This window comes from Tyto alba, unplaced genomic scaffold, assembly GCF_018691265.1.
Source record: "Tyto alba isolate M040663 unplaced genomic scaffold, T.alba_DEE_v4.0 Super-Scaffold_21, whole genome shotgun sequence".
Lineage (NCBI taxonomy): Eukaryota > Metazoa > Chordata > Aves > Strigiformes > Tytonidae > Tyto > Tyto alba.
Window position 1 is genome coordinate 891,539 of NW_024881295.1, and position 55,966 is coordinate 947,504.

At 46.3% G+C, this 55,966-nt stretch overlaps 4 protein-coding genes across 9 annotated transcripts; 1 reads left to right on the forward strand and 3 right to left on the reverse strand.

Moving 5' to 3' along the window:
• Nucleotides 1-2,697: 2,697 nt before the first annotated feature.
• LOC104369087 (C-type lectin domain family 4 member E) lies at nucleotides 2,698-7,202 on the reverse strand. Its single transcript, XM_009976538.3, has 6 exons — nucleotides 7,053-7,202; nucleotides 6,158-6,253; nucleotides 5,035-5,127; nucleotides 3,821-3,972; nucleotides 3,475-3,605; nucleotides 2,698-3,201 (listed from the first exon to the last, which is right to left on the reverse strand). The coding sequence occupies exons 1-6, from the start codon at nucleotides 7,087-7,089 to the stop codon at nucleotides 3,042-3,044; spliced, it is 669 nt and encodes a 222-aa protein (XP_009974840.3). The 5' UTR covers nucleotides 7,090-7,202; the 3' UTR covers nucleotides 2,698-3,041.
• Nucleotides 7,203-15,044: 7,842 nt separating this feature from the next.
• On the reverse strand, nucleotides 15,045-36,268 carry LOC104356185 (C-type lectin domain family 4 member A). Of its 2 annotated transcripts, none has more exons than XM_042795149.1 (7): nucleotides 25,901-36,268; nucleotides 23,158-23,291; nucleotides 20,722-20,838; nucleotides 17,861-17,953; nucleotides 17,151-17,302; nucleotides 16,823-16,941; nucleotides 15,045-15,652 (listed from the first exon to the last, which is right to left on the reverse strand). In XM_042795149.1, the coding sequence occupies exons 2-7, from the start codon at nucleotides 23,222-23,224 to the stop codon at nucleotides 15,508-15,510; spliced, it is 693 nt and encodes a 230-aa protein (XP_042651083.1). In that variant the 5' UTR covers nucleotides 23,225-23,291; nucleotides 25,901-36,268; the 3' UTR covers nucleotides 15,045-15,507. The 2 variants fall into 2 exon arrangements, with proteins under 2 accessions (XP_042651083.1, XP_032839780.2); XM_032983889.2 differs by lacking the exon at nucleotides 25,901-36,268 and adding an exon at nucleotides 24,233-24,339.
• A 107-nt stretch (nucleotides 36,269-36,375) lies between these two features.
• NECAP1 (NECAP endocytosis associated 1) lies at nucleotides 36,376-43,900 on the reverse strand. Of its 2 annotated transcripts, none has more exons than XM_032983870.2 (8): nucleotides 43,696-43,900; nucleotides 42,371-42,471; nucleotides 42,135-42,239; nucleotides 41,647-41,728; nucleotides 41,133-41,241; nucleotides 40,882-41,050; nucleotides 38,850-38,943; nucleotides 36,376-38,729 (listed from the first exon to the last, which is right to left on the reverse strand). In XM_032983870.2, the coding sequence occupies exons 1-8, from the start codon at nucleotides 43,791-43,793 to the stop codon at nucleotides 38,681-38,683; spliced, it is 807 nt and encodes a 268-aa protein (XP_032839761.1). In that variant the 5' UTR covers nucleotides 43,794-43,900; the 3' UTR covers nucleotides 36,376-38,680. The 2 variants fall into 2 exon arrangements, with proteins under 2 accessions (XP_032839761.1, XP_032839752.1); XM_032983861.2 differs by having other exon boundaries at nucleotides 40,864-41,050.
• Nucleotides 43,901-44,019: 119 nt separating this feature from the next.
• On the forward strand, nucleotides 44,020-53,404 carry C3AR1 (complement C3a receptor 1). Of its 4 annotated transcripts, none has more exons than XM_032984268.2 (3): nucleotides 44,020-47,659; nucleotides 49,913-50,106; nucleotides 51,884-53,404. In XM_032984268.2, the coding sequence occupies exons 2-3, from the start codon at nucleotides 50,063-50,065 to the stop codon at nucleotides 52,998-53,000; spliced, it is 1,161 nt and encodes a 386-aa protein (XP_032840159.2). In that variant the 5' UTR covers nucleotides 44,020-47,659; nucleotides 49,913-50,062; the 3' UTR covers nucleotides 53,001-53,404. The 4 variants fall into 4 exon arrangements, with proteins under 4 accessions (XP_032840159.2, XP_009966644.3, XP_042651082.1 ...); XM_009968342.3 differs by having other exon boundaries at nucleotides 49,916-50,106; XM_042795148.1 differs by lacking the exon at nucleotides 44,020-47,659 and having other exon boundaries at nucleotides 48,653-50,106; nucleotides 51,884-51,900; nucleotides 51,991-53,404.
• The last annotated feature ends 2,562 nt before the right edge of the window (nucleotides 53,405-55,966 follow it).

Here is a 55,966-nt window from a genome sequence, read left to right on the forward strand (position 1 = left end):
TCTACTTTAATTTTCTGTATTTTACAACTAGTGTAAAAGAATGGGTTTGAACTGTGTTTGCATGTGTATAGATGTGCACGTTTGTATCTGTTTGCAGGGAGATGAGATCAGGAACTTCCCTTCAGCGATTTTGCAAGCAAACCCGGTATCATCTCTCAAGATCCCCCTTTTGTCTGGACATCTCAAGAAAAACTTTGCATTCCAAATTTGGTGCATGGAGACTGTTCTTAGCAAGTTACATTTTCTTGCAAACCAGTCTCCTGGTATGAGTTTTGCTCTGTCCCATACCACCTCCCATGAGCCAGAACTGCAACTGCCTCCAAAACCTCCTGTAAAACATTAATCACTCTCTGTGTGTTTTATCTGCCTCTTTTTCTTCAAAATCCTGATTTTTTGGGATGTACTTTTAGTCCCAAAACTGGAAAATCCCAGATCTTCAAGGAGTATCATTGAAGAGATATTCAGAATATCATTGATGAAAGGGGAGACAGACAGAGGTTTGGAGGATTTGAGGGAAGCAGAGCACTTGCTGAAGACTTCTGTGTGTCTAATTTGTAGTGATGCCTTTGATAGGGGTCTTCTACCCTTTCTCACATTAAAAGTCCCTCCTGAGGAGACTCTGGCTTTTGTCCTTCATATGATTTTTGATTGCTTTCTCTCCCCTTCATTGCCATGCTTAATCCTGCCACATGCCTCAGCAGGATCTCCGAAATCCATCTCCTTTCTACTACATCCTGAGCAAACAGCTGACTACTACACACCCTGCTCTGTGGCTTCCTGCCAGTCTTGGACCAGCCAGGATCAGGGTGATGCACTGAATAGTGACAAACTCACGTCTGTTTGCGAAGTGGGAGCATTGCCAAGAGCCAGTATTACCATCCTGTGTGAAAGCCCCCAATTTATTACCCCCTGTTTACATATTTCATTTCTGTTTTTCCCATCCTACTGACCTTCAGATCTAGTCTGTTTACTGACCACTTGCTCATCACACACTCCACAGCTGGTGTTCTGACCTGCAGTTTTTCACACTTGCAACAGGGTGTTCTGCACTCTTGCTTCATTTAACCACAACCACCTTTCTAGTTTGAAGGTCAGTTTACAACTTTGCTAACCACCCTTCATTCCCACAGCTTCCCTCACACCTGATTCTCCAAAACTGTTCAGAGTCTTTCTCACATGCTCTGCAGATGAACACTATGTTGATCCGGCTCCTGGCCAGTACAGCACACTCAGTAAAAAAAAAACCTGCAGGTGCCAAACATACTGAAAAGTTAAGACCTCCATACAGGGAGGCTGGGGGGGTAGGACTTGTCAGTCAGAAGACAGCCTCAAAGAGCAGAATTAATATTTATTTTTACGAGGTTTTTTAACATATCAACACAGAAGATGCTGAAAGAAGAAGGAAACATTAAAGATAAGCCATGAATATTTGTTCCCTTCAGGGGTTAGCCAAGCACACTCCAAGTTCTTCTTTCAAATTCTGATCCAGTGATTTATAGGACCAGTACCCTTTCATGAAACAGAGAGAGCCTCTTCTGTATCACTGACATATGGACAAGGAGATACGGACAAGTTGAGATATAGACATTGAGACTGGACAAGGAGTCAAAGTAAGTACTGGAGGATCAGGTCACCCATCTGTGAAGGACAGTGAAAAGGGGCACAGTAGGTCCTTTGTCCTGGGTTTGAGTGAGTGATGGGGTTTTTTGGTAGCAGAGGAGGGGGCTATAGGGGTGGCCCCCTGTGAGAAGCTTCTCAAAGCTCCCCCAGCTCCAAGTCAGCTCCACCTCTGCACCAAAACTGAGCCCATCAGCTGCGCCTCTGCAATAACGTATTTAAGAAGGGACGTGGTGAGGAGGAGTCAGACTTGTGAGGAGGAGTTGGGGCAGCTGCGTGAACACCAAGGTCAGTGGAGGAACGGAGGAAGAAAGGAGGGGGGAGGTGTGCCGGAGCAGAGACCCCCCTGTATCCTGTGGGGAGACGGCAGGGCAGCCCCCCCTGCCACCCATGGAGATCTACGGTGGAGCAGACACTGATTTATGGCCTGTGTTTTGTTTCGCCTGGTTGATCAAGGTGCTGTGCCCGAAGAAGGCCGGGGTCTTGTGGGAAAAGGTAGCTCCACTGCTGTAATTCAGCACTGGGAGGATTGTAGCATGCGGGGGTGTCCCACGCCGGAGCAGCTCGGGAAGGGCTGCAGCCCATGGGAGAGAATCCAGTTGGAGAAAGTTGGTGTCCCACACCAGAGCATTGTAAGGAAATGCTGCAGCCTGTGGGAGGGACTCATGTCGGAGAAAGTTTGTGGAGGACTGTCTTCTGTGAGAGGGGGACTACGATGGAGCAGGGGGAACAAGTTCCAGAAGCTCCCCCACCGAAGATGGCAGAAGTGGCAGCACTGACTGCACCCCCCATCCCCTGCCCCTGCGCCACTGGGGGAGGAGGTAGAGATATCGGGAGCAGAGCTGAGCCCGGGAAGAAGGGAGGGGTGGGGGGAAGGTGTTCTCAAGATGTGGCAATGCTTCTCACTGTCCTACTCTGTTATCTGTTGTTAGTGTCTGTAATAAATGTATGTTCTTTTTTTCTTCCCCTAACAAGTCTGCCTTTTGCTCATGACCATGAAGGGTGTTTTTTTTCCCCATCCCAGTCCTATCTTGAACCCAAGCCTGTCTCATCTGTCCCTTCTCATTGCCAGAAGAGAAGGGGGAGAAAGTGGCTGCGTGGTGTTTGGCTGCCGACTAGGCTCAAAGCACGACCGTGTGTTAAGTGTCTCCTATGAAGGAGAGTGAAAAGGGGCACAGTAGGTCCTTGACATTAGCCTGAGTGATTTCATCCAGGACTGATATCCAGCTTGAAAAGAGATGCAGAGGCACAGGCTGGGAACTGAGGTCCTTCAAAGTTCAGATTCTGTGGCAGGCTTGCTCATCCTGCATCACAAGATAAAGCATCTGTGTGAGCTGAGGCTAGCTTTTCATCAGATATTTCATGAGCTGCCCTTTCTCAAGGATACTCCTTCAAGTCCTTCATCCAAAGTGAAATTTCCTTCCTTAGACAAATTTGACTGCCATTTCACAAATTCGATAGCAACTTGTGAAGCAAAGAATGTTATTCCAGTTACTATAAGTGCTGGAGTCTGTGTTTCCCTTGATGTGAATTGCAGCACATTTTTCTGCAAAGAGCAAATTGGGTTCCCCAGGTTTCCAGAACCTGTAAAAGAAAGTTCCTCTATTGGGAATGCATTGCCATGCATGACAGTGGGGGTGAAGTCACCTCAAACAGTTGTGGAAGAGAAAGGGGAAAGTTACTGTGACAGATTTAGGGTCATAGTTTTGACTAGAAAACTGGTCACTTTTTTTGACTTATAGGGCAGTTGGAGACAGAAATCCCACTCTGACACATACCTTCCTTACTCAGTGTATTGGTCACTTGGACTGAGGAGTGTGAATTGCAGGACCTTCCTCATTCCCCCGGTATACTCACGTGGCTGCTTTCTTGTATGGAGTCTGATCCACCCACTGCCATTGCCCATTATTGTAAGCAGTTAAGCCTATGTAGTATTTTGTTTCATAGGTATTAGTAAATACTCCTTTTGCCAAGTTGAAGAGGAACTCCTGGAAAAAGCACAACATCCATGAGGTACAGGACTGAGCAGAGGGAGGCAGCCAGGAGTGCCCATGGGCTGGGGTTGGTGGCAGAGGGAGGCCAGTGCTGAAGGGATACAAAGGCCATTCCATTCCCCTGCAGAACAAGGAGGGGCTCTGAGTCCCCTCCATGGCCTGACACTGGGTCTCTGGCTGCTGGGTGCCTCTCTCAGCCATGCACCTACCTGCTCTGCTTTGCTGTTGACGACCACGAGGTGGGAGCCCATCCCAGTGCAGTTCTGCTCACTCTCAACCCAAGACATCCTATCAGTGGACAGATAATAGCACTTTTCTTGAAAGTATCTCCAGCCCTTCGGGCAGCACATCCAGCCCTTTTCTGTGGGAGGAAAAAAAATCCCGCTTTTGAACAAGATGTGCTGTCCTTCATCTTCCTGAGCTCAATGTAGGTTCCCAGGTGCTAGAGGAGGGGTTTGAACCACGCTTTTAAATTGGACAGAGGTAAACACTCCACAAATAAAGCTGTCAACACCCTGACAGGCTTCTGCCACAAAGCCCCTGCCTGAAATGCCCTTCCCTTTCTCTATCTGCTCTGCCATGTCTGTACAACTTCTGTTTGTTGAGAGACACAGTTTCTGCCTTACCGCTCCTGAGAAAGCAAGATGGTTCATGCTCCTCTGGGAACAATTCCACCAGAGAAGTGTTGTCCAAGTGTTTAACTCTCAACTCATGAAGACTGACAGACATGTACAGTAAACTGCTCTGGCAGCCTTGCTGCCACCACAGGCAGTTCCTTACACTAGCCAGGTTTTCCTAGAGATCTGCCTTATAGAAAGTCACAGGGCGGATTAAAAAAACAGAGATACATTCTCCCCAGGAATGAGGCTACATGAGAATAAATGACTGAGCTGAGTTCGGGAGTTTGCACTACAGGATTCTAGCACTTGCCATTGCCATCACTTCATGTGTGACTGCAGCCCAGCAGTCCAGCTACTCTAAACTGCATGGCAACATGCTCCTACCACTCCTGCCTCTGTCCCTCGCACTGACCATGATGCTTGTGTGAACAAGCAGGGAGCCAGCACAGCGAGTGGAGCTGGATTGAACTAGCCCTTACAAAAGGATGAAGCGCTTTCAGCAAGATTAGTGAACTGGACTAGCAGTTGAGGGGTTTTGTGAGGGCCAGTCATAGGGGAAAAGTAGGAAGGGTGGTCAAATGTAGGTCTGGAACAACCCACCCTCTTCCATTCCACTGAACCAGAACATGTTTTCATGGCATCCTAAGTAAAAACAATTTCTTTCTTCAATTCTCCAGCTTGCTTCCTTAAAACAATCCAGCTTTGGCTGACAATCACCCTCCCAAACTCAAAGGCCGACTGACACCACAGTAAATTTTGGTGAGGTTCTTGGTGTTTCTCATGAGGCTCTTAGCATCACTCACTTTTGCCTGCAGATACATTGGGGATGCAGCGCCATTCTGGATCATTCTGGAGCAGAATCTTGTTCTGGCCATAACTTCCATGAAGGAAAATAACTGGGAAGAGAGGAAAGAGACAGAAAGTACTACTGTCATCCTTTTGTGCTCATTCATGAGCAACTTGTTCTATCCTCTACCTTCTGAATTAGAGCCCCCACAGAGACTCTGTTATGTTAACAAGCTCTGAAACCTGTATTGAACAAGCAGATGAGAAACAGCAGGCTGTTTCTCCCACTGCTGGTCACTCCGTCCTTTGAACAAACACTAATCAGATGAGCTCCTCTTCCCTCTGCTGAGACCCTCATTTCCCAGCTGATAAAACTAGCTTAGACATCCTTTGAAGATGGGTTCAGGAAAGAGTCAAAGAAGTCATGAGATAAGCTCAATAAAGGTGGAATATTAATATATGTTCCCTCTTGATTTTCCTGGCCATTACAGCTTTAAAGCCACACTTTTACCTTTATCGGGAAGGGGTAGAACTATTGAGTATTGAGGCTCACACAAAGGAGTTAAACAGCAGCACAGAAGAGTCATCACAAAGCAATATGATACTCCAGGACAGTACAAGCAAAGGATTTTCCTTCTCATTGGTCCAGGCAGTGTGGGTGGGATGCAGCTGGCGTATTTTGATGGATTCACCCCCACCCTGCTAAAATATGGGCAACCTGCTACCAGTATTTCCAAGGACATCACACTGGCTCTTTGGCTGCAACTTTGTCACAAGGAGCTCTGACAGACCAGATCAGGAGAACCAAAATCCAACAGCCAGCCTTTGTGGAACCTACTCAGGTGCCCTCTGACACTAAAGAGACTTCTCAGCTCTTGGTGAAAGGGGAGAAACTGGGTGGTTTCATCCAGGACTAGCTTTATTCAGGCAGGTGGGAAAGTGAGAGGAGCAGTGGGAAGGCCCTGTCAGGGAACAAACCTTAACTGTGGAAGGGCCCCTACTCCCTGATTAAGAGGGCAAAGGTGGAAGAGGGGCAGCAGAACAAGCTGGCAGAGAGACTAGAATATTGTTTTTCCATCTGACAACAGGCAGTCAACTGCTCCCTTCATCCCCGGGGAATTAAGAAACCCTGGAACCCACCAAGGCAGATGGTTACAAAGGCAGTTTTGATGGCAAGGACAGAAACAAGGAAGACCCAGGGGTTTAGCCAGGAGCAGCTTCTCTCTTCTGCTGGAGCTGAAAAACACAAGGCAAGAGTGGTAAACCCCCAAACCAGAGCTGGGGGCAGGATAACCCAGGTGGCTGCATAACCCAAAAACCTGCTGATACCCATGTTCCAAGGACTGGGGAGCCCCACAGATGCCGTAATCAGGGCCTGCCATAGCCAGGTCCTGCTGCCCATCATTAGCAGTGGGTCAGGCCCACAGAGTAGGGGAACATGCTGCCCTGAAGCTGCTCTTTTATTTCACTTTTTATCAATCACAAGCCCTGTCTGTACTCCTCCCAAACTGCACTCCTCCTTTCTTTGTTCTGTCACACCTCCTTTCTCCTCAACACATCTTCCTTTGTCACTCAAAGGAGTGACTGTCCAGCTCAGTGTTTGTAGAGGCAGACACACAGAAGAGATTGTTTCCACAGGGAGAATGGGTACTTTGAAGCTCTTGGGAAAGCTTGGTTCTCCTTAGAGACAGCAGAGATGGGAGCAGTGACTTGTGCTTAGCTTGATGCAGATAGTTTTACCTGAATAATGATAGTAGGATAGCACTCTTCAGTCCCATCATTTACAGAAAAACCATTGAAGGGGGTGGCAGACCATAGTCTGCCTGAACTTTCATTTCCCCTGGCTCCTGGAAAATAGTCATTCTTCCAGCCCAGGCACTCCCAGTTCCCTCATCTGTTGCTTTTTTTGTCCTAAGCCCCTTCTCCTGGTATGAGGCCAGCCACTGTACCACACTCATTATCTATCCCAGCCCTGTATTTTCCCTCACCTCCTCCTTCTTCTACAGGAGGACAGAAAGAAAGGCTTTGTGGTTACCTGCAGTTCCAGGTCTGACTCTCTCTTGGTGATTCATTCTCTCTAGTGCAGTATCACTCCTCCGAGAGTCCACATTACCAATGTGGCCATGAATACAGCCTTCTTCCTGCACAGAAGACTGTACTAGGGCAGCTCCCACACTGGTGAGGAGCCTTCGCAATCTCTAATCCAGTGTGCAGAAAAAGCCATATCCTGGGTGGTCCCCACAGCACATGGAGATGGGGGAATTTTCATAATTTCTCTACCAGGTCATTTCACAAGACGTTTGTTGCAACACAAAAATTCACAGAGGCAAATGAAAACAGATTAAGAATAGCATCATTCCAGGTCAAATAACGTCCTTTTGCACATATTCAAGCAGTTTCATAGGACATACTACTAGCTTTACTGGTGTTTGTTCTTTCCTGGTGAGTGAGTACGTGTGTGAAAATGCCTATGCTGTTGGTATTTGCTAGGGCAGGGCTAAACCTACTCAGAACGTCCTGCAAAAGGGAGTCAAAAAACAGTAAGAAAACATATCTGTGACTCAATCTGGGCAAGTCCTCATATGAAACCTGAGCCCAGTAACCCAGAGCACAACAAAGAATTAGCCAACACTGATTTTAACTAATCATGGAAAGAAGATAGAGCTTTGAGTGGAAGGATCGCATATGACCTGTCATTATAGAGCTGGTGGCCAAAAAGGATCACTAGACGGTGCCAGAATCCCCATGCATTACAAATCATGAAGTTTTACTTGGTCATGACTACAAAAGGCACAGCCATACGTGGTGGTTCTATCACTGTTCAAGGCAACTTGATTCAAAACCCTGCAGGATAAAGTGTCCCTTAGGATACCCCTAAGGATAAAGAATCCCTACTGGAACTCATTGTATTCTGAATGGACTGAGGTGGATACGCAGCCTTTGCTCTTCCATGTTCCAGCAGCTTTTTTCTCCCTGTGAAGAGGCATGCATGGATGTGCTGAGGAAGGAATGGGATAGCTAACGCAAAGCACAAGCGTATAAGTTGAAGTCTTAAAAGAGCAGGGCACAAGGCTGGTTACAAATGAGGACAAGCCTAAACTGTATATATAAAATATCCTCTGAGTATGTTTTTTGTGTGCACAACAGGCTGCAGGCAGGGTCAAATCATCCAACAACTCTGTTGCATTGGAAAGATGGTCCATACATGTGCTTGCTGCTATAGTTGTAGAAAGTATGAGCTACTAGAAGGCACTAGCTACTGGATTCACAGTGCAGTGAGAGATTCTCAAGTGGCATTTTACAAAGTTCCCAGCTGACATGATGGAGAACGGAACTGAATTGCACCACAGATGCCCAGAAATGAGAATGCATTGTATTTGTTATTGCTCTAAAATATACTTGCTCATATGGGCAGGGAACTGACTTCAGCTGATTGGTATGGAGAACGCAAAGGGTGCAAAACTGTCAGAAGGAAAATGTGCACAGTTCATGTGGTTTAAATCTAATCAGGATGGATCTAAGCAGTTTACTGATTTATTCATGACATGTAATTAACTGACAAACCACAGCCTGTATATTCAGGATGAGTATCAGCAATCCAACACATAAGGCACAATACCAGACACAAAATATTAATAAACACCTACAAATTTCTGCACATCTTTACATAACTATTCCCGAAAAGCTCTAACCCCCACATACACACACATTCATGTGATTACTTGTGCAACCTCCCATCTCCCACCCCCACCACAGGAAGTACAGGCTGCAAGAACACATCCCCTTTTCTGGGAACAAGGGTTCCCCTATTCTCACACACTTCCTGCTGGAGATATACAGTTCATGTTCATCCACACCACTTCCTACAGTCTGCTTTCTCACAGGTCAGTGAGAAAGCACAAGGTCACATATGCACACTGAAGTTGTGGGTCTGTACAGGTTGCACCCCTTACTTCCAGGAATGCAGGCTACCCATAGCATCCAACGGGGAGGATGAACGGGCAGCTGTTACAGGTCGAGGCTGCAAAGTTGCAGGGCAGTTGTCAAATCAGGTGTCGACTGCCACTTCCTTCCCACTTCTCTCTCTTCCCTCTGTTAAAAATGTTCTTGTTTCTTATAAACTTTGTTTTCAGACTGATTCTTCTCTCTCTAAAAAGCCTTTTGCTAATTCCCTGGTTACTGTTAAGCTAGTGGTCACGTTCTTCTTTAACAACGGTGGGTTTGGGGCAAATGGCATCTCAGATAGTTTCAGGTATTCAATTCCCACAGCTGTTTACATTCACATTCCTATTTTATCAGTTGTTGCTATCCAGGATATTTGACCACAGTGAAGGTCTGTGCAAGCACCCTCATGTGAATTCACTTTGGTATGTGCACAGGGTCTAAAGTGGAGAGATGGCAAACTACCTTCTTTTCAGTGTTACAAACCAAGCTACTGCTCCCAGCAAATCAACAGCTGGCCTTACAACATTCAGGTGACTAACAGCTCTATCCCACTCCAGGATAAAGAGTCTCAGATTGGTGACAGTAGCCAAGTTCTGCACAGGCCTGCAAAGAAACTTCTTAGTAGTCCTGGTGCCAGGCAGCTGGGAGCAGTGATGGGAGAGGCTACCCCCTCTGTGGAAGGCTCTGGAACCATCGCAAATATATTATCTTTCCAAAATGGAAGGAACTTATTTCTCTTTTCTGCTCCATAAACACCAGCAGCATGCTTGGGGAGAACATATATCAGTGACCTCACTCTGTATGTCTTTCCACAGTTCTGTAAGTAATGATTCTCAGCTGTTTTCTTCCTGCTTCAGTCGTGAAGAACTTCACAAGTGACTTGGTTATTTTACTTCACAAATATATGTGTCAGATCAGTGTGCTGGGACAACAGGGTGGCACCTGGCAGTGCAGAGTTGCCAGGGACTTCTGCCCCTCAACCACTGAAGACAGTGATGCTTGATTATAACAAGTGTATTCATAGAAGAGGCATTCATATAATCCAAAACACAGCACTATTCTAGTTACCAAAAAGAAACATCAACTCCATTCCAGCCCAAACCAGGACACAGAAGCAGATTTAGCAGTTTGTGCAGCAGTTTCCAAGCTTTGTTTTCAGCAGCAAAGTACAAGCAATACAGGAGGTCTCTGGAGTGCTTTAATGGTAACGTCCTGACACAGGTTATGGAGGACCTGATGAGGAGACATGCTCTGCTTGATCTCACACTTACAAATGTATACATTCTGGTTTGGGATGTAAAGGTTGGGGGGCAGATTTGGCTGTAGTGACTATGAGATGCTGGAGTTCATGATCTTGTGAGGAGGAAGCGGGGCAAAACCCAGGATCACAAGCAAAGACTTCAGGAGAGCAAACACTGGCTGATCTGAGGATCTACTTGGAAGAATCCCATGAGAAGACTCTCTCTTACTTGAATTGCTTCTGTATTGATCACCACCATGTGGGAGCCCAACCCTGTGCTGGTGTCCTTGCTTTCATTCCAGGACATCTGTTCAGCCAATACGTAATAGCAGCAATTTTGAAAGCATCTCTAGCCCATCATGCAGCACACCCAACCTTGCACTAGATAGTGAATGTAGGCCACGGAGTAAATCCTACCAAGAAGACAGAGGGAATATGGCCTATTTTCTGGATAGTCACCAAAGGTACAAGGACAATGCTGGACAGTTCTATGCAGGTTGTTACCCAGGCAGCTGACCATACCACTAATCATGTGTCCAAATAAGCTACAGAAAAAAGCCAATCTCATTGCAAAGCCAGTATCTTTGACAGGCTGAAGTAATTGAGAGAAGTTTCCTATGCCTTGAAAAAGCAAATGGAGTACCTGTCGGAACATCTTTCCTATGCAGAGAGGCTAAGAGTTAGAATTGTTCAGCCTGGAGAACAGAAGGTCAGTACTCACCAACTGCCTGACCATATTTCTTCCACTCAGAATTCCCATTCAGCAGAGTGAAGATGTGGGCTCCAGCACTCACACCCATTCAAAAATTCCTGTGTTTTTTGTCAGGTCACTGCTGGTCTCTCAGTTTTATGGATGAGGTTTCCTCCATCAGGCAGTTGATGCTGCAGTTTCAGAAATTTTAAGACAGTGGCTGTCATTCATGTGGAAGATTGTTCCAGCTCTGGTGTACTTCTGACTTCCAGTGGACTACAAGACATGCTTCATCATTTACATTAGTTGGTTCCCCAGGCCTCTAGAACTGGAGACATGTTACCCTCCAGCATGACCTTGTCAAGCACTGCAAGGAAAGGCCATATCCAGGTCCTGGGGATTCCAGAGCTTAGAGGGACATGGAGATGGACTCTTCCAAATGCTGATTCATCCAGAAACCCCTGCCCTCTTACTCCATTAATCCCACTGGCATCAGTCCTGCCTTCTTCCTAGAGCCAAGAGGGCCGTGTTCAGAACTGGTAGGTGGTGCTGCTCACTGCAGATCACCCCAGACTGTCCACATCTGGCAGAGGGAACTGCCAGTCAGCTCTGTCATTCAAGGGCTGTGCACCTTCAGCTAGCTTTACCACTGCAGGCTTAACCTTCCCTTTGTTGGTCTGGCTCTTTTCTGGAGAAGAGAAGAAAAGAAATCTGCTCCTTGCTATTCTTGTATGCTAAGAATTGTCACAGAATGAGGGCTAAAGGTGTGTCCTGCACAGCAAAAGTCAGAAACTAGTGGGAACATTGCTAAAGACCCCAGACAAGGAGGTCCCCTCCAGGTAGACCTGATCCCAGAACCCCAGAATGGGCTTGGGAGGAGCTGTGCCACTAGAGAGGATACTTTCTAGCTTGCAGATGACGAGGCCCTCACTTGTAGGGCCAGGAGGAGGTACTGTCACATGTCACCGTTCTTGAAATGACAGCATGTAGGGTCAGGCAGGACCTAGGTCTATGAAACCTCATCTTCCAGATGTTTTAGGCAGAAAGCCTCACCCCAGGACTCTTGTGCAAGAACTCTCAAGGAAGGTAGAGAGACGTTCTGTGAAGTGACAGGAAGCAGTTGGATCACCAAGGTGGTTCACCACTGGGTTTCTTTTGTTCCCTACCTAGTTTTTCAGAGTCTGTTCAAAAGGACACAAAGCATAGACTATTTCAGTCCACTAATGCAAAAATCAAAAGCCCCATGAGGAAGAAAAGTAGACATGAAAATTTGAGAAGGGACAAGCCAACAGGCCAAGAAACAAGCTGGGAGGACAAGTGCTCTGGAAATCAGAGAAATTAACTGAAAACAGAAGATAAAATCCTTGGAAGGCAGACACAGATGATTACACTATGGAGGAGAAATGTAACATCGAAATAAACCATGAGAGGAGTGATTAAAATGCTGCTTTGCAAGGGTGAGCTTGGCCCTCATAAAACTTCCTAAGTAGAGGAGGAAACTCCTTGTCCAGCAGCAGATCTCCAGAGGAGGCATATTAACTTGGGGGCTAGATGTACAACATAGTGGAAGGAGGTAAATTGTGCTGTTCTGCTCACAGCTAGAGCATTGGGCTTAGACAGTGACAGAATGGAATGGGAGGAGTCCAAGGCAAAGTAAGAGAAACAGTGAAAATAAATCTGTTAAGTAAGACCTGAGAGGAGATATGAAGCGTGGTACTGGGAAAAAGCAGTCGGAAGGGGGAAGAAGCATCTTAGCTGCAAAGAACCTGTGAAGAGCACAGTGGTCATGTACCCACCAGAGGACACTTCAAGACATTAACTCAAGTGGCAGCAAAGAAGGATTTTGTTCTACATGAGACATACCTCTGTACTGTGAAGCTAGAGAGGACCAGAACACCAGGAGGGAGAAGGGAGGCTATTTCCAGCACTGCACTTCTCCAGTTCCCTGATACCATCACAAGTCTCTGCTGACCTTTCTGACAGTTGTCAGTGACACTGCTTCAGGTCGACTTGTGTTATTGACGGTATCCTGTAGAATTAAGTCAGATCCCTAGAAGTGTCAATACTACACAGGTGGAAATACCTCCGTCAACCGGTGGGGGTAGCTAGTTTCCAAAAAAGGACTCCAGACTCTTCTCATATGTCAGACTACACGGTTGAACAGCATCAGGCAGTTATGAACGCCAGGATCTTCACCACTGAAAATGGAGCAGAGGACCAAGCCAGCTCCCAGGCCAACCAGGGGATCTGAGAAGCATCTACTAGGAAGACCAGAAATCTTGACCAGCTACAGGAGAGACCTTTTTCTCTTTGTGTCTGTCATGAGACCTTGTATAGAGAAGACCAGGGGATGCAGAGGCCAGCTATGGATAGACTGAATGACTAAGCCTTACTGTTGAAGAGGTCCATACGTGTAAATATATTTTTTTTTCTGCTATCAGGATGAAAGCCTGCTAGCAGCCAGGGAGGGGAACAGGCTCAAGCTACTCATGCTGTTTGTGTATGTGTCAGTGCTTTCTGCCTGTGTTGCCCTGTGTGGTTGCTTATATATATACATCCTTTTTCTTCCATATGTATCCATATATGTACATATTGTACATAAATGCTTAGTCTCACTACCATCTGAGCTGGGGGACATGAAGCTGCAGCAGCCTTGCCTCTGCTGGGCTACAGGATTCAGCAGCTCCTGCTACCACCCGGTGCCGTTCACAGAACTACTCCCATTGAGTGGCATAGAAAGAGAAATCTCCTGGTCACCTTACCTCCAGTACAAATTCTCCCCTCTCTTTAGGACACAGAGAGACAATTCACTTTCATAGGTAAGACAGAGTCACACAGCCAGGAGATGCACACCAGTGCACTGTGGGGAGCTGGCACTGTTTGGTCAGGAAAGCTTAGGCAGATTATGTTTCCTGAGGCAAATAGAAGTGCGGGCACAGGGTCCGTGAAGTGGGAATGGGTGGAGAAAAGGTGGGATCCATGGTGGCATATGGTCTGCGGGAGAACAGGAAGGCAGTTCAATAGGCAATGCACTTCTGGTAGGGACCTCATGTGCAGCAGCAGCTTGCTGCTTCCTGCCTCTTCCACAGCATGGTCTCACGTGGGCAGGTATGCTTTTACAGGGATAGCTGAGGTGTTGGCCTCCCAGGAAGGCTGCTGCATCTGGTGATTCTGGCATCAGCTCTCAGCTGGGAAGAGGACTTCTTCCTCGAGGTGGCACTGAAGGCACCGGTCATTTTGCCACTGGAGACAACTCCAGGTTAAGCATGACCTGACCTTGGTCAGACTTCTGGCACAAGCTCCTGTTACTCTCTGGGACAAGACCTTTAATCATGGAAACAAATACTCATAATATCCCTAGAAGTGGTTTCCTGTCCCCAGCTGCCTCCAGCGCTTTGGCTGTGTGCAATGGAACTATGAAGCCACGTTGTCTCTGAGGGATTTACTCTTACTGGGTGGATGCAAATTCTACTGCAGTAGTTGCATAAGGCTGTATCCTGGCACAGCAACATCTTTTGATCCTGGTCCTGCCCAAACAAACCCTCTACATACTGTGGGAGGAGATAAGGTCCCCATAGAGCATACAGGGAAGTGGCTGAGGAAGGTGGTGTGGATTGTTCCTCCTGGGGGAGTGAACCCAGAGCAGGCCACAAAGATGATCAGAGGGCTAGAACATCTCTCCTCTGAAGACAGACTGAGAGAGTTGGGGTTGTTCAGCCTGGAAAAGAGAAGGGTACTGGGATACCTTAGAGCAGCCTTCCAGTACTTAAAAGGGGCCTACAGGAAAGCTGGAGAGGGAATTTTTACAAGGGCTTGTAGTGACAGGTCAAGGGGTAATGGCTTTAAACTGAAAGAGGGTAGATTTAGATTGGATATAAAGAAGAAATTCTTTACTGTGAAGGTGGTGAGACACTGGAACAGGTTACCCAAAGAAGCTGTGGCTGCCCCCTCCCTGGAAGTGTTCAAGGCCAGGTTGGACGGGGCTTTGAGCAACCTGATCTAGTGGAAAATGCCCATGTCCATGGCAGCAGTGTTGAAACTAGGTGATCTTTAAGGTCCCTTCCAACCCAAACCATTTTATGATTCTATGATTATACAAAACACCTGCAGCTTAGAGGGAAAGAGAAAGAGAGATGCACACACAGCACAGAGCCTTTTTCCTTGGTCTAATATTGTATTTTCTCTTATATAAAAAATCAGTATTCAACAAAACCAGTGCAACTAGAGGACATTCTCTGTGTGACTCAACAAAAAGCAGACTTCTCTGATCTAGGAGACAAAGGAAATTGCAGCTCTGAACATCTGTCTTCCTTCCCTGTGTCTTCTTCCTAGAGAACTCAACCTCTTTTCTGCCAGTGGCTGCTGAACCCACTCAGTGAGGATGGCACAAGAGCCCAGAACCTGCTTTGATGAACCTGAGACTTCATGTGTTCCCTGAGCCACTACATGCACTGGGGATGCTGGACACTGACTAATATCACTCCCAGTCACATCATCCCACCCAGCACAGTGAAGATGCAGGCTCCATGGCCCCCCATCCCTCCCAACACAGCCCTGCACTGTTCCCAGCTCACTGCTCATCTCTCAGTTTTACTCAGGATGAGGGTATCTCCATCACACAGTTACTGCTGCAGCTTCACAGATGCGATGATGTCTCCCACATTTGACGTCATTCCAGTTGTTGGGTCGTTCTGAAGTCCTATGGATTACAACGCACTTCTGATCATCTTTATTACTTGGTTCATCTTTCCGCCAGAACCTGAGATAGAGACAGATGTGTAACGACTCAGTGTACCCTGTACAGCACTGTTGGAAAAGCCCACAGCAGGCTGCAAGGCTTGGAGAGGAAAGAAAAATTCCAGATGCCTATTCGTGGACAGAAGCAGTACCCACCCACTCTGATATGCCACTGGCACCGGTCTAATGTGGAAACCTGCCTTCTCTCTGTAGCCAACACAACTGGGCCCAGCTCAGTCCTGGTGGGGGTAGTTGCTCACCACCACTCACACCATTCACTTCACACCCAGTAGAAGCGTGTGTCTGACTCTAGGGCAAGTTTGTCCTCTGGAAGAAGTCACAGCAAGGCCAGCCATGGTGATCAGTCCCGGTGCCCCATCGCTTCCACAGCATCACAACACTAGCCGTGCCCGTGCACACACATGCACATAGGCATGCTAGGGACACTATGGAGGTCAGGCAAGGCTGGCCATCTCTGAAGGGTTCTTCCTGCTGACAAGATGCATCTTCTTCTGTGCCTCCAGCATTGATGGCCTGTGGGGGTCCACAGCTGGCCTGAGGACCCTGAGATGGAGACAACTGACACTGACCTGGATAAGACAGCCATGTACCCATGAGAAAGAAAAAGTAGCTGAGACTGCATCTTGATAAGATAGCCGTGTACACATGAGAAAGAAGAGGCTGGGACTTCAGATGTAAACAACTTAACAGAACATGAGAACAGCAGAAACCCAGCAAGAAAAACAGCAGATGTGTCAAGAAGGATAAGGTCATCCAATCATGAACTGTTGGGCTTGGGTTGAACCAATAAACTAAGAACACATATGTTTAAGAAATATATATATAAGGCTTGTAAGACAATAAACTTAGGCTTTTGGCTTTTGGCTTTTGGCTTTGCTCGCAACTCAATGAATGTGCCGCATCCATCTCAACTGCAACAATGGCCATGTCACAGGTAGTTAATAGTATAATTAATAACCAATAACCAATAATACAGTCAATAACCAATAGCCAGCATAGATAGGGTTGTGTGAACCTGGTGTCCTACACAGCCCTTTCCTGCTCCATCACTGACCTCTCACAAGGATTTGTCTCACCTTCCTCTCATGCACCAACAGACACCCTCACATCTCCACTCCTTTCTTGCACTACCAGGAGCCACATCAAACACTCCCCATTCAGGGATACTCACGCTGCTGTCACATTAAGTGCAGTCTGGTCCACCCAGTGCCACTGGCCCACCTTCTCTGCACTCAGACCAATGTAGTAATTATCTCCTGGAGACTGTCGTAGCTCCTCAGAGAGGAAAACCTGGAAATCAAGAGAGTGCAATGTTCATGAGGTGCAGGACTGAGCAGAGGAGTGCCCATGGGCTGGGGCTGGTGGCAGAGGGAGGCCAGTGCTGAAGGGATACAAAGGCCATTCCATTCCCCTGCAGAACAAGGAGGGGCTCTGAGTCCCCTCCATGGCCTGACACTGGGTCTCTGGCTGCTGGGTGCCTCTCTCAGCCATGCACCTACCTGCTCTGCTTTGCTGTTGATGACCACGAGGTGGGAGCCCATCCCAGTGCAGTTCTGCACACTCTCAACCCAAGACATCATACCATCTGAGACATAATAGCAGCTCTTTTGAAAGTGTCTCCAGCCCTTCGGGCAGCATGTCCAGCCTTGGTCTGTGCACAGAAAGACCGCAGAGATGAATGCTAATAACAAGAGAGATAGTGATTGCAAGGATCCCTGTTCTCCAGAGACAATGCTCATGTTCTCTTTAGATCACTCTTCCTGACAGAAAAAACACGGATAATACAGATATTTTCTCTCACTGCTTTGCGGTATGACCAGTGAGCTTTATGTACACAAATCCATGGTAATCCTTGTAACATGATCTCAGGTCTTGACAAAGTTATTTTGGTGATCAGGTTTGACTTCTCCTTGTGCAATCTCCTTTGGGCCTTTAGCCCCAGGGAAGAGGGGACATTGCTTCTCTCCATTTTGCTCCATTGTTAACCTTCTCTGTGCCTCTGTATGCTGTTCCTTTTGTTTGGTTAGTGTTCACAGCCACCCTGCCCTCCCCCTGAGCTGTTAGCAGGAAATCCTTTTTCTCCCCATCTCTCTCCCCTGGAGTCTGCCTCTCTGGAGTCTGCTCCTGCTGCTGCTTGCTGTCAGAACAGTCCCCAGCATTCATTGTCCCCTTCCCAAAGACCTTCTGCACACCTGCCACCACTACTGACCTTTGTCTTGTGGCACTGCCAAGACACACTGCCACTCCATGAAATTCTGCTGCAGTGCTGTGGGCTGGTCACGTCTGTGGGAGGAGGGAGCAACTGGAAAGGGAGAGGAAAGGCAGCAGGATTATCCCTCCCTCACATCTCCTCACACACTATCTCTGGGCTTCACTCCTCTCCCTTTTCCCAACCAAGCACTGTCCCAGCATCGCCTCTCCTTGGACTGTCTTTTTCCATTTCACAAGCAAAGAGAACAGGTGTTTCTGCTCCCAACATCCCACAGATGCCTGCAAGGACTCCTCCACCCACTGACTGACAAGATCTAGCCAGGATGACCTGGCCAACAAAGCTAGAGAAGCCTGTGGCCCACCCAGGCAGTGCCTGGTGGCCATAGCCAGCCTGCGATTTGTCAACAGACTCTGTCTCAGCAGGAGCAGCTGACATCAGGCCTCCTTGGGTGCTGTGGAGCTGAAGGTGTGGGCTTAGTTGATCCCTGGTCCACGGCTCAGAGAAAACGGGCCCAAACAAGTTGTACTGCTGCCCTCTCAGCCAGAAAGAGGCAATCTTGCATGTCAGAGAGCAGAAGGACCGCTGGAAGGACATCACACCGAGGACATGGCAGACAGGGTGGGATTGATTCCACCCAACCATAGGCATTTACCATGTAGCTACCTGTCTGTTGAAATTTCTTTACAATAGGTGAATACAAAGCAGCACTTCAGTGGCACAGTTTATCTCTTCCTAAGCTAGACATCAACAGTAGTTTGGGCAAGCAATACATCAGATGGACCTATTTCATCAGCAACAAAGACAGTCCAGGTGAAGGTAATCACATAATAGCTAGAGCTGGTGAAACCAGGGTGGAAGGTAAACTCCTAGGACTTACTAGCCAGTTTATGGGAAATAATAGTGTTGGTGACTAGTGTCAGCAGGCCACATCCACAACCGGAAGGACTTATCATTAACTAACTCAAACATTCAAGGATATTGATTGGAAGCTGATCAGGGTGTGCTAAGTAATACAGATGTCTATTTTTATCAACCATTTCATTTAGAAATATTACTAGTGAGAAGGGCAGAGTAATCATAGTAGCCTTTGTGCCTGATTCGTAAATTCCTGTAATGGAAGAAAAGATGGGCAAGGGTGATGTGTGACTGGCCACACCTGTTGCAAAGAAAGGTGACCTCTTCTCAATACAAATGGGACCAGAGGATGGCCTTTCTTCTAGTTCAGTTCAGTGAATCAACCGTTTCTATCAGCTGAGTGAATTGACCAGCTGTATAACTGTTCATCTCTCAGAAAGATCAAAAAGAGAGCAATGTCTTCCTAAGTTAGCCAGATCAGCATGGAGGGAGTGTATACATGGCTTAGCCCAAAGTAGTGTAAAAAAATGAATTAATAACAAAAACATCTCTGAAGAAAGCAATGGGCCTGAACTGGCTTTAACCCACATATTTCTTCTTGGTCACTGTGGACACCTAGTGTCTTGATGTTGAGCATATCAAAGAGGCTGGTAATTAGAATCACATTTGTATCATGATTCAACTGTGCATTGAAATTGCTACTCTCATGTTTTCATTAAATACATTGCTGTAGCACCCTGCTAAATCAAAATCCTATACAACATCAATTAACTTGGATAAGTAAATTTGCCATTAAAGATTAAACCTTCCATGTGTGAAATATCTAAAAAACCTTGGCCAGACTCTATCAGACTCTAACAGCCCAACCTAGAACTCCCCAAACGTTTGACAGAGTCCTGTGAAAAGTTATACATTTGGGAAGAAAGCAATACAAACTTCTGGGACTCGGGTACTAATGACAGCAAAAGGAAGGGCAGAAATTTATCCAGACAATATGCCTCTTCCAGAATCCATCACCTTTATTGACAATTTGTACAAACATGCCATGAATGACCTTTGGAAGAAAAAAAGAATGAAACAGTGATCACCATCTCCACAAACATTGTGTGCAAGAATAACTTTTTATGAAATATTCTAGTATACTGCAATTAACACTAAAAAGGTGTGAGAGTTTGTACTGCACAGTTAATCCTAGAGATGCCAGGACTGTAAAAAGCCATTTTTTCCATTAGGATGTGAAGCATGTCCAAGCACCTTAGAGAGCTCAAGTGCAGATGCAGCTGCCTATATAGACACTTGTTCTTCTATCTCCATTTTTTGACCCCTCTGCTGAATGTAATTAAGTTCTTTTTTGTGTGTTATGAAGGTAGAGAATTGTTCCACAGTTCCAAAGAGATGGTGCAAGATAGGGATGTGCAATCTGCGAACACTGAAAAGGCCTCAGAGTAAACAGTGGAATATTTGGGGGATGTATATAGATGTATACAAAGTCAGGGCAGAAAAGCCTGAGACCTTACAGAAAGTCCAAACAACCCTGAAATTCTGAAGATGCCCATGCTTCATGTAGGGCATTAGACTAGAGACCTCCAGAAGCCCCTTCCCACCTAACTCTTTCCATCATTCTAAGAAAGAGAGTGGGTATAACAGAACCATCTGGCATAATCCTGTGGTAGTCCTAGCTCCCACATACCAGCTGGCCAAAACATCTGGTTTGGCTGGCCCACAAGGGAGAAGTCTGTGTCATGTCACAACTGTACCCTTAAATCCCCAATGTTTAAGTAGTCAGGAGAGATTTTGCTCCTAAAAACACATTTCAAATATTCAACATTCAGGTTTTCTGAGCCCAAATATTGGTGCTTGCATCCTTTCTCATGACAAAATTGTTCCTGAGTAAAAGCTGCCTCCTGGTTGGAAGAGATTGCCCTCTGGGCTCTGATTTCTCTGCTTTTCTCCCAACACTTCCCCCCAGACCTGTCTCCTGTAACCAGCCTGCACATACTCACCAAGGAGAGTAATAACAAGGGCAATGCACACCAAGAGGAGCAGCAGTGAAATCAGCCACGGGAGCCATTGCGGGTATTTCTGGGGATGACGCTCATGCTTCTTTGTCTCAGGAGGTACTAAAAGTGAAGAAACACACCAAACACAGCACCACAGTCAGTGATGCTTTAGTCAGTCCACATACCAAGGATGTATAACTCAAAGGAGAGCGGCTCCAAAAAAATGTAATTTTGTTCTGATGTGGAAGTTACACAGTTTGGGAGAAGGGCAGATTGGGACAGAGCAGGGGATCCCTGGTTTCTGGAGAAGGTCAGGTTCAGCGACCGTGTTCACAGATCCCAGCCAAGCTGGTGAACTGGCAAAGCTAATTGCTAGTGTTTGGGGGTGAGGCCTTCACAAGACCTCAATATCTGGATTGAAACCATGTATTTCTAGATTGAGACCAAAGCTGCCAAATACAACATCTCTCTATCTGTGATACTTGAGACATTCATATGAAGATTTCATGTTGACTTCTTCTTTCTCCCCAGAAAAATTTTTATGCCTGCTTCAGTTCCTTCTTAGCTTTTTGGACTTTCTGTGTAGAAAAAGGTGGCGTAAGCCAGATAAGGACAGGAGACAAAAAATGTGCAAAGCTGTGATGGCACAGAGTCATTGCAAGATAAACAAAACAAAACAAAAAAATTCCCTTCCATCTCTGCTTTCCAAGCCAGAATTCAGAGATTTGCTGTAGTAAAACTAGGTTGTGCAAGGCTGGATGCCTGGGGAGAACAGAGGGCTGTGTCCAGCAGCCTGAGTAAAGCATTCCACTCAGATTCAGACTTGCTGGTGCCTGACCTTTGTCTAGATGAATACTGCCAGTACTGAGGAGGTTTGGGAGCAGGCAGGAGAATGGGTCATAGGGAAGGAGAAGCAAATGCTTGTTAGGAGACTGTTCTAGCTTGTGGCAGGTACACAAGCCAGGGCAAACAGGAGGGTAAAGAGACAGCAGCACATCCCTGCAGGACAGAAGTAAAGAAGTTTTGGAGAGATTAGTGATAAGCTTTAGACAGATCTTGTTCAGCATGAAACTCCTAAGTCTGTCGGCAGCCACATGTACCTGCCATCATGCCTAATAAGCAAGATTTCCAGACACCTGCTGATTGGGGAATCCCTCTGACTAATTTCCAAAGGCCTGGGGGAGGTTGCTGCAGCAGGTCAAAAAGCATCATCTTTCATTATCAGAAGAGAAAACATTCATAGACAGACAAGACCCAGATTTCCCTGGCCAAATCATGTTTTTCTATGCAGAGTTTTTGTCTGTAGTGAAAACAAGGACCCGGATCATGATTTGGAGTCCACCCATCTATGTCAGACAATAGATCTGACCAGTCATCCCTCTGGAACCTGCTGTTGTGTAGGGTCCTGTATCTAAGGGTGGAAGAAACGAGCCATACACGGGAAATCTCTGTGTGCTCGTACTTGTGGCATAATGACTGCAGAATATATACTGATCAGAATATGACTTAAACTTGCATAAAATCTAGCAAAGGCACCATTTTACAAACATGATTTTTTTAAAGCATTATAAATTTGCATTTGGTGTGTTAATTATTTATCAGTAGTGGTAGACATCAATCACTGAATTAAATTCTTCCTCTGTATCTTTTAGGGTGTTTTTTTCAAGCCCATTCTTACTTTTAACTTTTGGGACTCTCTTCTCCAAGGACAATGGAAGTCTAAGTTTCTGCAGTCAGTGCCACCTCTCATGGAGCTGCAGAGGCAACTGACTGTCCACTGTAAGGAGACGTTAGTCTCTACTGCTGCTCTCTCCAGAAGCCAGAATCTGCAGCCTCACTCTCTGAGAGGCAAGATCAGTAGTAACCAGGGTCTTGGACTTATTTGTTGCCATTTGCTGCTGTGGGAGCCCCTCCACCTTTGTAACAGACCAGACTGTAATAAACCATAGTCTCTATTGTTGGTACTCAGTATTTGTCCAAAAATTACTCTCTCATCCAACAACATAATATGTAAGGAGGCAGATAATACCTGTGCTGTACCAGAGCCAAGCACTATTACTGTACAGCAACCATCCTGGACCCTCTACTATTTGCCACTGTTGGTGTTGCAACCAGGGGACTAAGGGAGCCCAAACAGGTTCCTTACTGAATGCTCATTTGAATCTTATTGTCTGTGCTCCCAGTAGTCATCCTTGTTCATGTTGCAACTCCAATCACCTAAAGAGTCCCACCTCTCCTCTTGTAGACATTCCTTGATCCTCTTGCTCCAAAACTCCTCCAGTCTTCTGCTCATGTAATGATAGACTGCTCCTTTTTCTCACCGATTTCTCAAGACCATGTAGGAACCAGAGTCACAGAAGGAAAAGTTTCTTATCCCTGTTCTTCAGCCAACCCCCCCCCCAAGGTCCCCTCCCCCTGAGTAACCCATCCATTCCTTACCTTCAACTGCTGCAGTTGGTGATGCATTCTTGAACTTCACCTCAGCGTAGGTGATTTCTGATGCCATTTAATCACAGTGTGAACACTGGCCCTGTCCTTAGTTTTGCCACATGAAAGGTGGGCCTTTCAGGTCCCTAGTTGCAGAGGGAGACACCAATAAATTACTGCACATTTCCCAACTGCTCATTCACCCTCTGTCTGTCAAAGAATGTTGTGCTGAACACTGGGAGCACTGGCGATACCCTGAGAATTCCTGGGAGCTCAGAAATGCTCTGAACGGATCTTCAGTTTCTTAGCCCAGGAAATCAGCCCTGGCCCTATGGAAACTTCTCAGAGAGAAAAGAAAAATGAGAACTTGACAACTAAAAAGGAAGTTGCACTCCTCCTTCCTCATGTCAGATTCCCAGCTGGTAGGTTTCATTTTTAAGATATCTTGGGTTTTAATTTTTTTCACCCTTCTTTTTTAACTCTCTGTCCCTCCCTGATCTTCATTACTTTCTTTGTCTGTTAGTAATTCTACCATTGCTCTTAGATTTGCAGCTATCGTGAGTCTTAGCCCAGTTTAACCTGCAGCATAACCCAATACAAAATGTATTTTGCCCTCATTTGGCTCTTGTGTTTAATATCCATTTAATACATTAAGTATCACATGCTATGCCTCATCCTGGGAAGTCAGCCTCATTTAGCAGCTAGCACTAGAACAAATCTCAAACAATGAACCATTCCTGTAGAAGTGAGAATGGGGAGTTGCAGCCTTGGGCAGAGGAATAGAAATAATCAGAAGTTTTATATATCCAAGGAGAAACAGAGAAGGATGAAGCCAGGGTTGGGGAAGAAGACAAGCAAAGTGGAATAAAAAAAAATGGTGTTGCTGGTTTGAGAGGTTATTGGGAAGAGCATACACAGAGACCTTTCTATCACAACATGATTTACAGCCTGTGAAAGTTCAGAGCAGTGCTTGCTTCAGGGAGTCAGGCTTCATTTCTGAGGCTGAAAAGGGCTGGCTTCTATTTTTTGCTCCAACACTGCCATTTATCTCCCTTTCCTAGTTTCCAGTAAAGGCCTTTGGTATTACCTTGGGGAAAACATCAGGCTACTGTTTAGTCTGATTTCAAGCTGTGGCAGATGTTGAAAGGAGACAATAAGGGGAAAAGGCTGCTGAGATACATGCTGAATCAGAAAGACTTCTGAGAAGAAACAGTGGTCCAGAATACCCTGGAGAAAAAGAGTGAGAAGGATTCAGTCAGCAGATAGGAATCATGGAATGGTTTGGTTTGGAAGGGGCCTTAAAGGTCATCTAGTCCAAACCCTGGCCAGGGGCAGGGACATCTTTCACTGTATTAGGTTGCTCAAAGCCCCATCCAGTCTGGCTTCTTCCAACACTTCCAACGAAGGAGCATCCACAACTTCTCTGGCCAACCTGTTCCTGGGCCTCACTACCCTCATTGTAAAGAATTTCTTCCTTGTAACCAATCTAAAGCCATTCTCTTTCAGTTTAAACCTTTGTCCTTTGTCCTGTTGCTACAGGCCCTTGTAAAAAGTCTTTTTCCATCTTTCTTAAAAGCTCCCTTTATACACTGAAAGGCTGCAGTAAGGCCTCCCCAGAGCCTTCTCTTCTTCAGGTTGAACAACCCCAACTCTCTCAGCCTCTCCTCATAGGAAAGGTGTTCCAGCCTTCTGATCATTTTCAATAAGGTCTCCAAAACAACCAGAAGGAAGGAGGAGGAAGCTTTGCTTGGTTGGTTTGGCTAGCTGGAATTTCCTCGAGGCAGACGAGAGTGAGACACCCACAGGACACCGAGGGAGCTGGCACAGAGGGTACACAGGGCCGAGATGGAGGTGAGATAGGACAGTGCGAGGAAGAACATGCTTCAGTCAACGGAGGAGAACAATGTGGCAGAAGGTAAAGGGCAAGTGAGGGTTGTGGTGGACATCTGAACACAGATTACGGAGAGCTGCCCCTAAACAGAATGGGGCACACATATCTGGATTTCTTTACCAAGGAGCCTCCTCATGTCTTGTGTACACTGAGCTGGCTTCACCTGTCCTTTTTGTATTGTGTGTGCAGAGGGTGACTTTCATGTAAGAAGACTTTTTTAATATAAGAGCTTTTTTTTTATATAATAGCTCTTAAAATATATTTTATATTTTCATATATTTTTACATAATTTTGTGGTTTATATTTTTATATATTTTATAAATTTATATATTGTATTTTCTATATAATAGCACTTTTTTTATATAAGAAGACTTTTATATAAGCTGCAAGACAGAAGTCTGGTCCCTTGAGAAGATGCATGTTGCCCACTTTTCTTTCCAACATCCTTCCAGCACTTCCCTTTGTCTTCAGGCATGTCCCTCTCACTAGAACTAATCCTCCCTAAGTGCCTGCTGAAACCTAGTTATGCCCTCAAATTTCACGCTGGGATTTCAGTCAGAGTAATCCTCTCTGTGTTTCCCCTCTGTCCTCAGCCAAACAAGCCATAACAGACTCAGTCTCATGGGGAAAAAGCTTACTTCCTGGCATGGTTTCAAACTCCCCACTGTGAAGAAACAGGAAATACAATCAGCAGACAGAGAAGAAAGTCGTATTGCAGCTTCATGAGGTTTTTTGCCATTGAAACACATTTCCAAACACAACTGAGGCATTTCAAACGTAAATTCAGGATCTAGCTATTGATTTTATTAGAATACACTAAATTGCCCTTGAACATCAGGAGACAGCTCGATTCTTCCTTCTCACCCATCAGAGTTGTTGCTTGCTGTCCAAATTCAACCTTGAATCATACTTCCATAGGATGCAATGCTGGGCTCTTGTACAACAACAGCGACGTGATATTCCCAACAGTAAAATTTGTGCTTTGAATTTCATGTGCACTGATGGGTGGGAGATAGGGAGAATCAAGTCCAGCAGTTAGCTGTGGGACTGAAAATAGAAAAAAAAAAAAACTTGCTTAAAAACCCCCCAAAATTCATGCTTTGTTTCCTTGTATTCCCACCGTAGCTCCTCAGTTCCTCCCTTCTCCCTCCACCTGTGTTCTGCCCAGGCCTTGCAGTACACCCTCATCCTTCCACAACACCACACACATCTTTCATCTCAACCCCACTCAGCACTGCCAGGTACTTCCCACACACCTCACAAGCCCCAGCTCCTTTCTAGGACCGGCGTGTTTGCTCACCACAACAGTCCTGCTTTCTCTCCTTATTCGTGCTCCAGCTGTTGCCTTTAGGTGGTTGCTCTGCAAGGTGTGCAGGCACCAATTGGCTAGCTGACACAAACAGAAAGCAGCAGAGGTGTTAGCATTCTTTTTTCCCTACCTGTCAGTGAATTTTGCATAAGGTAGTCTCTGCAAGCCTTCCACCTCACAGCCAGTTTCACCTAATTTGTCAGGCAGGTCCATGTCAGAGCAGGGAGTCAGCACCATTGCAACCATCGCATGTGCCTTACTGATTTTGAAAATCAAGCTGAACCAGTTGAGTTATAATTGAATTCATAAGCAAAGAGAAGGACTTGAGTCCTAAAGCTGTGACCCTACATGTTCCAAAAAAATCCCCTTTTGAAGTTGAGCACAGCTGTGGTGGAAGCTGCAGGGAAATGAGACACTTGTTACATGCCAGTCAGAATGGAAAGGGGCAGCTGAGGGCATTCAGTCATCACAATTACCATCGAGGTTACACAGGGACGTCACATTGGCAGCCCAAAGCCAGCACCTAGTACCTCTTTAGAAGATTTGACAAAAGGCAAAAGGAAGCTGACATGGTTAAAATGTCAAGCCAAATGGATTATTAGTATGCATTCTTCAACAAGCTGACCCTTTATCCAAATGAGTAAAATTTAAATGATCATGACCTCCAGTAAGTGTAAAATCACAAAGCAAAGGTAAAAAAGAGTCTGAAAAACCACTAGCAGAAGCTATCAGAACTAGCAATGATTCCTTTCCTATGGATACTGAAAGCAGAAACCTTTTCACAAGCTTTTAAGACAACCTAAGAGCAGAGTATAAAAGAAGCAGTCAGAGAGAACAAGAACATCAAAACAAAGCTAAAGTAATTATTTGTGACAGTGGAAGAAAATGGAGATTCCTGCACAAGAATCATGCTTTGTGGGGGACTAAACCAAGGGACCTGTCCAAAATAAAAGCGATTGAGCAAAAGGTATGGAATTAATAAGTCTGGGCAAGATGGTCCCAGGGGTTCCCAAGAAATTCAGGGGTAAAACAGTTGCTAATAGCAGTGGGTGGCCTCTTGCCTTAAACTGCCTTTTAGTCAGTGACTAGCAGAATGGCAAGGAATATATCAGAGAGGGGAGGGGAGAAGCCTAGGGAGATTTAGGAAGTTAAAGACTTGACGTCTGTAGCAGCCAAGTTAATAGAAATTGTAACAAAATAATAAAATTAATGGACAAGTGTAATTATGATGTACTTTGGGAAGAGTCAATATACTGTTGTAAGGAAATCCTGCCTCTTGTAGTTCTTTGAAGGGGTCAATAATCACATACATGAGAATAATCTAGCTACCCATGAAGTTCCTCTGCAAAAACTTATAAGCAAAGTGGACAGTCACGGTAAGCAGACAGGAAAAGTGGGTAGGAATTAATGTGCAGTTCCTTCAGATGTCAGATTATAACAGTTGTATGAGATAATCTGTTCAGAGGCAGAAAGAACAGCAAAACAAACATCAGGAATAGTGAAAAAAAGGTATAAAGAACAGAACATAAAATCTTGTTACAGCACTGTATTGTTATATCCTCATAACTCAAATCATTTCAAGGATACAGTGGGTCCAGAAAAGGCTCACAGAAAGACAGAGGTGAAAAAAAAGGTATAACATGACTGCCACATAAAGAACAACAAATTAAGATAGGACATTTCTACCCTAAAGATGGAAGGAGAGGTTTACAAAAATCATCAAGGAAAAGCTGACTGAGGCGTGAGTCATTTCTGTTTCTTTTAATACAAGAACTATGGGGCATTGAAAGAAGAGAACAGGGGTCACTTAATGAAGGGAGGTGGTTCTTCAAAAACAGAGTAGGGCAACGGACTCCTTAACCCAGGGTGCTGAGCATCACGAAATCTTACTTGTCTTAAAGGTGGAAAATAGAAAAAACAATCGAAGAGAAATGCACTGAGGGTTTACTTAATGCAAAGTAGCTGTACCCTACTTGGCAAGTTTCTATTCTGATAACATTTGGAATGGGGCAAAGCATTAGAGGAGAACATCTTGTATGCTTGCCCTGTTTTTATTCTTTAGGGACTGACATCGGTATGGTCATGGTCATTTCTAGATTACTCGTCCAAAGTGCCTATCAGGTAGAGGTTGGCCAGGAGACAGTCAGGTGCTAAGAGCACAGCTAGAGGTTCTGTAGACAGCAGCATGAAGGGTGTTGCTGATGTGGCTCTCATCCTCTGAGCAGGTTTTGACTCCCCCAGCCACCTGAGCTGCCAGCGGGGCAACCTTTGGTATAAGAGCAGTCTTACAGGGAGAACACCTCTGCTCTTCTGCCGGTTCTGGGACCTTCTGCTGAGCACAGACACAAGGCAGGCAGCTTGCTGCATTCTGGAAAACAAAGCAGAGAGCAAGAAAGGCAGAAAAACAGAAATGAGGTGGGGGAGGAAATTTCTCTAGCCAAATTGTATTTTCTCAATTTACTGTGATTCATGTAACTAAGTATTTGTCATCACTCAGCCTTATGGGTAGTTTTGTTTATTTTCTTAAATAGAGCACTGACAGCACAAGACCTTCTCACAAGACCTCTTCCCTCAAGACCCTATTCAAGCACAGCCCATGCCCAGTCCATTCATAAAACTGTCTGCTCTGATCTTACCTGGTCCCTAGCTGCCCACTGACAGGACAGTCCTACCATCACCTGCTCTTACGGCACCTCTAGCTAGTGCAGTCTTCTATCACTCAGATAAAGACAGCCTAAACCCAATCCTGGCTTTTTGTCCTTGCACCTGGTTGAAAAGAGCATCAGAATTGAATGCACGCTACACTCTTGGTCTTCCCCCTACACACCACCTTGCTCCTCTCCTAGGGATTAAGGCCACGGAGGTAATAAAGGGAGAGCAGAGCCCTTGCAGCCAAGGGAAGAGCATAAAAAGGCACTGAGGCATGAAGAACGGGGCCTCAGGGCCTGACACTGAGCAGTTACTAAGGGATGGCAGATATCTAATCAAAGGGATTCAGGCAGTGAATGCTCCTTGAGAGCTCCTGCGGGATTTGGCTGGTTAGAGGGAATCCAGCAATCAATGATCCCAGTGCGTACCCTGCTGCAAGGAACTGGTTAGGGCAGGAGGCTGCAGTTCTCACTGTAGGAGCTGAGTTCCCCCAGCTCCAGGGATCAGTGTGGAGCACGGCAGACTGCTGGGACCTGAGGGAAAGACATCCTATGCCCTCCTCGCCCATGGCTGACAACACTGGCCAGAGCTGCAGCGAGAAGAGACGTCTGCTGGAAGGCTCTCACCCCTGCTGATGGCAGAAGGTGAACCAGGGTGCCATACGGATATACTAGGAGACCTAGGAAGAAATGGGTTATACGGAGCTGTGAAAGCTCAGAGGAAAAGACATTTGATCATCCAGGGGTGAAGAGGAAACAGGGAAGAACTGAATGGAGAGTGAGAAAGGGAGGCGAGAGCAGGATGGATAAAAAAGAAGGTAGCACTGCAAAGCCACACTAATTTCTGTCAGGTGGCAGCACTTCACCACAGGCAGGCCTGAGTCAGCAACACTGTGTGCCCTCAGCAAACCCACCTAGCGCGACACTCTAGCACTTTGACAGAGACCAGCAGCTACTCAAAATGTTGTGGTTACAGTACCATGCAGAACATGGTGGAAGGAAAGAAAAGTAGGAGAAATGAGAAAGAAATGTTCCTCCCCTAAAGGGTTCATGCATTCCTCCGGCCACCCACATGTTTGCCAAGTTTTAGGGAGAGCTGAGGGTTTCAAGACGAACAGACCATGTCCCAAAGCTGAGGGAGTTCAAACTCCGTCAGCTTTGGAAAGTCATGTGCTTACCTGTGATGATAGGTTCCCAAAACCCTTCAGGTATAATGGAAGGAATAAGAGAAGCAAGAACAGTATCCAGGGAAACTTCAAAGAGTTAAGAAGCCCTGACCCACCTCTTCACATATATCATTACCTCAGGATTGTTTATTCAGAATAGAAAAGTTTCATCTATTTCCTCTAATTAACAAATTATCCAGCCATAGCCAACAGAAGGCACATTCAGATGCATTAGCTCACAGCTTTGTTTTATGCTATTACCGGGAACACCGCACTTTCACCTCCTTCCTCTTTTGGATCTAAGCCACAGATCTCAAGGCCAGAAATCGTGGGAGATCAGATCCAGATACCGCAGTTGCTCGCCACAGCTGCATATCTGACTCCAAACCTGGGCCAGATCCAAGTCCTGGACAGAGCCAGCGGCCAGTTTCAGAGGCAGGGCTGTGAAGTTTAGCTTCTTAGAGTGGGCGCATGGGATTTGCATGAACAAGCTGTGGCCACATAACACCTCCCCACAGGAGCAATCCTTCATGCTTCATTGTCAGGTCTGTCTAAGGATTACATAGATCTTGACAGCTTTGGTTGCAGTTTGGCTACACCTCTGCCCAGTGAGGTGAATGCACCTCATTTCCTCCTTTTAAAGTGGGAGTTGGGGGAGTAGAAAGAAAAGCACAAAAATGGAAAACAACCAGAGTCACTAAGCAAGTATGGGGACTATCAGGTAAGGTCATCCAGATCCATGCGGTAACCTTAGGGCTACTCTCATTTGATCTCAAGCTGTTTCCCTCTACATCTTCACATCCTCTCCATGCACGTGAAGAGAATGCAGCAAAGCCTTCTCAGAGCTGCACTGATGAGGCTGCCCCACCAGATGGCACTGGAATAGCAGCACAAACCTCTCGGGCCCTTCAGAGCTTCCCCCAGCATGGGCATCATGTGGCTTCCTCACACTGCTCCTACCCTCAAGTGCAGATTTCTCAGGAAGATCGCAAATGGGCTGTACTGACCCTTACCCTGCACCTTATAGCCAGCAAGGCCCCCCACGCCATTTGGAGCCCCTGCACCCACTGCATGCTACACTCTTGCCAGCCAGCAGCGGGGTGAGGGACACCACCTGCCTCCAGAGCAGTGCAGCCAACCTAAGCTTCCAGTCAGGGTGGGACAAGGCAAAAGCCATTTGGAAACAACCATAGAAAGGTGAATCAAACCCAGGGAGTACAGTCAGCTCAGCCAGACACTCCCTGGCACCTCAGCACTGAAATACGCTGGGGAAGTTTTAATGCCAGGTAGTGAGGGCTCTTGCTTTGGGGTCCCACCTCACGCAGGAGCACAACACAAACGTCAACACGGTCAGATGGGAAAGGGCACTTCTTTTTGAAGGGCACACTCTTCAGGTGCCCGCATCTTTTACCATGCTAGGACACTGAAGTCAGCGTCGGCACAGTAAAGCGAAGGGGGGCAAGTGGCTCTCCAGGAAGCCAGCATTCAGTATGGAGTTGGCATTGACTCCAAGGGCCCTGGAGTTGCCAGCTGGGACTTACACAGAGGCCCAAGTGCTCCTTGCTGTCCCACATTGGCCTGCAGCACTGTGGCCCATGCCTCTTAGACTCTGCCTCCAGTTCACAGTTATTTGCGTATTTAGTGTTTCAAGACTGGGCAGGCACAGCACACCGTGCCGGTCCTTGCACAGCTTCTGCTCTTCCTGAGCTGAAGGATCACCATCAGACCTCAGCATTCCCCATCACCTACAAACCCCCCACGTCAGATGTCTCACTAGACACTGCTGGCTCACTGCTGGCCCCACATCACCACAGCCTAGCACAAAAGTTGTGCTAGGAAATAGTTCAGGCTGGAGGTATCTTGTTCAAACCTTGCTCAAAGCAGGGCTACTTCTGAAGCTAGACCAGGCTACCCAGGGCAGGTTCTCAGCTTACAGTAACCCTATTTTAGTATGGAATACATTGCTTAAGGACTTTTCCTGTTCTTCTACCCAAAAAGTATGCACTGGTCATTTCCAAGCACACTTTGTACATGCACCCATGGGATTAACTTCAGCTTTAGGTACTAGTGACACCAGCCCCTAACTGTGAGCCAGACATTCAGCCAATGCTGCTGTAGCCCTTAGCACATATCCTCCAAAGAAAATGTTCTCCTACCCCTCTCCTCTTGGCACTGCTGCCCACTGGAACACAGTTCCTTGTCCATGTAAGCTAACCAAAGTGATGGATTGTGTAGTGCTACTGATGTAGCATCTCCCCACATCTTTGAACAATTTGCTTAACACCATAATCACTGCTTATGGACAAGTGCTTTGACTTCACTTGAAAAAAGTCTGTGAGAGCTTCAGTTCCTACATGCCAAACTTCAGAGACAACAGACATGTATGCACATCGGCATCTCCACAAGAGAAGATACGTGCCTGCCCTGGGACATCTCAGTTCCAAGCCCTACACTATGCTGTCTGTGTATGATGGCACTGAAGCACATATGATGTTAAGACAGCAGAATATGACTACATTTGGAAGCACCAGTTCCATTACTGCCAAACTACCGAGAGATATGAAGAAAAAACAAAACAAAACAAATCTTTCAACTATGTTTCTGTAAAACTGACCCCTGGTGAAGTTTAAGTCATTCAGGAAAGTATTTGAATGCTTATGATACTGGTGCACATGAAGGCAAAGCTGCTACTGAACTGAGGGAAGCATTCTGTGAAAGACAGTACAAACTCTGCTGTAACCCAAAGCTCTTCCAGTCTGTTTTAAACCAAATCCAACAAAGTTCTTGATCTGGCATCTTATGGTTGCCTACCTCCTACTCCTTCGTGTTAAAGTCAAGACACCTTTTCCTTTCCCCTCTATCTCAGATGCCCCTGGGGACACCTCCTGATGCTGCAGTTCTGCTTTTTGGCTTGTTCCAGACCCAGGTCCAGCCCTTGCCCACATTCCTGCCAGGTGCAGCTTTCCCCTGCCCAGGGGAGGTCACTGCAGGCAGCCAACACAGGATTCAGCATGCTCTTGCTGACAGACGCCAGCTTCGATTCTTCAGAGAACACTTCACCAGTGCTAGACCGGTCCCAGGTGATGTTTGCCTGCATCCCTCCACTCCCGACTGCTGGGGATTTCGGGCAATCCCTGGAGATGCTGGCTGAGCCCAGGGATTGCCAGAAGCCCCGCAACAAGGCGATTGAGCAGCAGATGGCAGCACACGGTCCCGGGTGATACTGAACTTGCAAGCCCTGGTCGCAGCTGTCACCAACCCAGCCAGGCTTGCAGACCAGGCTAGGAGGGCAGGGGAGCACCCCACCTCTTTACATCTAAACACAAGGACTCAACACAAAAGCTGCAAGTTACAGGCAGCTCCCTCCTTCAGGGAGCACCTCTTCGGACTGCTTCAGGGATTAACAAACCAGTCTCCTAAGCAAGCCGGGTGCCTCTGCCCCAACACGGAGGCACGGCCCTCCTACAATGCCTGGGAAAAAGGGAAAGCAGGCCCTTGCGAGTTATTTGGCTGGCCTGCCCCAAACATAAGTGATGGCAAAACGTGACTCTGGTCAGGAGCCACTACATGCACCAGCTGCTGCTGACTGATCTTCCCATGCTTAGGGGCAGCTTCAATGAGCACCTGTCAGAGGCCCCACTCTGGATGAGGAGATGCAGCTATAGCTAATGGCAGTTGGCAAAATTAAGCTATTGAATTAGAAGGTTTCTACATCCTGCAGTGTACTTTTCCTGGCTATTAGCATGGACAAACCTATTAACTTGGATGAAAGAGACCTAAAACGGTCTCTAGACTGAGACTCTGTTGTTCACATAATGTGACAAGTACTCAATGGATTGTCTAGACCTTGAGGCATTACAATGTGTGTAAACTACATAGGCCCCAATGCTCTGGTTTTATTCATTAACAGCACAGTTGTGCTCCCTGCTAGAGCTTGTGTAGGTTTATGCTGATTTAACAGGATGAGTTCAGGTTCAGATCCTGTTCCGTCATCACCAAAGTTCAGGAGGACTTTGGGCTTTTTGGTTTCTTGTTTGTTTTTTACTTTGTTTGATTTTTTCCAGTGGACATCTCTTTCTCTCCATTTCTTTGGGAGTCTACACACAGCACCAATCCTTTGTTAAAGCTAGCAAGTTTGTGCCTACAATCCATATTGTGTGCCTGTAGTAGGAACAGTTACTCCATAGCTGTGAGACAGGAGTTTTAAGTCACAGAATGTAGAAGAGAATTAATGGGGGAAGGGGAGGCAATGCTCACATCCCACCTCAACTATAGCTCTCGCAGAAGAAGTGACAATCAATAACCAGACCAAACTGGAATCTTCACTTTGTCACCTGTTTTTTGACTCTTTCCATGTGTTACAGTCTGTCTCCCATTTGGCATGAACTTTCCTCTCCCTTTGACCATTGTCTCTCTTCGACTGAGGACAGCTCTTCCCAGCTGCCTAAGGAAACCACTCGATCTGTTATGTGGAACTTAATAAATGTTCAGGAGATATTGCTTAGTTTGCTGATCCACCTTAAAGGCCTGGCCTTAATCCTTTACCTAGAGAATGCGATTGTCTGCAACATCAGACACTGTAGGTCTCAAGCAGCCTGCATACTGGCTTCTGCAACATTAGAAGGAACCACTGGCAACAAAGTGCAGGAAGAGAAGGGAAGATTCAAGCCAGTCCAGTCACAGGCCAAGTCATTTCACCAGTAACTTACCATCACAGCCAATTTCTCCCACTGGGGACAGAAAGATTGCCCCTAATGGTCGCCAAGGAGAAGGAGGAGAGGATTTGCACAAGACACATCAAGCTGTTGCGTTCTAGCAGGCCTCACTGTAAGGAAAGACATGGGGACCGGTAAGATCTCCAGAGAAGACTAAGCTTTCCCTCCTGAAATGTTTTCCAGTCCTCTGTACACAAACAGGAGTATATTCCAGTACATCCCTTAGGTACAATTCACCTGAAAATCCTCCTACTCCAGAGAAATACCCTCTTAGGCTATTCAACCCTTTTTGCTGCAACTACCTATGGAAAAGTCAGAGAAGCTTCATCGTAGCTCATGGACAAGACCCCTCACTTTCTGCCTGGTCAAGGCCTATGCAACACATTCACCCTATTCACCAAAACAGGATAACAGCTTTGCTCCTAGATCTGAAGAAAGGTAGAGGATGATTTTTTTTTGGCCACCACAGATGCTAGAATATTTGACAATGACACTAGCATTTACTGGTGTCATTCAACCAGCTGACTTAAAAGGTTAAGACTTCTCATCTTCACCCAGGCCGCGAGACTTTCATTGTACTTTCAACACAACCATATGTAGAGTTCTGCTGTCTGGCAGAGGAACACCAAGCAAGTGTGACTGTGCAAGAGATGGCTGTGAGCAGCCCTGGTAGAGGAACATCAGGGCCCTGAGCACATTCTCCATCTTTTGGGGGATTGGCTGCCTGGACTCAGGTCCAGCTTAAATAATATAGGTGTCTGGCTTTGAGAAACCTCAGCAAGGTTTGCCCTTGAGGTTATCTCAGTTAAGGTTCTCACCTTTGATCCCTGCCTGAGCTAGGGCAGCCATGTCCATGCCTGGCCATATACCAGGCTGATCTAAATCCTCATCCTGACCTGATCTTCCAGCTTAGGTACTGTGGGGCTGTTCCTTTGCTGGCAGGGCCACTGCCCTTGTCTGCCTTGCTGTGACTGGCTTCCATCTTGCTGTCCCTTTCGAAGCAGCCTGCCCTTGATCCTCCCTGACAAAGAGCCAACTCGGCTCACCTTGCTCATCTCTGCAGTCAGCAGAGAGACTGCTTCCCATTTACAAGCGTGGCAAGAATCAATTCTTAAAGCATCTGCAGGGTGTAGAAGCCTCTAATGTCTAAAATGCTAAATGGCAGGGCAACTAAGTTTTCTCACTTGCTAGTTTTATCCACATTCTTATCAAGCATCACACACACACCTACAGTCATGCCTGCTACCATGTTGTAGATTTGGGAGGAGGGGGAGAGGGGTTTACCCCATTTGGAAGAACCATAGGTCATTTTTGTGTCCTCCTTCCATGCTCCTACTTCTTCACCCAGACAGAGCCTAAATCCATTCATTCCTAAAGATGTTCTTGTTCAGTCTGCAGGCCATAATGCACTTACAAAAGGGTAAGCAGGCTACTAGGATCTTGCTGGAGACATGAAGACCTTCAATCTGCAGGGCTTCCAAAGCAACGATTTGACAACTTATTAGACTCATTTTCCCCAATATTACTTGTTTAATTACCATTTGCACCAGTACATCTTATGCTTTATATACATATATCTTTAATTTTTGCTTCTTCAGCTTTTCAAATACATAATATATTATCTCTAGAATACTAAGACAATACAGAAGAGGCTCCTAGTTAGTTGTTAATTGGTGGCATAAACTTCCTTGCTTTGGGGAACTGATACATAGTTGAAATGACAGGACCTCACAATGATCTAAGCAAAAAATAATAAAACAAAAAGCCATCCAGCAGAGTCCATGACTTCACTAGCAGATTACAGCCACCCACAAATTCAGAGGCATAGAGTTTAAGTACAATGAGACTGCAGGGGTGACTATGAAGGTAGGGGAGGGGCAGCAGGGGGAACACCAAGAGAGCCAGGAGATCAGGATTAAATGACTACAAAAATACACCCAAGAAGGGTCTGGTCCCCACTTTCGCAAGCGGAACTGCAGAGCTTCAGAGCTATTTTCAAGAATTTTGCTTCCCAGAAGGACAGTCAAAGTGAAACTTTGTCTCCAAAATGCCCTCAGTGTAGTATGATGACAAAAAAGACAGGGGACCTTGGAAAGTACAAGATGCATACAGCTAACTATTCTCTTAAAAGTCTCACCAGGAAATCTGTCCAAAGGGGAACATTTACTTGCACAGGTGTGCTGGCAGAGCACAACCTAGTTACAAAAATGTTGCTGCTGGCTGAATGTTCAAAACAGAAAGAAGTCTTCCAGTGAAGTACCAAAACCCTAGTGTTCCAGTAAGTGGGTACAGCTGTAGAAAAGCCATTGAGACCACCATGCCAGCTAGTGTTTTGGCTTATCAGCTAACACAGAGGGTAGCTAGCACTGTGAGATTTACAGCCTGTCCATGGGCTTTGCCCAGAGTAATCAGCAGACTTAACACCCCAGATCACATCCATAGCTGCTGAAGACAGATCAGTGTCTACATCAAAGGGTGTTAGGAAACTCTCCCAAAGAGAACAGAGGACCTTTTACCTCTTTCTAGCCCCCCTAAATCACATAGGAAATAGAGGGGATTTGGGGCACTTTAAAAATAAAAAAAAAAAAAAAATAAATCCAAGTTACAATAACCAGCTCACATCCCTAGAAAGTTAGCCTCAGAAGAAAAGCCACAAGAAGGAACACAGGTGGGAGAATTTTGCTGCCACAGTTCTCAAGACCAGGCCTACTATACATTTCTTGCCCAAACAGTAAGTAAGCTGAAAAGGGGAAGGAGAGCGTACCTTCACCAGAGAATAATCGACAGTCCCACCATAGTCCTTACTGTGGTATGGATATGCAATACTTGTAACACAGTGCCAAGTCACCACACAAGGTTCAGGATAGTGACACAGGAACGTGAAATGCTGAGTGGTGGGACTACCTGGTTGTCATCTAGTGCAATTAACTACCAAGCTATAAAAACAGGCTTTTTTCTTTTTTTTTTTTTAAGCTATTTCCAGTTGAAACAGCTCAGTAACAATGAGGCCTTTGAATGGGGTGGGAAGGAGAAAGCAGTGAAAATGAGGGAAGTTCCTCTAGTGAACCTGCAAGCCAAACAAGAAGCCTCATGATGGGGTGCCCACATGGACCTACAGCACAATGGCAGCAGGTCTACTCAAGGATTTGCAAGACTCCTCCCACAAGAGCACAGGAACATCCAGCACTATAGAGAATTGCACCAAAGAGAAGAAGAGTAATGTGTGCATGGGGAGGTTCACTCCTCACCACAGATGTAATTAATCAAGGAGAGTTTTGTGATGAGACAAGATCTATTTCCTTACAGCTTCCACTTACAACCTGCAGCCAAATGCAGCTGTCCTCAGCACTGCAGGCCAAGCTACAGTCCTGAGTCACTACTGAAAGCAGCCACAAAACACAACAGTCTTACCAAAGAAAATTTAAAGGACAAGGAACCCAGAGGCACCTACCCAGCCTCCTCCTGTACCCACCTTCTTCAGGACTCATGCTTTCCCTGTATGGAAATACAGGGAAAAAGAGCTAGGATGTACCATGTAATGGCCAAGTGGGTAGAAGAGACAAGGCTACCCCTCTCCTCCTTGCCCATCTTGTGGGGAGTCAGTATGTTCTCCTTAGGTTCAGTGGTTTCACTGTGGGATCAAAAATAGTAAGTTTTGACTGAAGTGAAGATCTGGTCTAAAAAGGAAGGATTGTCCCAATTTGTTTTTGATTGAAGACTAGAGAGGTTTGTGCCTCCTCTGATCCCATTTGGTGCCTCTAGAGCCTCTTGGTCATCAGTTTGTCCCACTCCACTGCTTTGACCATTCAGAACTGGACCCAGTTGGACTGCTGAGGAGCCTGATTGGGAACAGCACTGAAATAAAGAAAGGAGAATCAAAGGAGCAGATCTAATAAGACTTCTTAACTTCTGGCTCTTCCAGCGCCCATCAGAACACTACCCTTCTTGTGTGCAGTTCCCTTCACCACAGTTTACCTGGATGCAGTGCTGAAGTCTCCCCACAGGTCTGTGGTAGCTGATGCTGGTGCCTTGGATGCTGATGGAGGAGCATCTAAGTCTAGTAGAATATCTAAGGCAGGAGGGAAAAAAAAAAAAAAAAAAAAAAATCAAGCTAATCAAGAAGAAACCATCACAGGCATTTAAACTGTCACCTTACATAAACTGATGAATACAGGGGCAGAGAATCTTTGAAGGGACTTCAGCTCTCCCTCCAGAAGGAAGTGTTTTTAGAAAAGAAGGAAGACTTTTTTTAAGGATTTTGTTATAAGAGCAGCTCTTTTCACTGAACGTGCATGGAGCATCCAGCTTATGCTGCAGGGGTACATTGTCGTCAAGAACTATACAGTCTCCATCTAGCATACAAACTGGCAGATTTGTGATTTATTACCTCTCTCAGTAGACATAAGACTCAGACTCAGCCCAAGCTCATCAATCGTAACAGGTGCCAAACAAGCATCACTTTAACAGTACAAACCATGCACTGCAGCCTGGATCTATTTAGAAGTTTGTGGTTTCTTCTCACTCTGATCTGTGTACAGCACTGCTAAAGTCTCTGCCTTCACAAGAGTATTCTAAGTTCTCCAGATACCTCTGTATGGTCACACTTTTAGTACAGCATCCAGAAGACAGCAGCAAACTCTTTGTTACAGGATCACAGAATGGTTTGTGTTGGAAGGGACCTTTAAAGATCACCTAGTTTCAACACTCCTGCCATGGGCAGGGACACCTTCCACTAGACCAGGTGGCTCAAAACCCAGTCTAACCTGACCTTGAACACTTCCAGGAAGAGGGCCACCCACAACTTCTCTGGCTGGCCAACCTGTTCCAGGGTCTTACTACCCTCATTGTAAAAAAATTTATTCTTTATATCCAATCTAAATCTACCCTCTTTCAGTTTAAACCTTTGCCCCCTGTCCTATCATTACAGGCCGTGGTAACAAGTCTCTCTCCATCTTTCTTACAAGCTCCATTTATTTACTGACAGGCTGCTCTAAGGTCTCCCCAGAGCCTTCTCTTCTCCAGGCTGAACAACCCCAACTCTCTCAGCCTTTCTTCATATCAGAGGTGTTCTAGACTTCTGACCATTTTCATGTCCCTCCTCTGGACTCACTCTAACAGGTCCGTATCTTTTTTGTACTGGGGATACCAGGATGCAGTACTCCAGGTAGGGCCTCAAGAGCAGAGTAGAAGGAGAGAATCCCCTCCCTCAACCTCCTAGCCACACTTCTTTTGGTGCAGCCCAGGACATGATTGGCTTTCTAGACTGTTAATGCACACTGCTGGCTCATATCTAATTTTTCATCCACCAGTATCCCAAAGTCCTTGTCTGCAGGGCCACTCGCAATCCATTCATCCGCTGGTGTGTACTGATACAGGTGATTGCCCCACCACAGGTGCAGGACCTTGTACTTGGCCATGTTGAACTTCATACACACACATATATGTATGTACACATATGTGCACAAAGTTTAACAAATATATTTTTATATATTATTATATAAATATCTATAATACACACATTTTCAAAATAACCCACTATACTTTGCACCTCTTTCTGCTCCTTATACTAAAGCTTCCTCTCTCCCTGTTCAAAGCCATTCAAGAAGTACTTTCCTGCATCTTTCAACAACCACAAGTCTATCTATATTTTTCTGCAGAAAGCAAGTGACTGTGCAGTACTTTTCCAAACACCCTACACAGCTCTTACAGTGCCCCTAAAGCACATACAAGTTCAAAAAAATCCAACTATTTAAATTTCATACCCATCCCCCCAAGATAGTTTTGACCAAGTCACTTGACTTCTCCTTTTGCAAGCACAGGAGCTACAGCACTGTCTTCCTTGCAAGGAGATGTTACTGAACAAGCACGGAGATCCTCAGGTCAAAGAGGGCAAAGCCCTTAGGACACATCATGTCTCACAGGACACTAGGCCTCAGTCCTCCCTATGCACCTACTAGTGTCTGACAGACTGCTCTATGCTAATGTTTACCTGAACTGCTCACATTACCAGATTTCAGCACAGGTGGTGGCGTGACATGGTTGGCAATGGCTGTGGAGGAAGGGGGAGGTATAGGAGGGACTGCAATTTTGCCTCCTGGTGGGGGTGGCAGCAGGCTTAGGCCCCCTGATCCAGACACACGGGGCTTGGCTGCTCCTCCTTTCTTTGTCATCATGTTCTGTATAAAAAGAAAAGACAAATGAGGAATATACTCCATTGGCAGATCCAGAGAAAGAAGCAGGGTAAACTGGGCTGCTTACCCCAATGTTCAGTTTGATGGTCTGCCCTTCCTTAAACCCTAAGTCTAATCTGGGACGTGTGTCAGCTTCCTGGGACTCCTTGGAGATCTCAGTCTCCTGCTTCACCCACCTAAAAAGAAAAGAGGAAGACATAAGACCCTGTGACAAAACAGAACAGGGTTTTAGAAAAATGCATGGTTCCTCTCCCCATCCCGAAAAAGCTACCTTGACTTGTCAAACCACCTACCTCCCTACTCTCCGTGTAGTACAGAAAAAAGCTGGGTCGACCACAAACCCAAGAGACTGTCTAACACTGCACTCATAGATTCACAGGACCTAAGCTCAAGACTTACATCTCTGACCCTGCAGGACTCAGCTTGCATGACAGTTGGCAGCACACTCCAGTGTCCCTGGTGGAGCCAGAGTAGGGTTTCATGACCATCCCAAGGAAGCCTGAGCTAAATGAACATGTACCACCACCCACCATGTTCTACAGGCCAGAGGAAAAACAGCATTCCAGAAAAGCACCACTCACTTGAAGTGATCCTGCAAAGAGACGTTGAAGTCAAAGGCATCACCACGATCCGTGAAGCCAATGCCTATAAAAGCACTTCGTCCTAGCAAGGAGACAGGAGTCATTGGAGGTGCCCTGAAAACGGGCCCTTGTGTTCATTCACTCCAAAATCCTTCTGCTTCTCATAGACCCCTCTGCGTTACCTCCCTCTGACACACCTGCAGCTGGACACCAGCAGCTCACAGCAATTCATTGTTCCTAGCTTTCAGGATGCACCCTTCTTCCCATGCAGCACTCTCAGAAACTGAATGTTCTTTCCCAGCCCTTGGACTCTGTGCAATGTAAAGAACCCTCCTCTGTTAACCTTGCCTTCCAACCCTTCCAGGCACACTGACCAGCCTTTTCAGCACTCCCAATGCCATTTCAATCCACCTGGCATATACCCAGCTCCATCAGGCTAAATCTCCTCCACCCTTAGCACTTGGCACATACATGACCCCTCAACTCACCAGTTCCATCCTGAATTCGAATGACAAAATAGCGGCTGGAATCTGTCACAGTCTCTACTGCAATGCCAGGGTATTGATCTATAGGAGCCTGGGCGAAGAGTTCTCCTGCAGACAGAGAATGGTGTTAAGGAGAGCAACCTCTTGCTGAAGCATGGCCAGGGCTGCATGCACAGCTCTGAGCAAGCTTAGAAACACAGGCTCATGAACAGCAATCATAGTCTCAGCCTTTCCATTACCTGAAACCTTATCCTCCAGTTTTACGTATGCAGTTTTGCCTTTGGAGGTGACACGAAGCCGCCCTGTCCAGTCCGGATGGTCCAGTTTCCAGTCAGATGCCCTGAAAAGAAAAGCAGCTGTTCACTGACCATACATCGACACCTCCAATTCTGCCCAACAATCTTAGCGAAAGTCTCTGCTCCCAAACCTTCAACACCTGCAGCTGCCTTATTCCACTTCTCTCCCCAAACCATATATGAGGTCTCAGCTCCTCTCTGTTGCTGCCAGTGGACACACATGGCTCTGACTGACCTCTCTTTCCTCTGGGTAAAGGGAAATAGATACCTTCCAGAGAGCATCAACTCTGTCTTTTCCTTTATAAACTTGCAGAAGATGGGAGACTGAAACCCAGAAACTCATTTGAAACAGTAAACCCAAAAGTGACTTGTGAGCATCAGGAAGACCCCAAAAATTAGTTAACAGCCTGCTGAAAAGCCACGCCATCATTTTACCCTATTGTTGTAAAATAATAACAAGTACTTCTGAAGCTAGAGGTAGCTAGCTTATACTGGGTAAAACATACGCACAGCCATCCTGACTAGCTCATCAAACTCTTTGATACAGACTGCTGTGAAGGGAAAAAATAAAATAAAAAACAAAAGAGAGAAAACCCCCAACCTACAGGATTTTATAGCTAGGAACAAACACCTGTGGCCAGGTGCAACATCCACAGTGGCAACAGTTTACCAAGTTCAGCAAGTACCACAGACACCCATCAGCACTTCAGAGCACAAACCCCCTTCTCCAGCAAGACTGTGGGCACAGCTTACAAAGTCACACTCCACTGGTTTCAGCTAAATAGAGAAAAGGCATTTCTAACTCCCTGTCTTCCAATTTCTTCTTTGAATTCATTAACCCCTTCTGGCTTCCTCCACACTACTGCAAGAGCCAACAGGCCAAATTCAATATGCCATTATACCACATCAGACCCGCATCCCAGGGCAAACTGGGGGCGGAGGTCAGCTTTGCCTGGAAGAGCAAGTTGCTCAGGTGGCCTCACCTTCTGCCCGTTATTAACAGAGCAAACCCTACTCGTCCACGCCATGTAGCAAAGGCTCCCGCTTTTAAGCAAAGCCCACCTACAAGAAGTGACTCCAGCCAGTACATCTCCCAGAGCTGCAGCCCGTGGGGTGTAAGGCCTCAAGGCACAGGCCTGACCTGCTTGCGGCTACAGGCCGCGGCTTCCCAAGGCGCCGCTCACGGGGAGGACGCCCCTTCCCGGGCCCAGCCCCCGTCTGCCGGGCCCGCGGGTCAGGGCGACCCCCGGCGCTGCATGCTCCCTCACCTGTACCCGCGGTTGGAAGCGCGTGGTGGGATGCGGTAGACGTTGACATCGGGCTTCACACAGAGAACGGACTCGTACTCCAGCTCAGCCGCCGCCATCTCAGCCGCGAACCCCAACAACCCAGCGAAGACCGAGCGCTGGGAGCCTAAGAACCGGGGGCGATTCCGACCGCCATCTTTGCTGAGGGCAGACACCGCCTAGGGGCGCCGTGGCGGCCGGGCGGGAACCAAGCCACGTCGAAGTCGTAGAGGAAGACATCTTAGATCCTGGCAGCAAAGCGCGGGGGCGGGGAGGTGGCCATCTTGGAGCTGGTACCGACACCGCAGTGGGGGCTGGACTCCGGGGGTTCCCCCGTGGGCCTGGAGCGGCCATGTCTGATTCGGGCGCCGTCCCGGAGCTGGGCGCAGCCATGACAGGAGCGGGCAGAGCCGGGCGGGGTGAAGCGCCAGCGGGGCAGGCCAGGTTCCAGTGCTCGGACGGGGAGAGGCCCTTCAGAGGCCAGCAGGGCCGCCGGGGGATGGGGGCCGGCGGGAGGGGCGAGGGGCCCCGGGCCCAGGCCGGGCCTGGGCGGCAGGCTTCCCGGCGGCCCGGGATGCGGCGGGGGAGGCGCCGGCCGCGGGCTCCCAGACCGCGGTGGCCCCGAGCAAAAGGCGCCCGTGTCACCCCTAGAGCTGGGAGCCCACGGCTGGGGTCGTGAGACTGGTTTCCCCTGTGTCCTTCTGTGCAGAGAGGGAAGATTCCAAATGTTGGGTCCATCCATTCAGTACAGTCCTGGACAATGCCTTCGTTTTTTATTTTCTTCTTTTAAATAGGCAAAGCAAACACAAAAGCCTAAATGGTTCTTCTGCATAGTTTATTACAAGGCTATCTACAGATTGTCATGAAATGGGCATTTTATCCTACTTGTGTAGTGCTTCTTATTTGCACACCTCATACGATAGAGCATTGTGGAGTTCTATCCAAGATTTATGCTATTCCGTGGTTTTCACTGAAGATTTCTGTGTGGGAACAATATGGATCCTCCATTGCTTTCACAGCCTGATTTTGAGTTATGTTCTCCAAGATTTCAACCTCATTGCTTAATCCTTTAAAAACACAAACAAACAAAAACTTTAGCTGATATTGGCAGTGCTTTGTATTTTCTTGGTCCAGAGGTGCTTGTTAGAAGAATGTTATGTTTTCTGCTAGTTAAGTCTCAGTGGAATTGAATGGGAGATGTATTCCTGGTGTCCTGGAGCTGCTTGTGCATCTTTTTCACGTGCATTATAAAAGTTGGCTGTTTGCCACTCTCTTCTTAGATGGTCTCCTAGAGCTGTAGAAGGATTGTGGCACACTGAAAGAGGGTACAATAAAGAGACAGGTGAAATTTAATATTGCTAAGTGTGAATTAGTGAATTTGGAAAAGCAACCATAACTATACATACAGATTGACGTACTCTAGATAAGTTATTACCATTCAAAGAAGAAACTTTGCAGTCACCGCAGAAAGTTCTATGAAAAATCATGTCAACGTGCAATTCTATTCAAAATGTAAATATAACAGAAGTATCCAGTTGCTTCTTGAATACTGAATGGTGTAGTGCTCCTCAATTTTAAAAACAACTGTAAAATCAGAAATGATACAGAAAATGATGACTAGACAGCTGTGGCTGAGAATGGCTTCTTTTGGTGGACAAGCTAAATAGACGAGAATGCTTCACCTTGGGAAGAGACGTCTTAAGTGGCGGTATGAGAGACGCATGGGGAAGGTGACATGAATTCTTACAGTAAAAGAACAAATGATTGGGTAGAAATTTGAAAACAAAAATTGCACTTTTTCATATTGTACAATTAGATTCATGGTTCCAAGGATGATACAGGTAGCCAAAAGTATAAGTTTCAAGAAAGCAATTAGATAAATCCATAGAAGGAAAGTCTATAAAATACAGCTAACAAATGCACACCAAACCCCTGGCCCACAAAGCCCTTACACTACAAATTGCTAGGCTAGTATCCTAGGGAAGTGTAATTCTGTACTGTTTTATAGGCTTTCTTTAAGCAGCTCTGTTCTCAAAGCTTTGCCTGTCATTAACCTCTTTGCCTTAATTCTGGCAGTCTGGCAAGCAATTTAACACTGGCATTCTTTTACACTATGCCGAAACATGGTGCTGGGTTTTGTGCCACCACATGAATATCTGGGTGTAGGGGGGGTAGAAGTGTTTGGGTTGGTGGTGTGCATCCCTGTGTGCCCTTCACAGTGGGCCTGGGAGTTTATTCCCAGCATGGTTTTCTTTCCAGCAGCCTTGGGCCAAAGCTTGAGTTTTAAGTGAAAATGGATTTTCGTGTGGCCTGTGGTGCAGAGATCAGGAGGCCTTTGGTAAAACAGCAAAACAAAGATAAAACACAGCACAAACCATTAGAAGTTTTGCAGCTAAACATGGTGAAGATGTCTGCTACATAAATGTTAATTTCAGGAGTGTGATTTCCCAGAAATGTGGCCAAAATAAGTGTATAGATACTAGTTTATCAAATATTATAAGACTAGTAGCATTTAAACTGCTATTTTTTTAAATAGTGACTTCTCAGTGAAGACTGATGTGGGAGTTTACTGCTATGCAGTAGCCAGTTACTGAGTCTCTAAAAATTCTAAGTGTTTACTCTGAAAAAATGTACAGTTCGTGCCTCATAAACATGCAGAAGAGTCATTTGGGCTTTTACTTTGCTTTTTGCTTTGCTTATTTAAGAAAAAAAAAATAAGGCATTGTCCAGGAATGTACTTAATGGATAAACCCAGCATTTGGAATTTTCCTTCTCTGCACAGAAGGTACAGGGGAAACCAGTCTCACAAAAAGACTCATTAGATAACTCAAAGGTTAATCTCAATATGAGGATTTTTACGAAACAGTCCAAATACTATTTCAAATGGTGTTTTTTTCACTGAAAATGCCCTGGCAAAACATCTGACCTGAACACTCACCCAGTACTGAGAACCTGTTGTTGTGAAGAGCTACTTTTTAATTATGTATGATCTATGTATGCACCACTTATGTCAAGCTTTGTTCCCTGCATGGTGTCCAGAGCTTGTGCTGACCTGAGCTTATTCAGCAATGTACAAAAATGCCTTGGGGGCATTCAGTGGATTTTCTGAAGAGGAGAGTCTGAGGAATACCAGTGCTGGACAACCCTGCAGATACTTTATGTTACTTGAGAGTCACAATGAAACTAAGTGCACAGCTGTGGCAATGAAAACAAGTGCAAAGCAAAGACTGGCCCCCCAGACCACTGTAGTATGTTTTCTAGAGAAACAGTTGTGCTAGTAATGGCTAGGATTTACAGGGAGCGTTTTGGACAGGTTATTTAGGAAGACACGATTGCCATATAAACAAGGAATGTTCAGGGTCTGTGAAAGATCATAGCTATCTAGTCACACCCTGGGCAGAAAACCAAAAGGGAGATCTGAGAGGGGCTGCAGAGCTTTGTAGAACTGCAGAAGAAGTAGTAGAGATATGGAATACAAGTGGAATTCATAGTTCTTGCCAAAGTGTTTTGGAGACAACATGCATACCATTGCAGGAGGGAGGCTTTTATAATTACACTGATCACATTTTTAGGACTGTATATGGGTGTAACTTTAATAACTGATAGACTGGTGCAGTTTTATAATAGTAAACCTGAAACGATAATATAAATGGTAACTTGCATTAAGATTTTAGCCAACTTGTGGTGGCCAGCTGAGTCTGTATGTCATGATAAACTTCAGTGTGAACATCCTCCTGGACGAGCTGATGGAGTATTGGCTAGATAGGTGGGCAGCGAGGTGGAGTTCAGTGAGTGGCTGAACTGCTGCGCTCAGAGGGTGGCGATCAGAAGAAACAAGTCCAGCTGTAGACCAGTCACTAGTGGTGTTCAGCTGTGGTTACCAGTGGTTCCAGTCCTGTTTAACTCTTCATTAACAACCTGGATGACGAAGGAACGTGCACCCTCAGTAAGTTTGCAGATGATGCAAAATGGTAGGAGTGGCTTATGCACCGGGTGTCTGTGCTACCATCGAGAACTGGGCAGGCAGGAACTGAAGTTCAAGAAGTACGAAGTCTTGTACCTGGGGAGGAACAACCTCATGCACTAATACATGCTGAAGGCTGACCACGTGGAAAACAGCTTTGCAGAGAATGATGTTGTGGTCCTGGTGGACAAAAAGCTGAACATAAGCCAGCAATGTGCCCTTGCAGAAAAGAAAGCTGCCAGGGTTAGGTTAGTATTGTATTGTATTGTATTAGTATTGTCAGCAAGTCAAGGGAGGTGATCCTTCCCCTCTACTCAGCTTTGGTGAGGCCACATCTAGAGTGCTGGGCCCAGTTCTGGGCTCTCCAGTACTAGAGAGACGTGGACGTAGTGGAGGGAAACTTGTGGAGAGCCACTAAGGTAATTAAGGGACTGGTACACCTGTCACACAAAGAGAGGCTGACAGAGCTGGAACTGTTCAATTGGGAGACAAGAAGGCTCAGGGGGAGCTTATCATCCACCTGATGGGAGTGTTTAATAGAGATGGAGCCAGACTCTTCTTGGTGGTGCCTGGTGTCAGGACAAGAGGCAGTGGGCACACACTGAAACACAGCATGTTCCCTCTGAACACAATAAAACAGTTTTTACTGTGAGGGTGGTTGAATACTGGAACAGATTGCCCGGAGAGTTTGTGGAGTCTCCTGTGAAGATACTCAAACCCAACTGGACACTGTCCTGGGCAATCTTCTCTAGCTGACCTGGCTTTGAGCAGTGGGGTTGGGCTGGACTGTCTCCAGACAGTTTTCCAACTTCAGTTATTCTGTGATTATGTGAACTAGAGCCCTTCTAAGCTAACTCAGTGTGTTTGTCATGAGGAGAAGGGAGAGATCCGGAAGAGAAGAATGCAGTGTGGTAATTTCAGATTGCCATCAAAGCTGCAAGTCAAAGGTCTGGTCTGATACAAGTAACCATTTTATGAAAGCAACAAAAATTTCCTTTTTCCTTCTTGTACCACCTCCTTTGAGCGTCTACATTATTAGGCCCTTTTTGCTGAGGTGCAAAACACTTCATTAGTCAAACTGTTTAAAAGGTTCATTGATCTGGAAACCACATCATCTCATCGTTGTCCAGGGTGAGCTGGCTGGGCTAAAGACAAAGTGCTTGCTGTGTCAAGGTTGGCTGCAGGGGAAAGGTTTTAACTGTGAGGATCAAACTGGTGGAGGTGGACCTTCTTGCATAGGCGAGCTTGACTAGAGCTAGCAAGTTGCAAGGTGGTGGAAAGGTGGTATATCCTTTGGCCAGCAAGAGCCAGTAGGGTTATCAACACTTTCTGTCTGGGTCTGAGGAGTCCCCTGGGGAAGGTGGGAGCTGAGAATAAGATGCAGCTAGAGGAATTTTCCCAACAGGCCACTGACAGCCCATTCATCTTTGGAGGTACAGCCCAGCCTTGGCCTGCCTTCCTGTTTCTGGTTTCATGGGGTTTGTGTTGGGGGGCAGCATCTGTATGTTTCACAGAGACACACTCTGGAGTGGAACTCTGCTCCATCCCAGTTAATTTTCCAGACCGAAACAAAAATACTGAGGCTGATACTTGTATGCCTGGGCTTTGTCGTGTTTGCTGGCAGTCTTGACTTCCCAAACTGGGAGGGGTGAGGTGGAGCCCTATTGTTGCACATCCGAAATGCCTTACCCCAGATGTTTTCTCTTTTTATAGTCTTGCCACATTCTGTCCTATCAGCATGTCAGTTAACCACTTCTAACTTTTCACCAGTTAAGTTCCGTCTTTAAACAAACAAACAGCAAGACTTTAAGTACCCTGAAAGGCCAAAAATCAGATTAAAATTCCTTTGACATGACCAATTATGGTTTGCTGAGTACAGTGTTCTGTATTTGATGAACTAAGCTGCCTCAAGCTGGGACAGAAGCTCATCTGGATGAATAAGAATCCCAGAAATGGAATTATCTAGGTGAATATGCTGATCTGTTAAAGCATGGAAGTGGCTACAAGACACCTGATGGTGGCATGGCAGGGTTTAGAATTATTAATTACATCAAGCAAAGGTCAATGTTATGCCAACAGGCAAGACATCTGATCCAGTTGTCTTATGGAAACTATAGTGAAGTATATGTCTGTGCCTATCATCCCCTTGCTTTCTATTATTCTTTGACTCAGGGTACTACTTTATTTTGTCAATGTTAAGACAGCATCTTTTGTTTTGACTGTTTATTTTATCAGCAGGTCATATCTAAAACTTCAAATATGAGTCATTCTAAGCTTTCCGTCAGGGTGCAAGAACATTCTTAGCACACCCGTGCACATACAGGAAGAAAGCAGTTCCTAAAATGTCATGAGTTTCTTTTTTCCGTCACTCCAGAGACAGGACTGATGGCACTTGCTCCCTGGCACACTGAAATACCAACTTCACCTGGGTAAGTATAATAAGCTGCAGAATTCTAATTTCCTCTTCAACTTGCAATTTCTTATTCTTCATTCCTGAAAACCTCTCTCTCCCTTCCAGTTTGCCCTTCCGTTTTCATAACCACCTAGCAGCCCTTTTAACTCTCTTGAGAACGTAGCATAGGCAGTATCTTCTTATTGATTCATCTCTCAGTTTGCTTTGGAGCAGTATTTGTATTACTGTCTTTACAGCATTCCTTAATTCCCTATCCCTTTCATACCATCTTCTGTAGCTATCTGAGGAGGCAGCAAGATTCAACTCTTGCAGCACTGTTCTCCAGCTGTCTGTGTAAAAGTTGCTTCTGCATATATCAGCAAGACCTCAAGAAATGGAACAAACTTCTTAGAATGTTAAATTAAGCCCCCAGCTACCTTCCAGTGACTTCTTTTATAGCTTTCCTTGCAGGTCACCCTAACCTAAAAGCCTCTTATCAGTTGTTACCAAAAAGTGGTAAATTACAATGTTTGTTACAACTGTTTATCTCATTTTCTTTGTGGTGAAGCGGTTCTAACACTTCTGCATCATTCTGTATGTAACGCAAGAAAGAGATTAATGATTTAGAATTATTTATTTTTTTTATAATATTGATATTTAGTCCTTCACACAGCAGTCCCTGACTGGCATTTAAGTACTGGCATAATAGAGGTTAAGGTAGAATCAGTCTGGTTTGTCTTATTCATGTCTCCTCAGTTACTTCTGCCGACTGTATTTAACTCTTACCTATGCAGTTTCCATGCATTCTGGTAATGCTTTTAGAGACCTTTCAGCAACACAACTGTCTTCACTCATGTGGCAAGGATCTAGTTAAGAGGGATTTTATAAACAATTTTATTAATGTTTGAAGTCTGAAGATCAGGCTCTTTTTCTCAGCTCTATGTTGACTTTTCTAGATTTCCTTTACTTTCCTTTCTAAATTTACTAATATCCAAGTCCAAGAATAATTGAGCAATTAAAGTTTTTCCACTACTATTCTCGTAGTTTTAAAATGTCATTAAGTATTCTGTATCTCAGCTTCATTGTCTTGCAATAAGACACCTTTTCTTATATCTAAAATGGCTCAAGAACATTACTGCTATTACTCTGTATTTTTATTTTTCTTTCTATAACTAAATTTCTGTCTTTCTGAGGAATCAGCAGAGAGCTCAGAAAAAAAGCAGGGAGAAGGATGTGCTTACTGAGACTTCCCTAAAAATACCCCTTAGCAAACAGACTTGCTGTCCTGTCCTATTTATAATATCCAGGAAGTGGAGCAGGATTATTTCATTAAGACAAGCATTGCTTTATTAACCTAAACCTATTTCACTGGTTATGCCAGAAGAAATCACTCCTTTGAAAGGGGAGAGGACCAAAATGCTGGCCGACTTCTGAAGAAAAGCGTGTACAGGGCTGGAAGTTGATCAGGAAAATGAGCAGTGTGGGCGTGTGAATAGAGAGCCTCCACTTTAGAGTGGAGACTAAAAAGGACCAGACTGAAATCAAAGGGGATGACAGAGATGGGAGAACTTAAGTGTATACAACCCCCACGTTTGAATAGTGGGGCTTCTGTAGCTTAGCGACCATGAGAATGATGTGGTGTATAATGGTCAGATTAGTAAGCCTTTAGCACAAATTTGTATACTCCAGTGCCTTTGTACCCTGACAGCTCTGTACTGTCACCTGACTCAAAGATGCCTCAGTACAGATAAAGAAGAATTTTGAGAGAAGGGTGTGAATTGCCTACTAATTTACTTTCTGGTTTGTATCTACAGAATGCCTCGACTCCTGGGTAATAGCAGTTCACATGAGCAGGCTCCTGTATATTATGCATCAGAGTCCATTGTCTCCATTGCTATCTTCATCATCATTTTTATCATAGGTATCCCGGGCAATGGACTGGTGATCTGGGTAGCTGGTCTGAAAATGAAAAGGTCTGTGAACGTTGTCTGGTTCGTAAACCTTGCTGTGGCCGACTTCATGTGCTGCTTGTCCTTGCCATTTTCCATTGTTCACCTGACCCTCCATGAACACTGGCCATATGGTTGGTTCCTCTGCAAAGTCATTCCATCAGTCATAATCTTCACCATGTTTGCTAGCGTCTTCCTACTCGTGGCCATCAGCATTGACCGGTGCCTCCTTGTGATGAAACCTATCTGGTGTCAAAATCATCGAACAGTGAAATTTGTATCAGTAATATGCAGTGCCATTTGGATCCTGGCCTTTATTTTCTGCTGTCCTGTCTTCTACTACCGTGAGACTAGCACTCATGATGGCAAAACTGAGTGTGGATACAGTTTTGGAGATGACGAGGTGCTAGATTATATGGATTATCCTGTAAATGAGTTATTGGAACAATACTCACCTTCAGCCTACAACGGTAGTGACTCATGGGGAAATTTCTATGAAGGTTATTCTGTATCCCTTGCCTTACTGGTAATAGGCATCACTAGGGCTGTCTTTGGCTTTGTACTCCCCTTTGGCATAATGGCAGTTTGCTATGCCCTTATTGCTTTTAGAATGCGTGCAAATCAGTTTCACAAGCCACGCAACAGGGTACTGCAAACAGTTGTGCTTGTGATAGCTGCATTCTTCATCTGCTGGGCTCCCTACCATGTAGTTGGGATTCTGTCCCTTGTACCTACTCTTGGAACAGGACTGAAGGAGTCACTGATCCTCTGGGATCACCTCTCTACAGCACTTGCATATGCCAACAGCTGCATCAACCCCCTGCTCTATGTTTTCGTGGGACAGGACTTCAGGGCAAAGACGTGGCAAACAGTGCAAGGAATCTTGGAAGGTGTCTTTACTGAGGCACCAACACGTTTGGTCCCTTACTCCCTTAACAGAAGCAAGACTTCAACAGAGAAGGACGTTAGCAGCACAGTGTAATGTGGGACTTCTGATCACCATGGTAGAAAGAGCAAGCTGTGGCCCTGCACATCAATCACTCTCCACTTAAAAGCTTTTTTTGCTCAGTCACTTTTGATTAATCTGCAGATCCACACACAGAGCACTGAGATGGTTCACATGAGAACAGCTAACCCCCTTTATATCCTATTTTAGAGAGATGGGAAGTTGGAAGTACCAAGAGTAATAATCTGAGGGAAGACTGGTGAAGCAGGAGACACAGACTACTTAAACCTCTAAAGAAGAAAACAGCTTGCAGAATGATTTTTGGTGGGATCATGTAGTTTAACCTCTGAAACCTCTGAATTGCTAGAGAACGCCATTAGAGTTATCTGCATATATCTGTGTTCCACATCTCCTGTCTGATAAACTGCAGATGAAACTAACTTTGGTGTCTCTCCTTGGAATCTGTCACTCCATCTTTCTTTGACTATAATTGGGGTCTGAGGTGTTTTTTTCCAAAGATTTCCCTAGAAGTTAGTGCTACATTCTCTTGCAGCAGTGCGTTAGAACAGTACTTGCCCCGGTCAGCTGTACTGAACTGACTTTGGTGCCCTGGTAGATGCCAAAGATATTTCTTTGTCCTGACAAATACATCACTATACAGTAGTAACTGGTCCAGTGCACATGCTGTAGCTATGTTTGTTAGCATGCACTCACTCCCTGTCTCCCTAACACTCCACCACGAGGGTTCCAAATTTTCATTTTAGGAAGTAGCCCAAGATTATCCAAAGGTACCTACTGCATTTTCAGGTGGCACACAAGCAGAATTTGAGCAGCTGCAGTCATCGATGAGCCAGATTATGTGGCTGCTGGACTGTCAGCCGTTTGGTAAAACCTTGGAATTGAGAAGTGGTAACCTGCGGTCTGACCACAAAAAGGTGAGGAACAAGCCTGTTGGGCAGTCATGTCCTGCTCTCTGTAAGAGATGTGCTCCTCATGCCTTTCTGCTGGAGGAAGATAAAAATTTTGCTTAGTGAGGCTAACTGGGGGTGTTTGCCAAGCTTGAATGGTCCCTGTTCCTGAAATGCAGAAGTATATTTACTAGGTACTCTATGGAAGTGGCTTAAAATCTGCTTTTTGTGTTAGTTCTTTCTTAAAGGAGTGAAGGTCAACAAATGGTATGACAGCCACTAAGCACTGGTGTAGTTTTCACTTTGCCTTTCTGGTGAGCATGAGTTGAAAGACTCGAGAACAGCCAGCTATGAGAACTTTTGACTCTTGATATCCTAAAAGGTCTCAGTTGTGACGTACATGTAGGTGTGTGTATTGGGTTTACGTGGCAAGGTTTTGGTAGCAGGGGAGCTACAGGGGTGACTTCTGTGAGGAGCTGCTGGAAGCTTCCCTTGTGTCCAGTGGAGCCAGTGCAGCCGGCTCCAGGACAGACCCACCACTGTCCAAGGCCGAGCCCATCAGCGATGGCGGTAGCGCCTCTGGGATAACGTATTTAAGAAGGAGGGAAAAGAAAAACCAAACCTGCACAATTGCAGCAGGAGAGAGGAGTGAGAATATGTGAGAAAAACAACTCTGCAGACAGCAAGGTCAGTGAAGAAGGAGGGGGAGGAGGTGCTCCAGGCACTGGAGCCGAGGTTCCCCTGCAGCCTGCAGTGAAGGCCATGGTGAGGCAGGCTGTGCCCTGCAGCCCAGGGAGGTTAACAGTGGAGCAGATCTCCTAGAATTGCAGAGTGGTTTGGGTCGGAAGGGACCTTAAAGCTCATCTAGTCCCAACCCCCCTGCCCCGGGCAGGGCCCCTTCCCCCAGCCCAGGGGGCTCCCAGCCCCGTCCAACCTGGCCTTGAACCCTTCCAGGGAGGGGGCAGCCACAGCTGCTCTGGGCACCCTGGGCCAGCGCCTCACCCCCAACACAGGGGAGGATTTCTTCCTTACATCTAATCCAAATCTACCCTTTTTCAGTTTAAAACCATTACCCCTCATCCCCTCACTACACTCCCCGATAAAGATCCCCTCCCCACCTCTCCTGTCCCCACTTTAAGCACTGGAAGGCCACTGTAAGGTCTCCCCGGAGCCTTCTCTTCCCTAGGCTGAACCCCCCCAACTCTCTCAGCCCGGCCCCCCAGGGGAGCTGCTCCAGCCCCCCCAGCATCTTTGTGGTCCTCCTCTGGCCCCGCTCAAGCAGCTCCGTGTCCTCTTATGTTGGGGGCCCCCGAGCTGGCCCCAGCACTGCAGGGGGGGGTCTCATGAGAGCAGAATAGAGGGGGAGAATCCCCTCCCTCGACCTGCTGGCCCCAATTCTCTTGATGCAGCCCAAGACACCGTTGGCTTTCTGGGCTGTAAGCACACATTGCTGGCTCACAGGCAGTTTTCCACCCGCTACTGCCCCCAAGTTCCTCTCCCCAGGGCTGCCCTCAATCCACTCTTCACCCAGCCTGCATTTGTGCGTGGGGTTGCCCTGACCCATGTGCAGGACCTTGCACTTGTTGTACTTCATGAGGTTTGCACAGACCCACCTCTCGAGGTCCCTCTGGATGGCCTCCCTTCCCTCCAGCATAACGACTGCACCACCCAGCTTGGTGTCGTGGGCAGACTTGCTGAGGGTGCACTCAATCCCACCTGCAGCCCACGGAAGACCCCATGCCAGGGCAGGTGGGTGCCTGAAGGAGGCTGTGCCCCTGTGGGAAGCCCACACTGGAGCAGGATCCTGGCAGGACTTGTGACCCCATGGGGGACCCACGCTGGAGCAGTCTGTTTCTGAAGGCTTGCAGCCCCTGGGAGGGACCCACGCTGGAGCAGTTTGTGAAGGGCTGCAGCCCGTGGGAAGGACTGACATTGGAGAAGTTCCTGGAGGACTGTCTCCCATGGGAGGGACCCCACGCTGGAGCAGGGGAGGAGTGTGAGGAGTCCTCCCCCTGAGGAGGAAGGAGCGGCAGAGACAAGGGGTGATGAACTGACCACAACCCCCATTCCGGGTCCTCCTGTGCTGCTGGGGGG

What these genes read in the sequence shown, in the direction of transcription:
- LOC104369087 (XM_009976538.3), bottom strand. Translation starts at nt 7,089, where the DNA reads ATGAATCACCAAGAGAGAGTCAGACCTGGAACTGCAG. An exon ending in CAATGTATCTGCAGGCAAAA is followed by an intron (nt 3,973 to 5,034) that starts GTGAGTGATGCT and finishes TTCCTCCCACAG; the next exon opens with AAAAGGGCTGGATGTGCTGC. An exon ending in CCATACAAGAAAGCAGCCAC is followed by an intron (nt 3,202 to 3,474) that starts GTGAGTATACCG and finishes TTTCTTTTACAG; the next exon opens with GTTCTGGAAACCTGGGGAAC.
- LOC104356185 (XM_042795149.1), bottom strand. Translation starts at nt 23,224, where the DNA reads ATGGCATCAGAAATCACCTACGCTGAGGTGAAGTTCAAGAATGCATCA. An exon ending in CCTTGTTATTACTCTCCTTG is followed by an intron (nt 17,954 to 20,721) that starts GTGAGTATGTGC and finishes CTCCCTTTCCAG; the next exon opens with TTGCTCCCTCCTCCCACAGA. An exon ending in TCAACAGCAAAGCAGAGCAG is followed by an intron (nt 16,942 to 17,150) that starts GTAGGTGCATGG and finishes CTTGATTTCCAG; the next exon opens with GTTTTCCTCTCTGAGGAGCT.
- NECAP1 (XM_032983861.2), bottom strand. Translation starts at nt 43,793, where the DNA reads ATGGCGGCGGCTGAGCTGGAGTACGAGTCCGTTCTCTGTGTGAAGCCC. An exon ending in ACTGGAGGATAAGGTTTCAG is followed by an intron (nt 42,240 to 42,370) that starts GTAATGGAAAGG and finishes CTCTGTCTGCAG; the next exon opens with GAGAACTCTTCGCCCAGGCT. An exon ending in CCATCAAACTGAACATTGGG is followed by an intron (nt 41,051 to 41,132) that starts GTAAGCAGCCCA and finishes CTTTTTATACAG; the next exon opens with AACATGATGACAAAGAAAGG.
- C3AR1 (XM_032984268.2), top strand. Translation starts at nt 50,063, where the DNA reads ATGGCACTTGCTCCCTGGCACACTGAAATACCAACTTCACCTGG. An exon ending in GAAATACCAACTTCACCTGG is followed by an intron (nt 50,107 to 51,883) that starts GTAAGTATAATA and finishes TTGTATCTACAG; the next exon opens with AATGCCTCGACTCCTGGGTA.